Genomic DNA, 61,322 nt, shown 5'->3' with positions numbered 1-61,322 from the left:
CGAGGTTCCCGCGATACACATTAAAGAGCTTACACCAATGATAAAAATATATAGGTTTTGCTGCAAGTAAATTGTTAGCTCGAGTATTGATTTTAAGTACATTAGGTTGAGGCGGACAACGGTGATTGCCATGGAAACGGTGTACATTTTACGGTGAAAAATAATTAGTAAAAATAAAACCAGTATAGACTTGTGTTGTTCAGTGGTTAGATCATGATTTTTACGGTTATAAACAAAGATGATAATATTTACCTGATACCATCAAAGGTATCAAAGAGGTTACGACCGAACTGTTCTGAGACACACCGCATGTTTAGTGTTCCACCCGTTTACAGGGGGTGGAATGAATCTACGATAAAACATGCATTGATTGACAAAAAGTCCACATTTAAGAATTGTGTTACACTATGTTAGCATTTTTTCATGAATGTATATAAACAGTTTTTTTATCAGAACTTGTAAAATTTTATGTTCATATTAGTTTACACTATCCGACAAATGTCCAACGGAACACTATAAAGCAAGCTTTTTTTTTTCACTCTAGTGCGCATGCGTCGAAATGGCGGTACATTTTAAAATTTGTGATATTTTAAATAGAAAAGATGGATTTATTTGTTTTTAGTAGAGTCAAAAACTATTAATCTGGATATAAATGTGTAATTTTTCATAATTTGGATAACTTGACCGATGGATTAAATGGGTAGGAAGCGTAAAAATGAGACTGTTTTGCCTAACGTTTCACCTGTGGAGCAGCAATTGACTCAAACAAAGAAAAAAACTAAAACACAACACAAAAAGTAGTGCAAAAATGTCTCAAAGTACTCAAAGTATTCCCATTGCATGTAATAACGTGCAGGTCAATGTTCAGACCCCGCAGTCGTTTCCTATGCCACAAGTGCCACAAGTTTTGCAATATCCCCCTTATATGCATAGATTAATGAACTCAGGGTCACCTGTTCTAACTCAACAAAATGGGGCAAATATCGATCTTTTGCAAAACATTATTCAGAAACTAGAACACATTGATACGAAACTACGGCAGCTTGATAGAATACAGTCAATAGTGAGCAATTTAACGGTGAGAATTAATGAGATGGACAAAAAAGTGTTTGAAATAGAGCGTGGTCAAAAGTTCGTCAGTGATCAGTATGAAACTATATCGCAATGCACGGATACTAATAAGCAATCCATTCAGAATCTAGAAAAGGAAGTCAACGGTTGAAGATCAGACAATGTCACTTTAAAGTCAGCAAAACGTGCTATGTCGGATACCATAAGTTCACTGTCGGATAACGTCACGGACCTAAAGTGCAGATCAATGCGTGATAATTTATTATTTTTTGGTATCCCGGAAGGAGCGGTTTCTCATTATGATGTACCACCTATAAATATACCCGGTACCCATCTTTCAAAAGAAGGGAATCAGGGTTCCCTTCCTTCCTCTGTTTCAAGCAATCAGACCGCACCTCCAGCAATGGAATCATCGGAAAGTACTCGTGAGGGGCGAGCTCCTGAGTCGACCACAGGTTCAGCACATGGCTTGTCGTTTGCGCAGGTACTAACTGATGACTGTGTTGCTAAAGTAAATATTTTCTGTAAACAGGTTCTAAATATCAGTGATCCAGAAACAATGCTCAAAATTGCCAGGGCACATCGTATTGGAGTGTATGATTCAAAGAAAACCCGCCCAATTGTGGTCAAATTTGACTCTCAGTCCAAACTAAAAATTAAAAACTCTTTGAAAATGTCATACACCTATATCATACACCCTATAATGTGAGTGACCAGTTCCCACCGGAAGTCCAAGAGCGCAGGCGCGAACTGGTACCGAAGATGTTGCAGGCCCGACGAGAAGGTAAGGGGGCAGTACTGGTCAGAGATAAGCTGTATATTAATAACGCATTGTACAAGTCTGACTCCACCATGCCTGATGGCAGATAGGTTGTTTCAGAAAAGTGTGAAATTGGCATATTATCGTGGACCATTGAAGGTCTTTCGACTTGCTTTGATGATGAGGACTTTTTGAATTTTGTATACGATTTTAATATTATCTTTTTAAGTGAAACCTGGGAACGTAATAAGGATAGTTTGGTTTTAGACGGGTATGAGTGTGTTTCAGTACCTAGAACCGAATCTTTATCCATTAAAAACAAAAGAGGCCATGGTGGAGTGTGCCTATTCTATAAAACTGAGTTAAAGCATGGTATTAAGATCATTGAAACAGACAGTAACTGTCTGATTTGAATTAAATTGTGCAAAGATTATTTCCAAAATGAACATGATATTTCTGCTTGTTTTGTTAATATACCCACGAGCAATTCAATTTACTATAATATGAATGAAATAGGTTTCTTTGAGACATTAGAATGAGGTGTGCGAGATTATTCACAGTATGGTAAAATGTCGATATTTGGCGACCTTAATGCAAGATGCAGCAAGAAGTGTGACATTTTAGAAAAACCAGAGTGTTTTGAATGGTACATTTCATCTATTGAGCAAGATGAAACCGTTATTGATCATGTTGATTTACCTGATCGGAAATCAATGGATAATACTGTTAATTCCTCGGGCAACAGATTGATCGATTTATGTCTCAGCACTGATTTAAAAATCGTAAATGGCCGGCTAGGAAATGACGCCGGTATTGGTGATTTTACCTTTTTATCAAATACAGGTAATAGTCTGAGCGACTATGTGCACTATGTTATCACATGAGTTGTTTCCCTTTGTGCGTAGTTTCATTATGCATGATCTGTATACCTTTTCGCATCATAAGCCGATTGAGTTAAATTTATATATGAAGTGTGTGCCAGTATCATGTAAAGATGAAAGCATTCATGTTGATGTATGAAAATGGGATGAGAAAAGAAATTATGTCAGATGAAATTTGTAACATTGAAAGCATAGTTAACAGCATAATTCAGGCTGAGACAGAGTTAGATTCTGGAATACAAGAAATATCCGACATTTTGTGTAGTAAAACGTTTAATATTTTTGGGAAAACTAAAGTAATAAATAGTTCTAAGGATCATTGTAGCAGAAAGTTTAAAAGTACATGGTTTAATGAAGAATGTGAAAATGCAAGGCGCGATTTAAGATATGCTAACAAAATATATTCTAAATGCAGAATTCACAGCAAAATAGGGAAATACTAGTTACTAAAAGGCGTCTCTACAGAATAGCTAAAAGACGGGCTCGCACCAAATTTCATATTAATCAGAAAAAGAAAATGCATTTGTTAGCTAGTGAAAATCCGCAGAAATATGCGACTGCGCAAATGGGCTGAAGACAATGAATTACTGAACGAAAAGATAAAAGTACTGTAGACTGTATTTTTGCTCTATGTTCTATTTTTGATAAAATATTTAAACATGAAAAGAAAAAGGTTTATGCATCATTCATTGATTTCCAAAAATGTTTTGATATGATGTACAGGAGTGGTATTTGGTTTAAATTGCTAAATGATGGGATGTCTTCAAAAGTGGTATCTATGTTGCGAAGTATGTACAGTTGTGTTAAATCTTGTGCGAAAGCAAATAGGTCTCTTTCTGATTATTTTGACAGTTATATGGGCGTAAAACAAGGGGAACCACTCTCACCTTTTTTTGTTTATTTTTTTTCGTAAATGACATGTATCAAAATTTGCATAATGATAATAATGAGGCCTACACCTTGGATGAATTACAAATATACCTTTTATTGTTTGCAGACGATACTGCTTTATTTTCATATTCTAAGGAAGGCCTACAATTCTTACTTAACCAACTGCATACTTATTGTAACAAATGGGGCATAACTGTAAATGTTGATAAAACAGTCGTTATGTTTTTTAAGTCTGGTAACAGTTTAAATAATGTAGAATTGTATTATAATAATAAACAATTGAAAATATTTACATATTTAGGTGATACGTTGTCGTCAAATGGAAACTATTTTCAAGCTCAAAAATCATTGTCTAACCAAGCATTGAAGGCGTTATATTCTTTGAATACATTGTTTGATAAAGTTTCTTTGAATGTTGTAGAAAAGGTAAAACTTTTTGATTGCATGATTTTACCAATTCTGTCATACGGATCAGAGATTTGGGGATTCCATAAAGCACCTGATATAGAAAAAAGTCATCTCAAATTTTTGAAACAGATTCTCGGTGTACGAGCAGTTTTTGGAGAATTTGGCAGATTTCCTTTGTCAGTCCTGCGTAAAGTTAGAATTATTAAGTATTGGTACAGGATCACGAAATCTCCAAACTCTTTATTATATAAATTGATGTTTTTAACCGATGCTAATGGAATATTAGATAACATTTGGTCAAAAATGTGAAAAGTTTGCTGTCTGATCTAGGACTTTCCTACTTAAGTACTACTATAAGTGTGTTATGTCTCGGCCTGCATAATCTTCAAAGATTTCTGCTCATTTATAAAGGGGAGACAATACTGTCGAAATCGAAATACAAAGCTTGTAGGATTTATTCATCTTTCCGTGTATTACTATTTGTGTTAATGAGAAGTATTCGTTTCTGATTAGCCTTTTGTCCGTCTGTCTGTAAATTATTTGTATATGTAAGTATTAAATAACCAGATGTATAGCTGTTATCTTAACTGATATTTGTATATTTGCATACTTGTTGTACTCGTGTTTTGATGGGTATTTGTTTGTTTGTTTTTTGTTGTTGTTTTTTTCTTTAGCTGATGTGTATTCATCTATTTATTCATATGCATTTCTCTCTATAATTATATTACCTTGTTTTTCTGTCTGTAGATCTGATTGTCTGTATATATCTATATATATGAGTGTGTTTTGTCCAGGCCTGCATGATTTTCGAAGATGTTTTTTTTCGCAATGACTGAATGAATTATTTGTAAATCGCCTGCTGCTCATTTATATTTTTTTCATAGTTTAAATAATGTTGTTTTTTTTGTGAAGTTTTTCTTCTAAAATATAAAAAAGTTCTTCTGCTAAGATATAGAATGTAATTGAATTAATTGAATTAATGTCCATAATTGATTAGCTACAAACTTACTTAAAATTGTGCTTTAAAACTACAATCGATGTGCGACTTTGCTTCTAACACTTGTATTTATTGTTTTCAGTGAACAAACATTGGTATTAAATTTTAAATGTGTATCGATTTCCAGTATCTAATTATATTCAAAATCTACTGTGTCTACTAAAATATCAAACCTATGGTACAATGTAAAAATTAGTTTTTAATGGATTTTTCTTTGGTTACACAGTTTATTTATGTTAATGCCTCGTTCATATAGGAATTCAGTAATTATGTACTGTTCGCTTCTCCGCGCCTTTATTGTAACACACTAGTTCAGTTTTCCCTTTCTCTTATTCTTTTGAAATGTGTTCAGTGGTCGGTCTGTGTGCTAACATCAGACATTACCTACCCCAATGGGTGATGACATATTTTCATACAGAGCGGCCATTGGACTTTTTCATGTAAGAAGGCAGCGACTATACATGAAATATATATTTCAGTCATGTTTTATGCAACTAGTACATGTCGGGATTTGTAAAGTTGCTCGCTTAATTACCCATTTTATCACTCGCTTATATATGCAGTCTTTTTTAGTACAGCGAACTACTACTTTTCTTTTTGCACCGTTTTATCAGTGTTTAGCAGTGTGTGCTTATGGATCGACCACGCTACACCGTAAAGCGTTAACGGACGCCCAACGTATAAAATAATTGCGACAGACAGTTATCTGGTAACGAAAGGCATCCCCTGCTGCTGCTAGGTGCTCTAGCGATCGTTGTATGGGGCGCATAAAACGCACAATGACCGCAAAATCAACGCACATATGCAGGACGAACAACGTTCAATTAACGGACACCACCGAACTACTAACGGACTGGTACCGCGGAAAACGTAAGCGCAACGCATAATAAACTGACAAAACGTTCTTCGAACGTTTGACGAATGTACTGCCAGTTAATGTCCGTTGAACATCCGTTGCACGTCCGGTAGTAGTCCGGCTGTGAATCAGGTCCACCGGACAAGAACGAACAAGTACAGAATAAGGAACGCACAAGTAACGAAGAAAACGAATACCAACGCATTGTTATCATACATCTAACGGACAATTACTGTCCGGTGGTGTACGCTCCAAATTTTGAACATGCTCAAAACCTTCCATTGGATGGAACGAACATCGCCGGACAAGGAGCGCATGTGCCGCATGAGAAACGGAAAGAAACGCATGCGAACGGACACGAACGGATTGAAAATTTTGTTATACGTTGGACGTCCGTTAACGCCATATATTAAATTTAGTTATCAGACTAACACTACCTTCAACTACAAATATGGAATATAGAATTTTAAAAAAGCAATTTTCGAATTATTGAATGATAAAATTAGTAAAACTGACTGGTCGTTTTAAGAATCAACAAATATTAATGAATCAACTACAAAATTCACGGATACCTTTTTAGATTTGTCAAAATCATTATACCAACCCCTATAGCTACAATTCGACCGCGAGATAAGCCTTGGTACAACTCAGAAATAAGGAAAGTTTAAAAAAAACGCGACAGACACAAACGTAAAGCTTCGATCACAGGAAAACTTAATGAATGGAACGGATATTAAACTCTTAGAAACAAGGTTAATAACATGATAAAACATGCAAAAAAAGTATTCTTAAATAATATTGAATTTACATTAAGTGACGTGAATTCGTCGAACCCGTGAGAATACTGGTAATTGGTTACATTATTAGTCAAAGAAAATTCTTCAAATTGCAAATGCCTACCTCCTTTACGTAAACAAAACGATTCTCTTGTATTCACAGATAAGGATAAGGCTGACACATTAAATGACATTTTTTGTATCTATCTCTTCTACTGACGACTCAGAAGCTACATTACCACCATTGACAAGTAAAACAAATAAAGTTCTATAAGATATAAGTAATGAACAAGATGAAGTTGATTTTCTCTCCAATTTTGCTGTTAACAAAGCAAGTGGGCCTGATGAAATAAGTCATCGAATGTTAAAGGTAACGCGTTTAACTATTTGCAAACCATTGACAGTTTTATTGAACAGATACTTAGAACTGAATATGTATCCGGAAGGTTTGAAAACTGCAAACGTTATGAATTATTTAAAAAGGGAGATAAAACTAATCTATGTCGCAGGGCAGGTGTTTCCATGGTAATGCATTTTCTCTCATTTTTAAACAACTATGTATGAAAACGGTTTATTCCACGGCTTCTGTGCCATTCTGTTAATGACAAACATGGAATATTTGGGTAATATAATTAGCAAAATATCAAGCACTTTACATGGTACCCTATTTTTCATAAAGTTTAAAGTAACCATGGCAACAGCGATGTTTGAAATAGCTTATATTTTGCTTGTTATCGTAATTTCTTATAAAAACATCAAATAAAATTATCTTTCATTTAATGTAGCTTTAAAACATCTTATTTCTAACGTAAGTAATATTTTCGTGTTATTTGCATTTATTTAAACAAATTTCACAGTTTAAAATATTTACAGCAGTACCCCTCGTCTGACATTTTTTTTTATGGAAAAATCGTTCTGCATGCGGCTACTATTCTCGTGGATATTGTTGTAATGCAAATAAAAAGCCGAAGTTGTGTTCCTTAAATAGACCAGTGTCTACGCTTTTGAATTTTACATTTAGATATAGAGATAGAAAAAGTGGAAACTCCACAGGTCGCTCAACACAACAAAAACGAAAATGTTGCAGGCTCGGTTTGATTGAGCCTGTTCATGGATGGTAGTGGAAATGCATGCTACCGTCCACGCCCTGTAGCCCCGGGTTGAGCAGAACTCAACATCTACACATGTTAAAAGTACAAAAAAAATTTAGAGACATCCGCAGATGTGTTCATAGGTCACGGGCTTTGTTTCCATTGTAACATCAATTTGATTCAAGAGACTACAATTTTCTACTGGAATTTGAACAATTTAGAGCTGAGTTTTAGTACATAAGTAGCAAATTATCAACGAAAACTGGAAAATAGGTATTACAAATCAAACTGCCCAATTTTTATTTGAAAATGGCCGCCATAAGTAGCATTTCACCCAACAATATTCCCAATAACATCAATGACCATCATCCATTTTCTTACATTCCGAATTACATTCCAATATAACTTCACAAAAGAAGCAAGTTTTTTATCATTATTCAGAGGAATGGATATACAAACACATTTAGTTTGTCGTAAACGCCGTGACCCGTAGATCTGCGCTCTTAACGGGCGGGCTCACCTATTTAATGAACAGTTTAAAATTATTGTAACAGGGTCCGCGGTGCAATGTTACTTTTACATATCGGTGCAGAACGCTTAAACTGGACTGAATTACATTTTTGCTTTTGATGTTCATACAACAATAGTTTACTTTTTATGGTATGCTTGCAAAACAGGTAAAGAACTAAAAAGTAATACAGATATACTACTATTTTCCTCCCTTTCCTGGTGTTGTGACGTGCACCGGTTAAAACATAAACAATGGAATCATTCGAAACTAGTTTAAAATAGCCAAAGAATTTGACGTATTGATTACAGGAAATCAATTTTATTTTATAAAGGTTGCGGAATGTATGTCTTTTGCATGAAGGTATAATGACAAGTTTTACTTACAAGGCGTTGTCAAGGGTGTCACCATTCACGATCATATGGTTTTCTGACCGACACGTGATTTGCTCGATGGTTGTGATGATTGTTTTACAATAATCCTCTGCAGAGGTTGGATTCTTACAGGCAGATAAAAAAGGTCCACTACAGTATTTGATGATAAAGCCCGAGTTTGACACTGTCTGTACATTTTTGATGCGGACTATTTGAACTGCCGAAAATCTATGTTGTTCAAGCAAAACATGAGCTACCAATGGACTAGAGTAACAATTTTTATATTTTGTCGGACGTTGGAGTTACTCATGGGAAAGTTTACATACTTAGGTTAGGCACTGTATTCATCGACGTCAGATATTAAGAATCAGTTCTATTGATACATAACATAAACTTAGTTCTGTACGAGTCTGCTATTACATATCGTACTTATAACTATAACAATAGTCAGCAAATCCTACCAAATATATAATTTAATGTATACAAATAGTATAAGACTAAGTAAGGCCAATTTGAATGTTTATATACTAGAAATAACATTAGGCATAAAGGCATCTCATCTTACAGTCTAAGTAAACGGATACATTGCTGGTTAAAAGCGTTTACCTTGCTAGGAAGAAGCTGTGATAAGGAAATAAAACATAAAATGTTGAGTATTCCATTCATACTTTATTCCATACAATATATAATTTACATCAGATTTGACAAAAAAGAAAACAAATATTTAATAACATTTATGAATCAAATATATGATTTCTAAAAACCAAATAAGTTTATCCAATTTTAAATAGATTGCATTATTGCATTAATCATTCACTTACCAGACATGGGCAAATTACATTGTAATTGCAATTAAGAAACATCTAATAGAATTAAACCAAATTGTATATACCTGAAGTAAATGTGCAATTAAATATATACGTATTTCCATGTAAGAGTAATTTAGTTACTTAAAATTTTGTATGTAATAATCAATTCCTTTTGGTTACATACTTATATTTTTTGTAGTTAAAGGCTTTTAAATGCGCTATCCTATGTTAAGCTTACTTTTTATGCCTATCGATTTTATTTTGTCTGTGTTCGTGTATGTTGTTGGTGTAATTCTGGCTATGTGTATACTTTATACAATAGTAAAACGTAAAAAGTTAGGCTTCTGTAATTTTCATGTACAGAGTATAAAATAAATATCTCAACCCTTAATATTGTGCTCACTATAAGCATTCTGTTGGTTATGCTTTCCCAAGATAATGTCAAGTTATTCGTAAGGTGATACGATCTCATTTCTTAACAACCACGTTTTAACGTGAAAACAAAAAGGTTCACCATTGTTTGATTTTTAAATCCTTGAAAAATTTAGGACAATAATTTATGACTAATGCGTTCGGATTCGATGTAGTAAATTTCGGAATTAAGAACATATACAATTTTTTTCCTACGACATCCTTTATACTTTTGTTAGAGTTTATAATGTAAAAATATTTTTTTTAAAGAAGTTTCTGATTAAAATATTCTTTGTCAAAAATGTATAACAGATTCTCCTATAAAATATAAATATTTGCCTATGATGGCAGTTGTAAAATAAAAAAGTGCACATATTTTACAAGGTAATGGCTATATCAGACTTAATACATTACTTAATCAATTACCATGTTATTTATCCCCCGGTTTAGTGGATATCTTTTACTCAACATACTTGTTTTGTTTGATGAACGTGTTTTTTTCTCAATTTAGTTTCAATATGGAACGGCCCAAGATTATTTCGTGACTATAATATAGAGCTGACATATTAACAAGCATACGTTTTAAAATGCATACTATACTGTATAAAAAAGAATTACAAAATCCTTTCCAAAGTAGATACAAATACATTGCAAATGTGAAATACTTGTAGAAGGTCGCAAAAATCTAATCTATCAAGTTATTAGTTTGTCATATTGATAAAGTTTTGAAAGTTATTTTAAAACATATAGTCTAAAATAAGAATGGATGTCTTTTTTCATGACTGACTTCTTGTTTAAATATTTTGATAATGAATGCATTGGTCCGCAAACGAATCGGCAATTGCTGACTTATATTGTTCACGTGTCTTAAATTAACATACAAAAGCCATTTGTTGATTAAAGACCAGACATATAACAAACTCTACAGACTGGCAATTTATATCAGGAAGCATTTAATGATTATGATTACTATCATATCGTACTCGAGTCCCTGTATTCACATTAACATTGTGGACTTGTCAATTGCCAGAAGAAATGTTATAAAATTCTTAATCTGCACTGTGTATAAAAAAACATTTCAAGAATAATTCCAAACGTATCACATCATCACTAACATATCAAAATGGTATTTAAATAATAGATATAATGCTAGTGAGGCGGTCATTAGTCACAGAAACAGGATATCGGCTCTGAAGACAGTCTCTGATTAATCACTGAAGCTTACATACACTTAAACACATACATACACCGAATCAAGAATATCTGATAAACACGCCGATTATGATATAATTAATCACTCTCTACTATCTCAACAGAAGTATAGGATTAAAAGCAAAGCAAGGATACCCAACTTACAATGAAAATTTTAAATGTCTTAAACAAGAAAAATGCTGTTTTAGGACAAAAGCGTCATTTTGTCCCGATGTATATTGTAATAAAGTCAGGGCAATATAATGATCTATTATGATTGAATTTGCACACAAACCCCTTTTCTGCATGACAAGATTGACCATCGCAATACATATTTTGAATATCAAACTGTTTAGAAAATAACGTGTCCATCTCAAGCCTCATGTTCAAAAGTTAATGCAGCGTGAAGATATAATCAACATCAACAAAAAGATATAATTATATCAGCATCAACACAATGTAACAAAACCATATTTTACCAAATTGAATGTTAAAAATGTACATTATTTGAATAAAGGTCATCGGATGAACTTAAGATTGCAAGAATACATTTCAAGCTCTTACAAGTTTTTTTAACAATCTTTTAGAGAATTTAATTTGTCTGACAACCATTGCTGGTATTTGATCAATCAAAAGAAACTAGCATAATGGTTTCAATATATAAATTATACACAATTTTACAAAATCATAACAATATATACATGTACATATAAATAACAATACTTTACTAGGAAACAGTAATATTTTACAGGGTATTGTTGCATTGAAGCATAGCTTCTTTTATAAATTTTCAAATGTTTAAGAGATAATTCATTTTCATACTTGACATATTAGAAACGAATTTATTTAAAGAGGGCCAAGAAACATTGTCCAGATATTTACGTTTACATGTATGTCTCTATATTTGTCACACCACAATAGAAAATGATTTTGTTACATTTTGGGTACATAATTTGCAACCTCTTTCATTTCTACCTTTACCACTACTAGTATATCTTTCTACTTTAATTTCTTTTTTATGTAATATTTTACTTTTATTTTCCATTTTATAAACATATTCTACATTTCCATGGCCATTTTAATTCCTGTTTAAGGTAGCTATGCACGTTTGGTTAACGTCATTTATCCAAAAACATATCTGGAAGCAGTTATACGGGTACCATAAATATTGCCATGAATCTATTATATTCCATGTATTAAGAGTCAGCAGCAACGCGTTTCTTTGTTAACTTTGGCATAACATGGAGTTTGATATAAAATAACTCAAAATGATAATGTAACAAGAAATATCGTTAAAAATGATGGTCGGCGAATTGTAATAAGGAAAGAAGTTTATGAATTTTTCATCTAACATTCACCTTTCATCTAACATTTTTCAAATTGCAAAACTAAACACCGCACTGTAACAATTTAAATAGTTCTCTTTTAATTTTTCACAAAGGTTTCGTATGGTTGCAATTTTGTTTCGTTTATCCTTAGACGAATAATTACAGCAGTAGTTTGATGAAGATTCATGAAGCGGTTCATGAGAAGAGGTCATTAAACGTGTTTATATTTTTAGCTAAATTGGTCCCTATCCCCATTTGTAACAAAATAGCAAGAGACCTTACGATATTGTTACACATCGAGTTTGATAAAAATCCATTACATTTTAGTGGTTAATGCGAAGAAAGGCATATCTACTTTTAGCTATTGTGGTCCCTAATAGGGCCCAAGTTCCTATATAAATAAATTTGGAAGAGGACCTTATAATGATGCCCCAGACCAAGTATGACAAAGATCCACCAAGCTGTTCATGAGACGCTGTATAAAGGCATTTCTAGTTTTAGCTCTAGCAACCCCTTAAAGGGGTCAAATGTCCCAGCTGAAGAAAGTTGAAAAAATCAATTAAAGGATTTTTTTATTTATTATTTTTATTTATTTCGAAAATAGGCCAACTGATCCCGCTTTAACAAATGCATATTCGCTATTCAAAAAATCTTTGGACAATGACGTCACACCTATAAAAAAGTGAAGGTCAAGCAAAACATACAATTGTAATTATTTCAATATTTCTGTTTCATAAGCAAAGTTTGACCGTAGTCATATCACATAGATAAACTGTATGAGATTCAGTCATTATATAGCATATATATAATGAAACAGATTTCAACTGAGTTCAATATTTGCATACCATACTAAAGAAAAATATTCATATATAATAAATCAGTGAAATAACTTATAACAAATATATCAAAGCAAACAAGTACTCATTTTAATATGCAATCTGAATAAGTCACAAAAGCAAGAAACCTTTTCATATACAGACGACAATTGTAACAAGGAAAATCTTTTAAAAGCTCTTCTCTACATAAAAGACTCTTATCACATCCTTATTCATGTGATACGCAGACCGTATTCAGCTCTTTCTTTAATTTGATATATATTGGTATTTGAACAGGTTTTTATCATATTTATTAAAGTTACTTATCATTTTGAGATATATCAATATTCTTGCTAAATATACTGAGCCAAAGTTAGCTTTAAAACTGTGAACAGCGTCGTTTAGGATAAACGCTTTGTCTACATTTCATTCAGCGTAGCACAATCAACAGAGTGAAAGAAATTGACACTCTCGTCCAATCAGGCAGAGTGTTGCATAAATCTTCCATTTTGATAAATTATCTCTAATGCGTTATCAAGTAGTTTGATTTGCAAACTGAAGTCACGTGGCATAGGTAACGAAAACGAATTTAGACGGCGTTCGCCGAAAAACAAACAGCAATGTAAGGATTCTAATTGATAACTGGCAAGTTGTGAAAAAAATAGTACACTGACCTAAAAATTTTACTTGGTCACATAATTGAAAATAGGTATATCTACACCTATTAGAAATTTCATTAAAATCTACATTGTGAAACTTTCTCCATATACTAAAATCTCAACAAAAGTGTTATTTTCCATCAGAAGGCCATTTAATTTCACTTTTTTTCGCACTCACAAAAAATTCAAACACATGTCCATATCTTTTATACAGACTGAATAGTTCGCGGATACAATTATGCTTTGAAAAATAGTGGTTAAATAAAAGTAAACAATGTACAGCAATATTTGTTTCAAAAGCGTAGAAACAAAGTGTAGGTAATTTACGATCATTAACAGAATTTCATCATGAAGATTCAAAGTGAGCGAAGCAACACACATTTAGAAATATACTAAAACTAAAAGTGCTAAACTATATATCTATATATTATCCTGTTTCATGTTTAAAATGAATAATTACTACATGAATAATTAGGACAACAGATCATTGCTTATGAGGTAAGTGTTAAAATGTATGTGTTTTAAACCTGTAATATTGTATGTAAAATAACAATGACTTTACCTAAACTATAATTATCAAATAACAATACAAAATCTTTCCCCAGGGTTATAAATTATGTATAAACACAAAACTGTCAAAATAACATTAGACTCTCAACAAAGTAGTTATAATATTATACTCGCACCATATTTTTTTTTTCATAAGAACCGATGTGACATGATAAGTACCTTTTGGTATTTTCTCATAATTTTTCTTCGTATCATTAGTTTAAAGCGTTGTTGGATAGGAAATGAAATGGAAATAGAATGGTCTGAACTGTCCGGTTCAGTAGTGTCAGACATGATTTCTGAAGAAAATACTTTTCAGTGTTTGTTCCACAAATAATTATATAGAATACCATGTATTCTTTCATTTGCTAAAATCATTCTCATTCATCAGGTGTCCCGATACGAACCTCCAATTTATTTCTTTCGTTTATTTTTTGAGCGTGTGCACTCGTAATTTCTACGAGAAGTGGTTTCAACCAATCTATGTCAACCATCATTCCGATAAAGAACCAACTTGGGATGTCATGTTCCAAAAACATAGTCTCCCAAACTGCAACACATGGCACGTGCACACGACAACAAACGCAAGCTATAACATACGCACGCACGCACGCGTACTAACACACATTTGAAACGGACAGTCAGTGGCAAAAGAAGCTTAAACATGTTTATAATGAGACAAACCTTTTCTTACCCGCACCAGCCGAAAGTTAAAATAATATCTAAGCAAAGTATTTATTATCAAGACTATATTGCATGAATGAGATTAAGAAAGATTTACTGCTAAAATCGGACATTTGTACATTTACCTCAAGACATATAATTATTCGTCGTTATTCGACGGATATATCGAAAGAATGAGGCCACGCTTTTCACGGCCGATTTTGATTGGTTAAAGAAGATTTATCCCGAAACGTAGCTGACTGGCCGAAACCGTTTACCTGTAGTTTAACCAAACTAAAACTAACGCCAAAACGTGGCAGAGGTTCAACCTGGGACCCATAGTAGACCTATGGTATGCAATAATGGCTAAAATAAGAAACATTCTATTATTTACAATCAAACGTCACAAAACATGAAAGAAAGGAAAATTAAATTTATTTTCAATTCTTCTTTACACACTAATGCACTCTCCTTTATAGTCATAGATCAGATTAAAGCAACGCGTTTTTTTTATTTAATACAGTAAACGTTTGCTATTAAACTCCGTCAAAATTAGATAACCTGCATAAACTTACTTTACTTACTCGATATAACTGAATATCAATTTACCGTTTAAGGTAATTATATATGTCTAAAAGGCCTAGCAGTAAATAAAATCGGTGACCGTACATACTTCAGGCGTTATCTGTCTTTACTTTTCACCTTTTGTGTATAAGCTTCTAAGACTTTCACAAGCTTCTTCCTTCGTAATTTCCCCCCAGTGTATGGGCACATCAGACACATCAATGCAATAATGACTCCTGAGATTGTCCTTATACTTTGCGATATGCCACATCCAGAATTTAGACCTCTCTTCCATATCATTCGAAGGTTCAATGTCCCAATTTGGAAGGTATTGTCTATACCTTTTGTATGGATGTCTTCCTGAACTGCATGGCTCTCTTTTGGGTTTATTACAAAGATAATTGTAAAGTGAACATGTTGCAGTTAAATTGGATGCTACGTCGAAATTACAAGAAGTAAGTGAAATCTTCAAAGTATCAATTTGATGAACACCTCTGCATCCTGAAGGCCTATGTTGGAGGCAATTGTGTGTAGTACCTCTATGTATGTCGGATTTTATGCAAGGCTCACCACAAAAGATACATTGGTCAGGACAGCCCCATATGTCTTCAAAAACATCTGTGTAAGGATTTAACGTGGTCCACTTAATTGTATCTTTTGACTGACATTCCTGTTTAAATTTGTCCTCGACAACCTTGCCTGATGTTTTTATATATTTTGCTAGCATGTCTGTAAAGTAATCTACGTGAATTTCATTTGCGTTTTCAAGTTCCCTTACAACGTCTCTAAAACATTCCCTAGGAACTTTGTAAGTTTTCAAATTAGACAGAAAATTCCCAATCCACATATGAATAGTTACGGATGAAGAATCTAAGTGTTTTCCAGATTGGGTTATGCTTGAATTTATTTCTTTCAGGCATTTTTCAATTTCTTCCGAGGCCAACTCATAGTATTTCCCGGATTCCTGATCAAATAATTGTTTATCAGATTTTTCAGTTATCCATATGTGAGCAAATGTCTTAGGGTTCTCTATATAATGTACCCAATCCCTAAAATTATCTCTATCCACTAGATCTGTAAGTATTTCGATTATCAGGTGGTATTTAAGTTGTGGTAGTTGGCTCTTTAAATAATGTTTTACCATCAAAGGAAGTCTACCCTTAACAGTCTCGAACACAAATTTCTCCATTGAAATACGAAACATTCTTGCTGCTGTGTCTTCAGCTTTACATTCATCCAAATGAGCATAGAAACGTTCTTTGACTTGTTGTTTATATTCTTTTAGACGGACATCTAAGCCATGCGTTTGGTTGTATTCTTTGTTGTGATTTTCGAAACGAGCTAGCGCAAACCTACTCACAAATATACCAATCTTGATTTTAAAAGTAACTTTTAATGTAAAATAATCGTGTGGCTTTGCTATATCATTTATTAAATTGTCAACATTCTTCAAAAAACATTTAATCTTCTGATTTGTAACCTCATTATCCTCTTTGCAAAGCTGAACTATTTGGGAATCTATTTCAACAAATGATATTTCTAATCGTTCTTTTACTATGGCAAATAATGAGGATTCATGATAAGACTTTGCGAAAGGAAATTTAGAAATTATCTTAGCTCTGGTTTTAACTGAAATGTCTTTCTCAGTTATTCTTGTTAATTTGAAAGAATTACTTAACCTAGGAATGTTCGTTACAGTATTCAATGGTTCCTTATTAAGGACTTCATACATTACCGGATGATTATTATGCATCTCAGCTAGTATATCTATAAAGTCATGCTCGCGTGCAACTTGATGTTTCTTCAAGGTATCTGACTTCAGAGAATCGCTAACAAATGCATTCCATATTTCCCCAAATTTCTCATGAATCACATCAGGTGTCGGCGGTTTACTTTTCAACCTGTTTGCTAATTCAATAGACCGTTTCCTAAGCTCTTCTTCGTGTGTTTTTCGCATAGAGTTCGTCATAATATCAACTGCTCGCTTGTCGAGCATAATGTCTACCTCCTGATGTTTCTTATCTATCAACTCTTTACAAAATGATCTTATGTGGTTCATCGTCTGCTGCTTCCACTGTATGACTGTATCTTTAAAATTATTGGTCTTGAAGAAGACATTCATTTTGTCTGTGACTGATGCTTCTTCTGCTGAGAGAATACGCTTTATGTCTGCAATTATAATTGACCTTGCCCTATTTAAACTATTTTTATCGTCACACTGAGAAAACTGTTTTTGTGATATTTCATAAAATCGTCCATCAACATGATTTTCTAAAGTCCATAACTCTGTTTTCAGTTTTGTTTCTAAGTCAACATATGCTCTCTTTTCAAGACTATTCCTGAATGAAAAAACAAAATCCTCGGCCAGAACACCTTTCCAAAGATCTTCAGTATGTACAACTATGTCATTCAGTGATTTAAATGATTTAGCTGTTTCATTTAGGCCTTTGAGTACAAGTTTGTGGCAAATATCGACCACAGCCTCGCTATACTTACGATTTACCCTTGCGACAGGAGGATTGCCTTGCCAAAGGTTTGGTAAATACCAAACATTGGTTTCGGTGTCAAATTCTATGACTTGATTAAACGTATGTATATTTGAAATACCTTCTGACAAGGCTGATTCTTCTGTCACTCTATCAAGATTTCTAATTGAAATCTGCAACCCAGTTTTCATTTTTTCTGATGCTGTTATATCTGTCACATTCTGATGAATGAAATAGCAGCTTTTCTGGATATCAAGTCTTTCATTTGCTAATTTTAGTCTTAAAAAAGCATGGACCAATATCTGTAAAATATCTCGTAATTCAGTCGTATTCTCTCCCATTACATTCAGTATCGTCATGTCGCCCAGTCCTGTTATAATTGTTGCTAGTTCATTATCTCTTCTGTAATTTTTGTTACTAAGTTCTGGTGCTCGTAACCCTTCCGTATCAATAACCAGTATATATTCAAAAGGCTGCCATGTTCTAACGTTTCGGTGTTGCTTTATTGGTAACAGCTGCATGTGATTACCTCTGGTACACCGCCCAGAACTAGTATGAAAGTGTAAACCAAACATTGCATTTAATAACGTTGATTTTCCTGAGCTTTGTAAGCCCAGAACTGACATTGTGAGTACTTTCTTTTCACCTATCATTTTATGTACTTTATTCAAAACTAATTTAATCCATTCAGTTGGCATATAAAAACTATGTCCATCAAGCAACTCAAACACATGTCCATTCAAAACCATATCTGCGATTATATCCGCTATGAAATGGACCTGGTATAAAGTCATAGCTCTATCTTTTTTAATCAATAAAATAGCATCACATATGTGATACATTTCCCTGAACATGTTCTCGATTCCAAAAGACGCTTTCTCTATTTCTCCTTCTAATTGTTTAATTTTCATTTCTTGTTTGTCTAATTCTACTGCAGATGGTTTATCTTCCTTTTTTATTTTCCAGTAAGCGTCCCATGCTAACTGATTTTTTTTAATTAAATCCGGCAAAACTTGTCTTTTTTTCCGTTCTAAAAAGTATCGTAACCAGTTCAAAAAATATTGCAACTGATAATATGAACCAGCAAAATGAGTAATGCATTTCAGTAACTTCTGCATTGATTCACTTACTTTTTCAGTATGGGAATAGCGTATTTGTGTCAGTTTTTCTTTTATCTGACCATGTAAGCTAAAATCTTTTTCTCTGTGCCGTTGTTTAAGAAGATCACTCAATTCCGACGAAGCTCTTTGAACTGGTGTTATAATAAAAAAACAATTTTGCTGATCGACCTCCTTTTCCATCGTCTGAATTACTGATAGGGCAGCGTCTCTAGCTTTAATGCATGGTTCATTTTCATCTAGTTTTGGCACGAATTTTCCAGCATCCTTGATTCTGGCTTCAAGTGATTTTGACAAGTTAGAGGTACTCTTAAGATAGTCTGATAAGCGCCCTGTTACATCAGAGAGTACATCTGTTGCGCTTTTTTCTTGATAACCGATATGAGTGCAAGTAATCTGAAGCTTTGTTACCTTTTTACTACTGACTGTTCGTTCAAATTCAAACAGTGTATCTCGTAGTTTAAGGTCCTCTCTATCAATTGGGTTAGCAATGACAATAAGAACCGCCGAAAATCTAACTATTGAATTTTGAAGCTCCAAACTGTTACTTCGAATCGAGTCAATGTCACAAATTATAACAGCTATATCTGTAATAGCAGCAATAAATGTGCATTCATTTTCTGGAAAGGCACCCTTGATATTGCCTCTCATATTCAAAAACGTAATTGTTTCAGTGAATCTACTATGCGTATCAACAATTGTTGGTAGCCAAAACATTTCAGTATAACCATCAGTAATATACTTTTTTGTAGTACCTAAAGGACAGTCCCTATGATAAAATGTATCTGCTCCCGTCTCGCTTAAAATTAGATTTAATAGTTTTGATTTTGAAAATTTTGGTCGACCAAACCGCGCGAAAGAAATAAACCTTGTTGACATGTCTAGCATTTCCACTTCTACATTTGCTCCATTTGAATTTTTACTCTCAATAAGAAGTGCTCGAAGTGGCCATTTTGCGAGTACGGACTCAGAAGATAGGTGTTCCTGATAAATAAAAGGAACAGCCATTTTACACAAATACAGCTTTTGATACAACAACTGCTTTAACATTGGGTCACAACATTGAAAAACTGATAAAAACACATCCAGAGGGCTTATACATTCATTTTTGCTGGAATCGTCATACATTGCAAATATAGAACTATTTCTTTGTTCTAGATTCGTACTATCTTGACTGAATCGAAGGTCCATTGCATCACAGTTTACTGACATTAGTCTCCGTAGTAAAACCCATGGCAGTTTCTCAGTGCTTGCATTGTCTGCATTTTCAAAAGGATCAACAGTGGTCATGTCTTTGATTGTGATGTTTCCACCAATAAGTTGCGACAAGCCAAGCTTTTTGAGAATATGTTCTTTAACGACCATTGAATCATCTTGAATTTCTTCAACTATCTTTGTGTCATCTTTTGCTTGAGTTGTTTCGTTCACTTAATAAAAATAAAATTTGTCAGTTTAATCCATTTGTATTACCAAAGTATGCTCTTTAGTTTACCAACGTTAAACTGCTATAAAAAAGTAAACCAGAGGCTCAAATGGGCTTAAGTCGCTCACTTCAGACAAACCCTGACCTAAATAGATCTTGCTAGTGACAAAGTATTAAATTTAAAAGGTAATTTAAAAAGTTACAAAAATGTAATTAACTCATTCTGCCCTAAAGCGTTATCTCCACTTCTATCCTGCTGATATTTATCTCTCAGCCACCCAGGACGCTGATTAGCCAATCTACCCTGAATACCGAGAGATGTTTTGAGAGATAACATTGATCTTGTAGATTTTTTTGCTTGGGATGTTGTTATTAATTAGTGACATATGACATCAAATATGTGGTAATAGGTATGGAATTTGCACTCTTTGTAAGTAAATTGAAGTAGCTACGCAACAAAGTTAATTTCATGCAGACTGACTGTTGAATTAAAGACACAAAACATATGACCACATTCTCTCGCCAAATTTTGTTTTGGCTAAACAGCATTTATAAAATGCTAAATCTTATCATGTACAGGTTTAAACAACAAATAAGAACAATTTTCAAGCAAAATTTTAAATGAATATTATTGTCATTTTCTAACACTGATTTTACTCACTTATACGTATCCAGGCAGTCAAAACGCACCAGAATAAAGTTATTTCTGATAAAAAGATATAGTGTTAATTTATATGAAGATGTAGTAAAATGAAAATAAGTGACTATTTTAACTATTTTAGACAGTAACTTTTGTGCTGAAAATGAGATTATTTTGGAATAGTTTTCAGAACACATGTGATTTATGAAAATTTGAATTTTGAAACAAATTCGTAGAGTTTCTAAAGTATCACACACAAGCTCGAAATAATTGAATTATTATTAACACTTTAATCTATAAATCAAGAGACAGTTTCGAAGTTTAAAAACAAAATTAATAAATAGATAAATACCCACGAAGATGATTTTAATTTTTCATACATACAAGCATTGTCATATCGCATAGGTTAAAATGAAAGGTCAGGTGTGCATGAGTGGAAGATAGTTTAGCCTAATCTTACATGTAAAAGAAAAGTAAAGATGTGACAGTGATCACGCGGTATGAAAATGTAAAATAATTCTATGAGATTTTTTTTTTTTTTTTTTTTTTTTTGCATAGCGGTATGATGCGTACACGTTATTTTTGTGCGGTAATTATACACATCTGTCTTTATTGAAGTGTATTTTTATAACATAACAATAATATTTACAATTTATTTTTTTCCGCACTCAAATGTTTAGATCCGTACTCATAAAGAATATACTCAACGCCTTTTCTAGCTCCATTGCTGGGTTTTTATTTTTATCTCTGCTAAATTTTGACAGATTTGAATGAAATTCTGGCACAATGTTTAATGATAATTTTATTGTAATAAAGTAAGAACGATAATAATCAGAAGTAAACTCATTTAGCCGTAAAATTGTTTGATCCCGCAGATGGCATTATTTGCCGCATAGCGACGAGCGAAAAGGTATCTATTATTTCTAAATGAATCTTCGTTGGTATTTATTTATTTATTTATTCATTTATTTACTTATTTTTTTATGTTTCGATCATATAAAGAATCATCCGTAATTTCCAGGCTTCAAGAAATCACGAATTATAACTCGAACGACGCTCGCTTTTACAGCTTTCTTCAACGAATGCATTTATTTTTTTTCACAAAATCCGGTTTTATTTATGTTTTAAAAATGTTACGCAACAAAAAAATGATTGGTGCAACTTGTTAGAAAGAACCAAAAGGTTTTATTTAAGGCATATGAAATGTGACGACTGAAAGCGTCACGCGGCATTCAGAGCTATTACTATAAAGACGCATGTATGCGGCATGCGGTTTCCAGATGTAGATAACAACACCGCCTAAAAGCGGCACGCGGTATACAGATAACAATTGGCCGACGCATTAATGCGTCGCGCGTGCAGAATGAGTTAAAAAGACTTTTGAAGAGATTTCTATTTTATGTTCTAGGTAGCGGCCCCTGAATGGGGCCATGTGCCCTCATTTGAACAAACTTGGTAAAGGACCATAATGATGCCACAGACCAAGTTTAATGAAGATCCATCAAGCGTTGCATGGTAAGAAGTCGTTTAAAGGTATTTCTATTTATAGCTCTAGCGGCCCCTTAAAGGGAGCCATATACTAATGCTACATACAAAGTTTGATAAAGAAGCATCAAGCGATTAATGATAAGAAGTTGTTAAAAAGTTATTTCTACTTTTAGCTCTAGCGGCCCCTAAAATGGGCTAAGTGGCCCATTTTAACAAACCTTGGAAAGGACCATAATGATGCCACAGACCAAGTTTAATGAAGATATATCAAGCGTTGCATGGTAAGAAGTCGTTTAAAGTTATTTCTATTTATAGTTTTAGCCGCCCCTTAAAGGGAGCTAAGTGCCCCCCTTTGAATAAAATTGGGAGAGGATCATATAATAATTCTACAGACCAAGTTTGATGAAGATCCATTAAGCGGTTCATGAGACGAAGTCGTTTAAACGTATTTCTATTTTCAGCTCTAGCGGCCCCTAAAAGGGTCCACGAGCCGAGCCCCCATTTGAACAAATTTGGGAGAGGCTTATATAATGATGCTACAGCCTAAATTTGAAAAAGATCCATCAAGCTGTTCATAAGAAGAAGTTGTTTAACAGTATTCCTATTTTTTTTTAGCTCTAGCGACCCCCAAAAGGGGTCAAGTACCCCTATTTGATGAAAATCGAGTGAAGACCATATAATAATGCTACGGACCAAGTTGATAAAGATCCATCAAGCGGTTCATGATAACAGGTCATTTAAAGGTATATCTATTTTAATTTTAGCGGCCCCTAAAGGGGACCAAGTGCCCCCATTCGAAAAACATGTGTAGAGGACCTTATAATAATGCTACAGATCAAGTTTGATGAAGATTAATTAAGCGGTTCATGAAAAAGAGGGGTTTAAAGGTATTTCTACCTTGATGAAGATCCATCGAGCGATTCATGATAACAGGTCATTTAAAGGTAAATCTATTTTTAACTCTAACGGCACCTAAAGGTGGCAAAATGCCCCGCTTTGATAAACACTGGGAGAAAAAATTATAATGATGCTAAAGATCAAGTTTCATGAACATCAATTGAGCGGTTCATGAGAAGAAGTCGTTAAAAGGTAGTTCTAGCTTAGGGGCTGGGTGCCCCCATCTAAACAAACTTGGGAAAAGCCATATAATGTTGCTATAGACCAAATTTGATGGAGATCCATCAACCGGTTCATGAGAAGCAATCGTTAAAAGATATTCCTATTTTTAGCTCTAGCGACAAGTGCCCCCATTTAAACAAACCTAGGAGAGGACCATAATGATGCCACATACCAAATTTGATGAAGATCCTACAAGTGGTGCATAGTCAAAAGTCGTTTAAAGTTATTTCTATTTTTAGCTCTGGCGGCCCCTAAAAGTGGGACAAATGACCGCATTTGAACAAAACTGGTAGAGGACCATAATGATGCCACAGACCAAGTTTAATTAAGATTTATCAAGCGGTGCATGGTAAGAAGTCGTTTAAAGGTATTTCTAGTTTAGCTCTAGCGGCCCCTTAAAGTGCCCCCGTTTGAACAAAATTGGGAGAGGACCATATAATAATGCAACATACCAAGTCTGATGAAGATCCATCAGGCGGTTAATGAGAAGGTGTCGTTTAAACGTATTTCTATTTTCAGCTCTAGCGACCACTAAAAGTGCCAAGCGCCAAGTGAACAAATTTTAGAGAAAACCATATAATGATCCTACATACAAAGTTTGAAAAAGGTTCATCAAACGGTTCACGAGAAGAAGTTGTTTGAAGGTATTTCTATTTTAAGCTCTAGTGGCCCCTAAAAGGGTCCAAGTACCCCATTTATTAAATAAACAAATCGGGAGATGACCATATAATAATGCTACAGGCCAAGTTTGATGAAGATCCAGCAAGCGCTTCATGGTAACAGGTCATTTAAAGGTATATCTATCTTAATTCTAGCGGCCCCTATAGGGAACCAAGTGCACCCATTCGAAAAACATGTGGAGAGGACCTTATAATAATGTTATAGATCAACTTTGATGAAGTTTAATTAAGCGGTTCATGAAAAAGTGTGGTTTAAAGGTATTTCTAGCTTAAGGGCAAAGTACCACCATTAGAACAAACTTCGGAAAGGACCATATAATGATGCTACAGACCAAGTTTGATGAAGATCCATTAACCGGTTCATGAGAAGAAATCGTTTAAAGATATTTCTTTTTTAGCTCTAAAAGTGGGACATTTAACAGGTAATTTAAAGGTATACCTATTTTTAACTCTAGCGGTCAATTGCCCCGATTTAAAAAACAATGGAGTGGACCTTATAATAATGTTACAAATCAAGTTTGATGAAGATTCGGTTCATGCGAAGAAGTGGTTCAAAGGTATTTCTAGCTTAGGGGCCAAGTGTCCCAATTTGCACAAACTTTGGAGAGACCCATATAACGATGCTAAAGACCAAGTTCGATGAAGATACATCGAGTGGTTCATGATAACAGGTCATTTAAAGGTATATCTATTTTTTAGCTCCAGCGGCCCATAAAAGGTTCAAAGTACCCCATTTGAAAACATCGGGAGAAGACCATATAATAATGCTACAGATCAAGTTTGATGAAGATCCATCAAGCGGTTCATGATAAATAGTCATTTAAAGGTATATCTATTTTAACTCTGGTGGCCCCTAAAGGGGACCTAGTGCCCCCATTTGAAAACCATTGGGAGAGGACCTTATAATAATGTTACAGATCAAGTTTGATGAAGACGAATTAAGCGGTTTATGAGAAAGAGTGGTTTAAAGGTATTTCTAGCTTAAGGACCAAGTGCCCCTATATGAACAAACTTGAGAGAGGACCATATACTAGTAATGATACTAAAGAGTTTGATGAAGATCCATCAACCGGTTCATGAGAAGAAATCGTTTAAAGATATTTCTATTTTACCTCTAAAAGTGGGACATTTAACGGGTCATTTAAAGCTATATCTATTTTTAACTCTAGCGGCCTCTTAAGGGAGCCAAGTGCCCCCATTTGAAAAACATTGGGAGAAGACCTTATAATAACGTTACAGATCAAGTCTGATGAAAATTAATTAAGCGGTTCATGAGAAGGACTGGTTTAAAGGTATTTCTAGCTTAGGGGCCAAGTGCCAACTTCGGAGAGGCCCATATAACAATGCTAGAGACAGTTTGAAAGTTTGATGAAGATCCATTGAGCGGTACAGGATAAGAAGTCGTTTAAAGATATTTCTATTTTTAGCTCTAGTGGCCCCATTTGAACAAAACTGGGAGAGGACCATATATTGATGCTACAGACTAAGTTTGATGAAGATCAATCACGCGGTTCATGAGAAGAAGTCGTTTAAAAGTACTTCTATTTTAGGCTTTAGCGGCCCCTTATAGGAGCCAAGTGCCTTCATTTGAACAAAGTTTGGAAAGGACCTTATAATGATGCTATAAACCAAGTTTGATGAAGATCCATCAAGCGGTTTACAAGAAAAGGTCGTTTAAAGATATTTCTAGTTTTAGCTCTAGCGGCCTCTAAAAGAAGCAAAGTAACCCCATTTAAATGAACGTGACAAAGGACCTCACCAGGATTCTACAGACCAAATTTGGTCTTATTCTGACCAGTAGCTTCAGAGAAGAAGATTGTTAAGTAAAAATATGCACGATGGATAACGGACGCCGGACACCGGACCATCCACCCATACTAGTAGCCCACCCTGAACCTTCGGTTCAGGTGAGCTAAAAAAATGACACTAATTGTGTGAATAAAAAAAGTTAATACTTCCCTTAAGCAGTGTGTCTTACAAGTGTCATGATTGTGATATTAATATTATTCAGCGGAAACGTTTTTCATTAATCGTCACTAAAATCTTAAACCCTTTAAAGACCCACCGCAACCTAGTGACCTACTGTTTACTCTCATGAACGTCTCGAAAACTGGAAAATACTTGATAGAACAGCGATATTACAAGATGACAGGTGGATAATTTAGATACTGATGTTATATCATGGAAACAGTGGATAAGGATTACAACTGAGTGAACCTTCTTTATTATACCTTAATAGAGGTTAAAAGTGTCAAAATGTAAAGTTTATCAATAGAATAGTTGGCTAAGTTCTAAATAGACACCAATATACTACACTGAATATGGACAATATCTGTGCCAAGTATTTTGTAATCCCTTGATAGATGCATAGCTGGTGACCGAACACAAAACAGGCCATGTTAATTTTTGACCTCCAAGAGTGACCTGACCTTAGAACAAGGGTATGGGTCCTGTACGCAACACGCCGACTCATTAACAAAAACATTTGTCACGAGTAATTATAAGTCTCTTGATGGATGACAAAGTTATGGACTGAACATGAAGTGGGAAAGACGAATAGACGGAAGGACTCACGCACGGACGGACGCGGCCTGACCAATTTTTATGTCTTCTTTTTGTTCTTCGAAAACATTCATGGACGGTAACAATATGTATTACATAGATACAGCTCTGTCAGAGAGTGTCAAAGCAAACACAGACTGAGTGAGCTAATAAACTATCCAAAGACTGTAACACACTGGAGTATTACAGAAATTGAGCTGGTCAGTCAAATTTACTTACGACATTTGTTATTCAAAAATAGTAGTTTACAAATATAGAAAGCTTTCAACTTACCTGTGGTTGTACATCTAACAGTTTGAGCTGGCTGATGTTCCCGCTGCTCTCCAACACCAGTTCCAGTTCGTTGCTGCACTGGTTGTTCATGACAGGTTCCAGGTGGCTGTTGTACCGTTACATTTTGACAAACGCTGGATTCAGTCGCCTGTTGTACTGATAGATCTTGACCAGTAAATGTTCCAGTTGGGTGTTGTAATGGTTGTTCCTGAAAAGTGCCAGTTCCTTGTGATTGATATGCTGGTATTTCTGAACCAGTGCCTGTTCCATTCGATTGCTGTACTGATTTTTCATGACCAATACCAGTGCCAGGTAACAGTTGAACTGTGTGTCCTTGACTATATACAGTTCCAGGGGCTTGTTGTATTGGTTGTTCATGGCAAGTAATAGTTCCGGTTAGCTGTTGTAGTGGATGATCAATGTCAGTCGGCAGCTGTGCTTGCTGTCCTTTGCAGGTATTAATTCCAGTTGACTGCTGTTCTGGTTGTTGTTGACCGGCAATTTGTCGAGTCAGTTGCTGTTTTTGATTGGCGGTTTTTACACTGGATCTTTCAGCTGAAAGAATACAAACCGATATGTTTAACTTACATCGTATTTAGACAAGTTTTGCCAACCATAAAGAAATCACTTGATATTATAAAACTGATTATCACTCAATGTGAATCATGAGTGACAAAGATTTTTCTATGATTAAACCTATTGAGCCTGTTGTTTTTTTGTCACTAAATGAACCTTTTTCAAAAAAAAAACTTTATAAAAAACGTACTCTCCAGTTGTAAAAAAAGGTTTAGTCTATAATTTGGCTTAATAAGGTAGAGTTTGATAGCCCGATTTTAAACTCGACCTATTTTTATCTCCATACAAACATTACGCTCATGTCCATTGAGTCATTCAGACCATATTTCATCAAGAGTAAGCCAAAATTGAGTGTTTAAAGTAAAATGTTGTGACGATAGACACAGGGATATCACAACAGCTAACGAAAGCACAAAATTCTCACGGCATACATCTGTCTTCTATTTAGCTTTATTGCAATATTAATCCGATCGCAAGGTCAGAGGGAAGTGATTCTCACTTAAATATATCTTGTTTATTCATCATGCAAACTAAAGGAAGGGAAAGTAGTTAACGGTAATGCCGGGTAATATCAAAGGGAAATTACTTATAGTTATCGAGCGGTCTATTTTCAAATTGACTGATTAAAGAGCCCTTGCACATTTCATGTTGGTTTAAACCGGCTTATTACAATATTTCAAGCTTGGCTTACATTTTAAAGAGATACATACTTTGTATAAGTCTAATTTGTCCTGGGAAAATCTATTCTAGTTATTAGACGGATACCGATATTTTCAATTCTAACTAATGCTGGTTATTATGGTCAATGCAAGATATAACATATTGAACTGGCTGGCTATGGAACTTGACATAGATTTTACAGTGAAACATATTCTGCATGAGTATGGTTTTGATCAAATAAGAATACTCTAGTAATCAAGAAAATAATCGAAATAACACGGTCAGTTTTGACTGATTCAAGAGCCAAAACTCTAGAGATACTGGTTCATACGGGCTGATTAAGGAGTTTTGCCTCGGCTTGATAGCGAAATTAACTTTACTTTCTGTAATCTTAGTTTAGTTCTGAGAAAATATATTCTTATCACTTGTTGGACGCCGGATATTATCGATATTTTAACTTATTCACGGCCCGCTCGCTTAACACAGAAGGCAGAGCGTTGGTCTATGGATCGAAGGGTCGTGAGTTCGATCCCCGGGAGGGGCGTATGTTGTCCGTGACTATTTGATAAACGACATTGTGTCTGAAATCATTAGTCAGAATCCAGGAATACTGGTTAGATTAACTGTCCGCCATTACATGACTGAAATACTGTTGAAAAACGGCGTTAAACCAAAAACAAACAAACAAACTTATGCACGGGCATTTATTCAAGATATAATTAAACTATGGCCACCGTATTTGGCCTAGAGTATTCCAAAGAACCAAACTTAAATTGCAAGGTTACTTGTATTTTGCATATTTACCTTGGCGGAATTTTTTTCGCCCAGATATGTCAAAAAATATACCAAAAAGTTTAGATACGTAATAATTTCTAGCTTTGGATTTTATATTGTTTATTCTTTGTTGAGTTATGGCTTAATAAAGCCCGTTTATCAATCTAGTTATGTCTTCAGTTGATTTTCCTCCATACAATCTTCCACTGAGTTGTGGTGGTTGTCGCGGTTAACATAAATGCATTAGCATACTATTTTCAAATAAGGTAAAAGGTAGTTCCTTACGTCGATACACGTTGTCTTTTATTAGTCCAGTTGACAGAATTGCTTAAACCTAAAAATGTGATAACCATACATCATAAATTTTGAAAAAGAGCCCGAACACTGGGACCATCGATTAGTACAGTCTATTATTTATTCCAAATATTGTTTCCTGCTGGCTACTTAAATGACAGCTTCCTTGGATACCGAAATGCGTTTATATCTCTTGGTTAAGCATGCCGGTCAAGGTCTTTTGTTATGCATGACAATAATGGAATTGTTTTGACCGTGTGGACATTGTTAGACTAGACGGTGTTCGTTACCGTAGTATTATACAATTTAAGGTATTAGAACCGTAATAAAGTACCTCCTTTTTGAAGAGTATTCAATTCCCACCATAAATCTACTTTTACTGCAATTCTCCGGGGGGTGGGGTGGGGGGGGTGGGGTGGGGGGTCGTAGGTTCATGCCATACTGGGACCATTTTTTCCCCCTTCTTTTCCTTTATGTCTAGTAATTGTTTACTTCTTTCAAGACTTATAATTGATTCATTGTACATAAGTGGAAAAAAATGATAAGCGATTTCTTGCTGTTCAAAGTGAATTTACCTCTGAAACGGAAGGGGTAGAGTTAGACATCTTTAAAACTATTGAGTAGCATGCGGTAAAAGTTCTCTATTTTGCCTTCACTCTTTATATTACATGTTGTGAAAGAAATTTAGGTAGGCTTTACGTCTGCCTCAAGATTATTTTTGAATGACGTAAGCAAAATTCAAAACAGAACCACAGGATACGACCTTAATTTTTCAATGTTGGAGTTAGAATTCTGTCTCACAGATCGGTTTAAAAATGATATTGGCATTTGTATTTTATGTTTTAAAACTGTTTCTTATAGTCTGATGTTTCATTTATCAAATTTAATGGTAAAATCAATTCTCTGCAAACGTTTTGGATAGTGGCCATCACCTACTTGAGCTTGAGGAGATACCATAAGTTATACAAAATTGATAAAAAACGGCACGTTTAAAGTTGTTCAAAAATTGCAAGACAGTGCGAAACACGACCATCTTTAAGAATAAACCAAGTAAATGCCATTTTGTAAACATTACTACCGGTATTAGGGGTCTAATACCTTAAATTTCATTCATAAGGAAATTCTATTTATTGTTATGAGTGAAATAAGCATGTATTTTGTACAGTGGCATAGATTTAAAATATTTAAAACTAAAACAGATAACGAAGCAGCAACACTAAACTAATAAATGAAAACAATACAAGAGGCCGAAATTGGCCTACCTCGCTCACCTGAAAATTGAACCGACTATTTGATTTTGCTTCTGACAAAGTTTGGTAAACATTCTTCAGGCAGTTCATTAAAATAAAAGTTATTTAATTGTTTTCTATATTTTGATTTGACCACCCAAATATGAATAACCATTAAAACCAACTTTATGATAGAATAATAAGTTGTTCAAAGAAATCAATATTTAGCTCTAGTGTCTTCTTAAAAGGACCAAGTGTAATCATTACTATGACGATACTGACAAAATGTAATAAAAATAGATCATGCGTTTGTTGGGAGTAAGTCTTTTAAAGGAATTGTCTTATTTTCAGCTCTAGTGGTCCGTGAAAGGGGCTTATTGGATAGGACCTTACAATGATGTTACATGCCAAGTTTGATAAAGATTTATCAAGCGGTACATGAGAAGGAGATGTTCTAACGATTTTTCTAGTGTAATCTCTAGTGGTCTCTAGGCAGAACCAACCAGCCTATTTAATCATGATACGAAGGGAACCTTTTAATGATGCTACAGACTAAGATTTATGATGGTCTATCCAATGGTTCATGAGAAAATATCGTTTAAATGTATTTCTTATTTAGCTCTAGTAGCCCCTAAAAGGGGTGACGTGTCCTATCTGAATAAATGTGGCATGTCATTGAGACCTTATAATGATGACACAGATTCAGTCTTATGATAAGCCATCAAGCAGTTTATGAGAAGAATTTGTTCAAAGGTTTTTTCTACTTTTAGCCCCTAATGGGGGACAAATGTCCTAGGTTGAGTAATTTTAGTAGAGGACCTTATAATGATACCCCAGACCTAGTTTGATGAAGATTCATCAAGAAGATCATGACAAGAAGTCATCTAAAAGTTTTCCATGTTTAGCTCTAGCAGTCCTTAATTGAAAACAATTGGTAGCGGAACATACAATGATGCTACAAATCATATTCGATGCCGAATCAAGTGGTTCATAAGAAGAAGTTATCTTCTAAACACACTTCTCTTATAGGTCTGACGGTGCATAAAAGCGCCCCAAAGTGGAATAAATGAGAGAGATGGCCTTATAAATATGCTATACACCAAGGTTGGTGAAGTTCCATCCAGCGGTTGCTGAGAAGACGTTATTTAAAGATATTTCTGTTATAGCTCTAGTGGCCCATAATTTGGCATCCACATTCGGACTTATTTAGGAGAAGCCATAAATGATATTATAGACCAAGTTTTATGCAGATCAACCCGGAGATTCATGAAAAGACGTAGTTTTAAATGTATTTCTATTCTTGGATCTGGTGGCCTCTAATAGGGTCAAGTGACCCCATTTTCGCATGTCTTTGAGAAAACCTAATAATGATGGTACAGATAAAAATTTGATGAAGATCAATCAGGTGGTTCCTAAGCCTAAGAAGAAGTTTTTCAAGGTGGCCCCTAAAATAGATCAAGATGACATTTAAACAACTTGACGGAGGTCTATGCCAGAATGGTGCTGACGAAGTTTGGTGAAATTTTGACTAGAAGTTTCAGAGGAAAAGATGTTTAAGTAATATATTGACGCAGGATGATTGGCCACGGACTCCGTACCATCCACCAGTACTAATAGCTTAACAGGAACAAGGTTCAAGAGAGCTAAAATACCAAACACTGACACTATATTTACCATCATCTGATCCCTGGGGTTCGCTCAATGAATCAATCTTAGTCAAACCAATATTTGTTGTTTCACAAGCTTGCCCTGTAATATATATTAGTAGTGTGCATTAATATTATTTTATTTTCTACGATGCCGCTTTAAATGGTATCTAAAAGTAATAAGCATGATAAAATTTCGCATTCCCCGGTAAAAAGTAGGTATATCAGATAATCATTTATCAGTGTTATCACATCGTCTTGAAAGGTTCTTTGATTGTTTTAGTGTAAAACTACGATCATGTTTGTGCGTTTACATGCATGGTAGATTTGTTGGAACATTATTAAACAAATTCATCATGTATTGATAAGGCATCTCCCTTGAAGAACATATCGTTTGTTTTAACGCCGCTCGTGAAATTTCTCTCGGTGAAGGATATTTCGATTGATGATATTTTTTTTTATACTGAACAGCAAAAGAAACTATCCAGATGTATTACTGGGGTACTTTGTAATAAAAAACTTATTTATAAATTCGACTTAATTACTTCTTACTACATAACACTTAAACAACTTTATGTTGTAAATTTAAAAAATCGATCAATCGTGAAGTCAGTAGTCCTACAATAGCCGTTATGCACAAAATTCACGTGTACATGCAATTAATGATTTTATTTGTAAAATTTTATTATCATTGGAAACATTGATGATTGACTCACTTGAAAAACAGCATAAAGTTAAAAAATATTGTTGGTTGCATGACACGACTGAATCAAATTCAGCGCAAGCGTACACTTAGGATATTACAATTCAACGAAGGTATAGCCAAAATTTTGTGCAAAACGGCTATTGTTGGACTACTGACTTCACGCACGGCTGATCGTTTGTTTTTTAAATTAACACGTGAAGTTCTTCAAGTGTAATGTGGTATGAAGAAAACAAGTCAAATTTATAAATCTAAGTGATATTTTGAAAATACCCCTATTATATACCTGGATAGTTTGTTTTTTTCTGCTGTTCAGTATACTTTTAATTGTGCATAAACAACATTTATCATCCGTATATTATGAACTATTTATGTTTATCAATGTTATTTATAATTATAACAATTTGAACCTTCGCATGTAAATTGGAAGGGGTCCACCATGGTAAAATGTAAAGCTGAACATTTTGAATAAAACTTCGTAAAGTGTTTGTTCTGGATAATGCTTGATAATAAAACTTTGAAACTGGAGATATATTTAAGAAGTATTCCTTTAGAGGTGTCACATCACCAATTCTGAGGAAAAATATTCTTATACCTGGGAATAAGGTATTGTTCCATCCATTTTGGTTGGTTATTATCGTAAACAAAATGTTAAACCGTGCAAGTTAACTTTAAATGAATATGTTTCTGGGCAACAATAGCGGCAGTGAAAACTTACCAGGCTAGCAGATGAATACAGTTATTAATTTTAGGCTTTTGACATTTTGTTAGAATATAAGGAATTACTAACAATGAAATACTAACCACAAACTGTGACGCTAAGTTCGGTCCCTATTATAGTTATAGGTCGTTTTCGCATCACAATGTCCACAGCTGCAAAATATAAATACTTACTATATACCTATATGAATTCTGTCAAAAACACAGCTTGCATTTCACAAAGATATACGAACAGGCTGAAAAAAATCCCGTATGGTAACTTCCAAAATCCTGTATTGTACCTTCCGTTTTGTATGTTGCCGGACTACTTTAATCAATATGCATGAGGTTACACAGTTATATAAATAGCGCACTCAGAAACATCACTCATTTCATTTTAACATAAAAAAAAAAAAAAAAAAAAAAAAAAAAAAAAAAAACATTTAAAGGAGTTCATCACAATGTTTTGTGCGCAGCTCAATCGCGCAGCAAGCGATATTTACTGTAAAGTTCAGAATTCGCCGCCGAAAGTGCATAATTGTCGTATATGCAGCGCACTCGCGCAAAATATATCGTATGTACTGACAATATAGGCCGTGCATCCATATTTTACCTTTAAAAATGATGGTGTTTTATTGGAGGAGTAATTGTAGGAAGTGCTCGAATCGAATACATTGTGGACAGCCAATTTGAAAGTAAACTATTTCGTCCAGTAATGATGCAGCCGACTCCAAGTCAAATAAAATTCCAGAAAATCTTAACGTAGATATATCTCCTTCAAGTTCAAATGTGACTTCCTAAAAATGTTGTTATACTTTTTGTGTCCCATCCCGCATTTCACGTAATAAGACCAGAGTTATGGCCCTTGATAGTCAAATTGTACATAAAGTGTCTAAACATTTGTGTCGCATGTACCTCAAAATTATATGTGCCAAGAGTCATGAAACCACACAAGAATTAAATTCTGCATGCGAAGTTGTGCACCAGTGCTTTTATTTGAGGTTTCACTCAATAAAAACAGATTTTTGTCCCTTGACGTGGTCAAATATATACGTAAATGGGATGTGAAAGCTTGTGTAGCACGTATCTGAAAAAGTATTTGACCAAGAGGCATGCAACCTTAAAGGAGCATTATTCCGCATGTGAGTAAGAATATTGGTTAAGGAACTGATAATAACATTGTGCAATTTGTTTTGTAAGGAAAAAATGTTCATAATTTTAAGGTGGGTGGGGTAATGAAAAAATACTTTTGTGGGTGGAGTGAATATTTTTTAATTTTTCTTGAAAACAAGCATAGGTCGATATTATTTTTTTGGTTTAGATTTTTTTGTCTTAGTTCTAGCTTACATAATTAAAATATGGAAAAATTCTGTCCGCTAGATTTTTCATATCATTAAGAAATACTTCGTGTTTTTCTCAGTTTCAGATACTTTCGACATCTGTCAAGAGTAATTTTTCTGAGTTGATATATCTATATGTTGACATTTTATGCATAGTTATAGTGGTGTTATAAATTCGGATGCATAAACAGTAACATCAGATTGAAACTTCGAATAAATAATTGTTTGCAGTAGTTTTATTATGACATGTATGTACTGTTTCTTCGGACAAAAATACCGATTTGGTGTTCTTAATATACTTTGAGTATTGAAAAAAGAAGCACGGGTACGTATTATTTTTATTTTTTATTTTAACTTGTCATACATCAATCTATAAATATGCAGAGTTACAAAAAATTCTGTCCGCTAGAAATAATTGTGAAAAACATCTTTAAGATTTCGTCTTGAGGTATATAATAAAAAGGTCATTACAACAGTAGCTAGATGTGGGATTTTGTATTCGGCTAGCGTGGATTTTGCAAGGACGGATCACACTCGCCGCATGTGAGTGGTTTTCGTCGTGTGGTACATACTAAAAGGGTCATTACAACAGTAGCTAGATATGGGATTTTGTATTCGGCTCTCTTGGATTTTGCAAGGAAGGATGCGCATGCGCGTCTGACAAAATCCACTCGAGCCAAATACAGCATCCCAGATCGCGCTACTGTTTTGTTAACCCTATTATATTATGTCAGGCTTCAAATGGATACAAATATTACACTATTTCGTTCTATCAAATAAGTTCGTAAATATCATAATACATTTTGTAATCAACATCTTTTGACAACATACTTTCATTTACTGGTTTCATCAGTCAAATTTGTATAAACAGTTTTGATTGAAATGATAAACCAGACTCTGAATAGTATTTTCCTTTACAAAATATTCATTGATTCTGAATTTGACTATGAACAATGAATTTCAGCTTTTCACTTCAAAACACTTTGCTGAAAAGGAAAGCGGATAATTGCCAAATCATGCAAAAGCGGTATCTCATTTGTAAATGTTTTACAATTAGAGAAGGCAAAAAATACAACTTAGACACAAATCATGTTCCCCGCGCATCCAGTTAAATAAATACAAAACATAATAATAATAAAAATATGGTTGAAATGGGTGTTGTAATAGAAGTGTCTCAATCACTTTCTTCAGGCAGAGTTTTAAAAAAATGCTGAATAGAATTACAATTTCCCAAAAATTGTGACCGATTTAAGCGCAAAATGCAAAATATTTCATAAAAACGTCTAAACGCCGGAATGAAAGCATTTTTCTATGTTGGCTGATTTCTGCCATTTCATGTTGAAACACGACAACACGAACACTCAACAAATTCCATTTTCGTCGAGTTTTCGTGTTGGCGGGGCGGAAACATGAAAGCACGACACATTCTACGTGAAAACTCGAAATGTAGTGGGCGACGACCCGACAAATATATTTTTCTTATGTTGGCGGGTATGAATATGTCGTGTTCTTGTCCTTTATTTGTGAAGTTTTAATGGTCTCGCCCCGCCGACACGAGAACACGACATATATCTAAATTATCGAGTGTTCGTGTTTTCAAACTAAAACACGTCAAATACTTTCCATCCATCTCTAATAAAACGAGTTATTCTGAAGCCAGTAGCAGAGCAGAGGTTTTTAGAAACATTTTTCTTGCTGTATTAGGACATTTGAGATTATACACAGTACAATGATATGTCAGATGTTCATTTATCGTTTCAAGAGTACAGTGTGTATGCATAACAGGCCTGGATCCAGTAATATTTCATTTGGAGTGGGGGTCAGGTAAAAGGGCACCAGTTAAGAATGAAGGCGACCGAATACAGTGGGCAAGGAAGGGGATAGGTCCTCCTGCCTGTTAGGTGGATCCGGGCCCGGTCCTGAATCCGAGCCTGTAAAATTAGAAAAGTAATTAAGTTTACGCGACGGCCTCTATGAAGATTAACGTATTCAAAGGAGTTAATTTGTTAAATAAGGACTTTGATTTTATTATAATTAGAAAAAAATGATTATGTATGCGCGATGGCCTCTATAAAGATTAACATCATTATGAGTTCCCTCGTTAAGTAAGGGCTTTGATTTTACTATTTTGATATTGTTATAAAACACTAAACGCGTGGCAGAGCACAAGACTTCTTCCTTAGTACACATACAATGTGAAGATTGTAATTCTACATTATCGTCATTGAATTAGTGTCATTATATCGACGTAACAGTCAAAAAACACATACTTTATCAGATTTGGTCATTATCAAAAATGTTTTGTTTTCTTATTCTAGTAAGAAATTGCTTTGATACATTATGAGAAAATACAATAAAATGTTGGTGAAGGGTAAAAAGGCACAAGTCATTAGTTCGTCGTTTAAGGTAGCACGCGACACTTTGCGAACTTTCGAGTAGCGTCTTGAAATTTTGCATGTGTAAAGTTGACAATATTTCAAACAAGACACAGTTTATTTTATATCAATAGAGCCAACCAGTTTTTGTACACGAGACGTCAAAGTTGACCACCAAAGCCCGTTTTGGAAACTGAGGTCAATCCTAATTCTAAACTTATACGTTGTTTTTATCATACTTCTGCAAGCAGTTATGTTGTGTTCAGTTCAATTATTGTTGTGCGTATGTCTAACGGAATACGCCAAAACGAAAACATGAAAACTCGACAAATTAGATATTTGTCGTGTTTTCTTATCGGCCTGGCGAAAACTCGACAAATTAGATATCTGTCGTGTTTCCTTGTTGGTGGGTCGAAAACAGGAAAACTCGACAAATTAGATATCTGTCGTGTTTTCGTGTTAGCGGTTCGAAAACACGAACACTCGAGAAATAAAGGGAGCCAACACGGCCTATTTATACCCACCAACACGAAAACGCGACAAATTTATAAACACGACAAAAAAAATTGTAGTGTCGGCAACCTCTAAACGTCGAATTTTTGTGTAGAATGTGTCGTGATTTTGCCCTGACACCAAAACACACACAAAAAAAAACATGAACGCTCGACAAATATTCGTGTTGTCGTGGTTTCGCTCCGTCAACACACAAACACGAAATAGCAGCAATCAGTCCCCATACTTTTTAGCATAGCAATAATAAAGTGTTACAAAAATATTTAATAATCTAGGTTACATGATAATGTTTGGTTTGTTTATGTGTTGGTTTATTATTCCTTCCAGTACATGATATAATTTTGTGAAGAATGCCTCCGCTATTACCAACAACCCAAAACAGAGAATCCTAGAATTCTCATTTACACATATGAATAAATTGATTAGTATCGACCAAATATTCTTCGGAAATAATATTTTATAGATTCCATTTGACAAAGATTACGCCACTGGCGTTCATACCTATTATCGAATTTTATGTTTAACAAAATATATACACGTCTGACTTCCACTTTGCGATGTTTAATAGCAGACGTCTGGTTCAACCAAGGTTGTTATAAAATGTGAATCGATAAATTCAGAAATTTTAGATATAAATATACAAGAGTAAGTAGTTTTAATATTTGTAAAGTTTATAACAACGAGAGGGAATCATTTGGAAAGGTCGACAAGTTTAATTCTTCTGAGTCCATGACCATCTTTTCTCACAGTACGTATTGTTACTATTTCATTGATTGTTAAAATATTATAGACAGTGAATGTTAAACATCTGAATAGCATTTATACCGTTTGGGTCTTCAAATTCAATAATAGCTGTGTGTTCATTGCCGTCTAAGGTTACAGCTTTAACTTTGCCCCCTCCTTGTTTCTTCTTATTTTCAAATACCATCTCAAGGATCTCTTTATCGATAACATCTGGTAATCCCGACACTTTAATCATAGATGGTTTTGCATTTTTCATTAAAGCTGATGTTTCTGAAAAATATGAACTTAACATTTCATTGTAATGATGTTTGACATATGAATACATATATTACTTTTAAATTAATAGTATTAAACTGGATTTACTACCGTTTACCTTTTATCACTAGTACTGTAAGTCAATGCACTGAATATTATGATACCTCATTCTGAAACAAGGGTGGAAATATGAACCCTTTAATTTTTTTAATAATCTGATCGCTGTTGGCTCCATGATCAAAAACGGTATTAATAAAGCGAATGTTGTTGAAGGTTTTTATCAATAGAGCATCATAAAAATAAACAGTAGCAAGAATAAATTCAATTAAAGCACGTACTTGTGATGCTAAGCACATTTCCTGCTATAGTAATAGGCCGTTTTGTCATCACAATTTCTACAGCTGCAAAAGAAAATATCATGGTTCTTACTTATGCCTCGGTTTTAAAAATCGTACGGGTCCACTAATTTTAGAATCCTTACGGTCTCTGTACAATCGTAGCGTTTGGTCACAGTACATACGGGCCTCGTACGTTTGTCAGAGGATGCAATCGTAGGATATCCGTAAGGACATCGCAGACAAGTCGTCCGGAGTTCGAAAGGAGCCCGGCCGTACCTCGTACGGTGCTCGTTGGTTCGTACGGCGCTCGCACAGCACTACTACGTGCGACAGGAATAAATCAGTTCGGCAAAAATATGATATTATTACTGACATCGTAGACAGGTCGTGCGGAGCTCGCAAGGCGGCCGGCCTACCGTGTACGGTGTTCGTGGTGTTGCCCATATTATTATCTCTCTCATGCACAGACTCAACTAAAATGAGTCTGCTACTATCACTTGCCTTCTATGCCTCCAAAGTATCTTCTTAAAGGACTGATTAACATTCACAAAAGCAGTCTCTAAGTATCGTAAAATGTTGTATTATTTCTGTGTGACGGTGATTATGGAATATTTCATAATAGAGTCTCCCCGAAGTGGTTGCTTGCTAACATAGGCGATATTGCACATTCATTTTATTACCACTCCTGAACAGACTCAATCTATAACTGATATCAATATGCTTGGATGCGTTCAAGCCTCCGATAGGAATTTTCTAACAAATTCAATCTATTTAAACTTATTGCAATGCCAGTTCATATACTAATACCGATCAATCTGTCATATGTTATATATACAACTGAGATTTATTGTTTGTTCTCTCAAAGGCAAACAATTAAATTGAAAAAGCTGTAAACCGGAGGTCACCAAACACGACACACATGCAAATGTAGCGGGATCGGTCTGATTGAGCCTAATCATGGAAGTTAACTGAAAGGATTCTTCCGATGCAGTGTATTTGTTCTACAGGAAGGTATGTGATGGGAATTAAAGTAAATCAATAACCACTGATTTTGATACTTTTCATTGATACCTTTTGGGTTTTCAAATTCAATTATAGCAGAGTGTTCATTGCCGTCTATGGTTACAGCTTTAGCTTTGCCGCCTCCTTGTTTCTTCTCATTTTCAAATACCATCTCAAGGATCTCTTCATCGATATGGTCTGGTAACCCTGACACCTTAATCATAGGAGTTTCTAAGTTTTTCATCAGGCTTATCTCTGAAAGATATGAACCTTTTATAACAAATGTACACATCAATAGCACTAAATACCTCATTTTCATCCTTATTTATAAATGAATTGTTACAAAACTTGTAAGATATATCCACTAGCATAAAAGCAACATTTCCACGTAAATATATTCTAATCTTCCAAAATAAATCTGTTGCACCAGACTCTGTTATTGGCAGGAGTTTTGGACAATACAAATATATATTTAGTGGGTGGAAAGATTCCGAAAGATTCTATAGACCGTTAGCATGACGTATGAATTATATCAGGAATCAACTTGCAAAATAAAGCTGCAATTCACGTAACAATCTCTTACAGTTTTGATCGATCAAACAGGTAGACGACAGAAGCATTTACACAATGGTCTTTCATACAGTTCAGTTAATATCTTGCCCTAATTCCTTACAACTTATCCAGGTAATTGTTTTCTAGTTTTAAATGACAGACAGCTGATGTTGGTTTTCGCTGTTGAAATGGAACTGAGCATAACAAATGGTTAGTTTAGTAAAATAAAGCGGGTATTGTTGAACGCTTTATCAATTGATATAAACTATGGGATGTAAACAACACAAAGAAATTCAATTTAAGCACGTACTTTCGATGCAGAGTTCTTTTCCTGCAATAGTTATAGGCCGTTTTGTCATCACAATTTCCACAGCTGCAAAGAAAAATGTCATTGTTCATGTTTAACGTAATTCTAGGTGGTATCATTTTTAAATTATTTTCCATTTTTGAAAACCTTGTTGAGGCATAACGTTAATACTACGTAAGTTATTGACTTCATAAGTAAAATATTAATAGTGGTCAGTGAGAGCGGGTGCAGTGAGACGGAACCATAAATCTAAGTGGTCCGATTGTTAAATTATCTCCCTTTTTTGAAAACCTTGTCCGGGGCATAACCCAAACACTAGCTATAGAATTGACTTCATACTTCACATATTCATAGAAATTAGTCAGAGGGAGTGCAGTGTTTAAGAATCACAACTGATGCTGACCACATTCCTCCTTAAACAACCACCGTGACTGAAAAGCCTCTCATGTGTCAGCAATTTACTGATCGCTTTGTTATTTCTGAACCTTAGGGATCACGGAGTTCATTTAATGAGAGAGGTTGTGTGGGATATTGCCCTTTTAATCCTCATAACAGCAGTCATTAAGTGGAGTAAAGTTACCCCGTTTTTGGACCTAATGTTGTTATTAGTTCTGTTCTTTTGGGATCATTCATTCCGTTTAATGTTTTCTTTTCGAGTACAATAAAGGTATGCTTAACTTGGTGTTACACTTTTTAACTACTTTAGTAGGGACTCAGTGTACTATTATTAGGATTGACTGCTTTCTAAACTTCCAAAGGTCTGCTTATACACTGCTTATACACAATTTAAACTTCGTAACAATGGCAGCGCTTTCAGTCAGTATCGTTATGAGCTTTTGATCTTAAGAACTATTGAATTCATTCAATGCTTTGTATAAAATGTTCCACTTTGTCCATGTCTAGACAACCTGATGGTTATGTAGCCCATGTTATTACCTCTCTCATGAGAAAAAAACATGAAAAGACTCAAGGACATTATTTCAGAATTCCTTAACTTTCACAACAATAGTCTCTGAGTATCGCAAAATCTTAGACTTAGTATTTATTATTCCAGTACGTTTGTGATTAAGGAGTCCTGAATAAAAGAGCTTCTATGAAGGAAATTACTTGAGAGCGTGAGCGATAATGTACGTTTTATTACCTCTTCTGAAAAGACTAAAAATAACAATATTTGCTTTCATTATATCTGCTTTAGTCCTAAGCTTCCGTAGGATTTTCTAACAGATTCAGTTTATTTAAACTTCTTGTAATGCCAGCTTATGTTCTTGTGTCAATCAACGTATCATATAGCTGCCATTCAGTCCTTTATTCTAGAACATTTGTGCCATATTGCATGTATAACAGCGATTTATAATCATAATAAATGTTAAAGATTTTATCATTTTATACTTTAAAACCTGTTGTTTTGTTCATACATATAAGTCTAGTAACTTAAAGGATTCTAATTATGTGCATTTGTTTTCTACAGTGATGTGAAAAAACTGTAAATTTATAACAAGTGATATTGATGCTTTTCATTGATACCTTTGAGGTCTTCAAATTCAATGATTGCAGTGTGTTCACTGATGTCAATGGTTACAGCTTTAATTTTGCCGCCCCCTTGTTTCTTCTCATTTTCAAATACCATCTCAAGGATTTCTTCATCGATATTGTCTGGAAATCCTGACACTTTAATCATAGGTGGTTCTAAGTTTTTCACAAGGCTTGTCTCTGAAATTTACAAATAAATATTTCTCATTATCGTTCACCAATCTCAGCTTTATTTATCAATGGATTGTTATAACACGTTTAGTTTAACTCGAATAACATTAAAGCAACATGTCTTCGTTAATATATTGCAAGCTTTCATAAATATATTGTGAACCAAATTCATGGACAAGAGTTTTAGGCAATGAAAATTGATATCTACTGAGCGAAGGACCGACATTATTTTATTTCATTGTCTTAAAGATTCAGAAAGATTTAACTACTATTATATTGACAATTAGCATGATGTATGTCTAATATCTGGAACCATAATTCACGTAACACCCTCTTATACCCCAGTCACACATACGGCGCGGATAGCTACGTCTAGCTACGGAAAGAAACGTAGTAATCCGTATCGATCCGTACCTGAGCCGTACCTCAGAGTAGTCATTCGTATTAATCCGTACCAGAACGTGGTCAAAACGTATTCAAAACTTATTCCAAACTTGCAAGTTTTTCCAACTTTTGAACATGCAGAAAAGTTTGAGCGAACCGTAGCCATTTAAGCGTGACTTTAGTCAAACTTTTCTGAAACTTATTCATCCGTAGTTAAACGTACTTAAGCGTTATCCGTGCTGTTACGTACCTCGCCGTAGCTGAACGTAGTTTTCCGATGCTCGTACTTAAGCATAGCTCAACGTAGTTTACCGCAGACCCGTCCGTGCGCTGGGCAAGTTGTAAGGCGCAGTAAAACGTAATTCAACGTAGTACCTCGTACCTATCCGTACTTATTCGCGTCCTGTATTGTTTTGTTTGTTTCCTGTTTCTCACCATTTTTCCCGTACTAAGACGTACTGCTCCGTAGTTATACTCCCACAGACTAATCCTATCCGCACCGTATCTCAGCGCACGGACATATCCGTATGTGTGACTGTAGTTTTACGGGTTTGATGTTACATATCGTGTCATTCCTTATAACGTAACTACGAGGGGCGTTCAATATGTAATGTTACTCCGTATGTAGTTCCGTAACCGCTAGCTATTTTTAGATGCGGTTTTCGGCACATTATAAAGAAATTTATTGGGAACACAATGCTGTATCAATTAAAACAATTGGTAGGTTAAAAGTAAAAATATAATCATTTGAGTGAGGTGTACTCAGGTATACTAGACCATAATCATAATTTAGGTTTGTCCTGGGCATTCAGAGTCTCAGGAAAATAGAATAACTCGTAAAATCACAAAATACTATCAATTTTCTACAAGATACAGCAATTTGAGATGAGTTTGTGTTTGTTTTAAATTATTTATTGCATTTTTAATTTTACAACACAACTAAAAAATCTAAACTTAAGGTTGATTCCATCTGAAATGGGTGTTGAGAGCGATTAATCAAAGTTGTCAGAACTAGTTTCGCAATCGAGACTAGTATACTAGTATCAACTTTAGATACTAGAAATTTCTTTTATGATTTGTTTTATCTGTTTAAACTAAAAATTGAACTATAGTTCTAGTTTTTGAATAGTAGAATCAAGGAATTGCATATGACAATCTCAATATTTTGAACATAAAATTGTCCAGTATACCTCACTCAAATGATTATAGTTTTACTTTGAAACAACCGGTATTTATAATTTATATAGCATTGTATTTCCAATAAATTGCTCCACAATGTGCCGAAAACCGCATCTAAAAATAACAAGCGGTTACGGAACTACATACGGAGTAACATTACATATTGAACGCCCCTCTTATTTTCTAGTTTTGAATGGAAGATTGTGCTGTTCAGTAGGAACGGAGTCAACAGATGTTACTTAAGGGTGTAGACAATAACAAAAAAAAAAAGGAAATTCAATAAAAACACGTACTTGTGACGCTCAGCTTTGTTCCTGCAATAGTTATAGGTCGTTTTGACATCACGATTTCAACAGCTGCAAAATATAATATCAAAGGTATTGTTTGCCGCATTATAATCTCGTGCAATATAATATATTATTATGGATAAGTTATTCATGTTTTAGTACCAAATATTGCCATATATTTACAACGTACTACAGATATCATAATCCCCATCACTAAGCTTGACTGATTTATTATATTGAATAATATACTCACTTTATGTTGAAGCTTTTTGTTTCTTTGGAGTGGTGTGATGTGTTCAATTATCTGGATTTTTATGGGGGATCTCGTTATTATATTTTGTAGCTTTCACTTATGTAGTAAATCAACGGACATATAAGAAATATATGTGTGAACTGCGAATGTCTCATTGCTGTTAACACAACTAGAAAGTTTCATATTTAAACAAAAGGTATGATCTATACATTTTTGCTTTTGTTATTATTTCATCGATCACAATTTGCACATCTTTCAAATGTCAAAATCGTCTTGGCCTGAACAGCAACCATTTTAATGTCGAATCACTTTTCTATTGGCATTATCCGGTAAAATAAACTTATCATATAATTATGTGAATGGAACGCATGTTAAAAATGACACCCAATCAAATTATGTGACCTATCTCGTCACAGGAACTGAAAACATATTCATATTTACATAGTAGGTTTTTACCATTTACGTTTCGGAGAAAAGTAAAAATGAAAAAGCAATCACAGTAAAGATCATGCTATCTACTTATATTTATTTCCTATTAAAGTGACACAATGCAACACATGTAACGCCACTTCATATTATTGCCATGAAGCTGATGTCGATGTCACTTCATATTACCAACCCTTCTCGATCTACCTTGAAATTAGGAGATTTTTAAAGACGTTTGGACCCTTTTTTAGATATTACATTAGCTTGTATATGATCAATGCATGCACACGGACATTGTTTGATTTCTTTTTTGACGTCATATTGAATTTTCAAGATTACTTTTCTCTTTTTTGTCTTTAAATGTTCCTTTTAATGCTGCAGCTAAATTAAACAGAACCTGCATTATTTTCATTTTTGTCTGTTGGACGACCTTTGCGTTTCCAAGTTTTTTTTCCTTTTTGTTTGGTTTAACGTGTTCCAAGAATACACTTATTGGTCATGCGGCAACTTTCCAGTTTATCATGGTGGTGAAAGATCCAAGGTGCCTCGCTCAGCATCATTTCATCATGTGCGGACATCTGGGTAGAACCATCGACCTTCAGTAAGCCAATTTATTGTCTTTCGTGTATGAAGAATTCTACGCCGCGACCCACATTGAACCAACATCGGTAATGGGCAAGTAATTCAAAGTCAGCAACCTTAAACACTCGGCCACGGAGGCTTTTTTCTACGTTTTCTTTTTTTGCAATCTTAACAATCATGGAGTTCATCCCATGCTAGAGGTCGAGTGGGATGTTGCCCTTTAAATCTTCATAACAGCGGTCATTATAAATGCAGATAAGTTTCCTCGTACTTGGACCTAAAATTATTATTATTTCTGGTCCTTTGTGATGTTACACTTTTCCTGGACTCAGTCGAACCGACTCTGCTATTATCAGGATTGACTGCGTTCTATATTTCTAAAGGCGTGCTTATACACTTGATTTCTCTTCATAACGACAGCCGCGTTTTCATCCAGTATCGTGATTATGTTTTGATGTTATGGATCACGGAGTTCATTCAATGCTTTGTATGAAATATTCGGCTTCGTCAGTTTCTAGGGAACCTGACGGATGTAGCCAATAATATTATCTCTCTCCTGAGTAGACTCAACTAACTTGAGTCTGCTTTTAACATGTTTGTTACCTCCTACGCCTCAAAAGGGTCTTGTTACAGAACTGATTAATAATTTTCACAACAGTATCTCTAAGTGCTATGGCCCCATTGTTATATTATTTCTGAGGATCACGGAGTCCTGAATAATTAACTTTCCCTGAAGTAGTTATAGCGTTGTTTCCCATTTTATTAGCTTTCCTGGATAGACTCGTTTAATCATTATTTTCTATTATTACGTTTGGTTGCGTTCAAGGCTCCCACAGGATTTCCTGATGGAATTAAACTGAAAATTTGTAACCATTGATTTTGATAATTTTCATCGATACCTTTCGGGTCTTCAAATTCAATGACTGCAGTGTGTTCATTGACGTCAATGGTTACATCTTTAACTTTGCCACCTCCTTGTTTCTTCTCATTTTCAAATACCATCTCAAGGATTTCTTCATCGATATTGTCTGGTAGCCCTGACACTTTAATCATAGGAGGTTCTACGTTTTTCATAAGATCTGCTTTTTCTGAAACATACCAGCATTTTATTACAAATATATATATACGCAGCCCTACTCTTCACAAACTTACTAAGTCGACTAATAAAAACCTTATCAGCAATTACAATAATGATGCAAACAGATTTCATAACGAGAAGGCAATGATCGCTCAGCTGAGTAACACCGCTTGCTGGATGGTTATGCAAAAGAAATGTCTGAAAATTTGTTTTGAAACAGGGCTGGTGTTTTCTGACAAGACTACTAGTATTCTAAAAGTTTCTACTTAATGAATACGGGCCAGTTATTTGTGTTTGCGTGAATTGACCCTCAGGCGGCAATGTTGTTTCTTTATCGACGAAACGGAATTATTTGTAAAATTCAAGTGACGGGTACACCCAAGACACAATTGTGTAAATTTATTACTAGTAGCTTAGGAGAAGTGAGTGTTTGAATATTTTTTTCTATTTTTAGCTCAGGTGGTCCTTCTGTGAAACCTATCGGAATAGTCTGAAGACAACCAAAGAAACATCCAGCACAAGTTTCATCAACATCCATCTCCAGTTTTCAGAGATTGAGGAAGTGTGGAGGACGGCGGACAGACTCAAGGACCAAGGGATGGACGGACGTCGACGGACGCCGGACGTGAGTGATTACAATAGCTTATATTGAGCATTTTGTGATCTGCTGAGAAAAAAAGAACAGAATAACAAGAATGTTTTGGATTGATGTTTGTCTCTATATAGTAACTAAAAGAACTCCATTTTAGCCGATAAATGTGTATTTCTAGGCAGAAATGATATACTAAAGCTTACCTGCTAAGTCAACAAATTCCATAACAGCACTGTTTTCAATCTTATCAATAGCCACGGACTTTACTTTCCCACCATCTTGTTGAAATTCATTTTCAAAAATCATCTCATCAACATTCTGTTCATCAGTGTTGTCCGGCAAAGCTGATACTTTAATCTGTGATAGGGTTTCAGTAACCATAATCTCAGTAGTTTCTGAAAAATATGTATTCAGTTCACATCAAGGATATTTCATACGTAACACAGGAGTATACCTCTTAACAAAGTTAATCATTACATTATGCGAACGAAACGGTTTTATTTTACACCAATGTGCATTGTGCAAGGCTATATTGCAGATTTTATTCTTACCGATGTTTACGCAATTTATGTAAGATATAGTTTTGTTTCGTTTATAAATGACCATCCATCATTCATAACATTCTTTATTTATTTCCAAAAGGATTCCATACTTAAGTCTAATATCCGAGCCGACTGCACATAATCTCTCAAAATATGACAAAACAGTTCCTTACATGTCGTTTTCCTTGTGCTTTCGGAAATTTTATTATCCAAATGAGCATTTTAAGCCAATGAACGATCTTCACTACTTAGCATAAATCTAGACAATCCAACTAAAAACTGCCATCATGAAAGCTATGGTGATAATGATAAGATGTTTAATATTTACAAATGTCTATTGTCTCTTCAAGTATTTCGTACAACGGTAACGCAATACATTGTATTTTGCCAATATCTTCAAAATTACTTACTAACACTTTTTAAACAATAAACACACACAAAAAAATAGCTGTTACTTAAATGTCTAAATTAAAGCAAAATCTAATGGCGCAGTTAATACTTTACCTACTTGAACCTCTCATAAAATAGCAAAATACGAATAAGAAACTAACAAACATTTGTCACATGTTCTGGAGAAAAACAGAGAAAAAAATCAAATAACGCAAACCAACAATATATACACTCGAACAGCTACCTGCTGATCACAAGAAGACCCAATGAATGCAATAAGAACAAGAGCTTATTATAATAAGGTTTTTAGAAGGGGTACTTATATGGGTGTTCGATAGGAATGAGAATTACCAAGATACAATATCGCGAAACGTAACTGAAAGTAAAAAGTAAGACCTAGACCTAGATCGCTAACATGAATTGAACAGTTTTGGTAGAGGGGCCACACAAGGAAACTATCTGTGAAATATTTTTGAAGTATTGCTAGTGTTTTCTGACAAGCTCCCCCTAAACAAATATGGACATGTTATGTATGTGGGGTGGTGAGTAATGTTGACAGGTAGGTGAATGTAAGATGGCATGCTACTAAGAGGCAATATCAGGAAGCACAAGAAACTTAAACTAAATAAATCTGTGGGTTTTTGGAAGGGAAATTGTGATGGCATATTTTAAGTTTTCATTATTCCTTGTAACGGATACCCGGCCGATCACAAGTTAATAGCAACCTCTGTAATATATATGTATCTTTATGGTGTAAACAGACTCAATGAAGCTTAATCTTTATACTCCCCACTCTATATACGTCTTTTGATAAAGAAAATATAACATATAAACGAATAAAATGCGTACTATGTCGACTCTCTGTTCACTCATTTACCGTTTCCGTTGCAATAAAAGCCATGTACGTGAAATATTTACCCATCACGAATGTTGACTAACTAACAATATATTTTTTTTTTTTAAATCATGAATCGGAAATTACGTCATACTGATTATGTATTAGCTAATATATGAAACATGGTCAGGTTTGGTTTGGGTGAGATTCAAGAACAGTAGGAAAGAGTTACACTATGCAAACAAATATTAAAAGAGAGGACATGGACGTTCTTTTAGAGGTAATTTACCTTTTTACAAAACTGGATTTATATCCATGAAGGGTTTATAGAATCGATCTAACTTCCCTGGCAGGTTTTTGTTTCTGTTCTGAGAAATGTTTACATTTGATAACCGCGTTTGTAAATACATAAAAACTTTAACGTTAGAAATATAAAGCAATTATCTACACTAATTCCAAATGGCTTTGTGTGTGTCTGTGGGGTAGGGGATAAGGGTAGAAGTTTATGTTCTTTAATGTCATGCTCTAAATCGCAATTTCGAAAACAAAGTCTGATAATATTCCTTAATCAGCCCTATGGTCATACACCTTTCCACTGAGTTTGGTGTTCTGTCCCTGTTATTCATATTGACATGCAGAGGGATGTTTATAAACAGTACGTTCAATGTGAAGAGTACTTGTAAAATCGCTCCCATCAAAGAAAATCAGTCTAAGTTGAGTTTGGTTTTTAATCTCAACTGATAATGATTTCGAAATGTTTCATGAACACCAATTTTGAACTCAAACTAAAGTCATAAAATTGATTTCAGTTCTGTGAACACGAGGCATGGACCTTTGGAAAATCTTCATTTTGGCTGTGTCTGAGTTTAAAACTCACGGAAAGTTGCGATCTTTTTGATCTTTTGAAGATGACGTGTAATAATCATTAGGTTGTCTGTGAGACAGTTAAATCTCCCAACCAAGTACTTAGACACGACTCACAACAGGATAAGAATGAATGCACAAAAGACAAAAAACAAAAAACAAAAAACAAGCACGCATGTACATATTATATATATTTTGGGTCCAACATTTTGAATCGTCCCAGCGACACCATAATACTAGCATGTGTTATGGAACCGCTCTGGAAATTTCAAACTTTGATCCAAATGATAGGTCATATACATACATAAAGAAACAGATAAAGCAAAACAATCAGGCAGGTAGGAGAAAACTAATAAAAAGGAAGTACAGCGAGTTATCGCCCAGGGACGACTGTCTGCTTACCACCAAGTTGAGAGCTCCAGCTAGCATATGTTAGGTACTTGACCTCACATAGGTAAAAAAGAGAGGGAGCGTAAAAGCTGAGACCAATGATAAAGACCAATCTATTGACCATAATCTCTCTATACAGTTACGCTCAAGTGTTCTTTGTTTATAAATCATAACCCATTTTCCGTCTAAAACTTCCGGGCGCTTTACTTTTGATCTACTGACATCTTAGCACCAGAGGTTATGTTCCGATTAAAGGCCATCATCGAATGAAGCATGACAATTGAAGTCTCGCCAGTTCTCCAGTTAATGATCGGAAACCACTTGCCTCCCAATATGCAGTCCATAGACCGACCGATATGCAAAAGAAAAATAATGAAGCGTCTTTTTAATTTTACTCTTTTCTGTGATTGTGTGGATATTTGGAATGTCTTCATTTTCCGTTATTGTCTTATCTAGATATCTGGCTCGGTCTGTGTAAAAATACAGAACAATTGTGTATCTGACCTAGATCGCTAACATGAATTGAAACAAAAGTAGCATGCATATATGATATCATCTGCAAGCTAAAATATCTGGAAATAATGAAGCACGAAATGCCTATGGGAATGTAAATTGTATATAAAAGAGCTACATCAGCTGTAGACTAACCTATCAAGACATTTAAAAATTATTCTTAAGCCAAGGACCACTGTGAGAACAGTTTGTTTCATTACACCCCTGGAAATTGCTGTCTTCCTGCAGATCAAGCGGGAACAGCAAACGCGATACATAAAACTACTGACCACAATCTTCCTATACAGTTATGCCGAAGTGTTCTTTGTCTATCAATCAAAACCCGTGTTTCGTCTAAAACTTACTGGCTCTTGACTTTTGATCTACTGACACCTTTGCATCAGTTGTTATGTTTCGGCTTAAGGCCATCGTCATATGAAGTTTGACAACAGACACAATCAAAACATAAATCTCTCTTTTCGGCAGAATTGCATAGGAGACGTGATTTTTAACCAGCTTATCATGAAAACACAAGACAGAATCTACTGACTACAAACAATCTCCATATATAGTTAAGTCTTAGTGTTATTTGTCTATTAATCAAAATCGTTTTCCGTTTAATAGTGACCTGGCCCTGACTTTTGCTCTGCTGACACATTAGCACAAGTGGTTAATATGTTAAAACTAAATGCTATTATCGTATAAAATTGGACAACTCTAACCTCACACGCTCTCTTGTTACTGACCGAAATCTTCTTGAGCTATCAACAAATATGCAGTCCAATGGATGATCGATATATATGAGCAAAACAATGCACCTCCCTGTTGTGAAAAGGGAGGTGCAAAGTATACCTAGTAGTGTTTACCTGTTTCTGTGATTGTCAGGACATTTGGAACAACCTCATTTTCCGGTAGTTTTTCATCTGGATCTTCGGCTTGGTCTGCGTTAAAAAAGTAATATAATGCAATAATTATTTCTTCCCGATTTTTAAGATGACGTGAGACAGTCATTTGGTGGCCTGTGAGATATTTATATCCCACAACCCAGTATTTAAAGTCAATGATAGATGGATAATGAGGACTAGAATTTAGAAGATATTCTCTTTAAAAAGTTTTATTAGAAACGCATGCATTTGTAGCAGAAATCGTGAAAACCTAAAACGTATTTATCATTATGTGTTCGAATTCTCCTACTGTAGGGAATAACGTAGAACTGTTATTGTAGAATAACAGATAACGTAGAACTTCTGATCACAACCTTTTGTCAGAGCATGTACTTCCCTTCAAAGGCATGTATTTTATTTACAACGAACATTTAAAGGTAAGAGTAAATTTTCTGGAAGCACAGAGGAAGCAAACGTAGCCAGGACACTACGTAGAAAAGTAGGCTTGCCACAAGGAGAAACTGCTTTATTTGAATGTGTATATGGCGACTGGGTAGCGAACTCCATTTTAGCCGATAACTGTGTATTTCTAGGCAGAAATGATATACTAAAGCTTACCTGCTAAGTCAACAAATTCCATAACAGCACTGTTTTCAATCTTATCAATAGCCACGGACTTTACTTTCCCACCATCTTGTTGAAATTCATTTTCAAAAATCATCTCATCAACATTCTGTTCATCAGTGTTGTCCGGCAAAGCTGATACTTTAATCTGTGATAGGGTTTCAGTAACCATAATCTCAGTAGTTTCTGAAAAATATGTATTCAGTTCACATCAAGGATATTTCATACGTAACACAGGAGTATACCTCTTAACAAAGTTAATCATTACATTATGCGAACGAAACGGTTTTATTTTACACCAATGTGCATTGTGCAAGGCTATATTGCAGATTTTATTCTTACCGATGTTTACGCAATTTATGTAAGATATAGTTTTGTTTCGTTTATAAATGACCATTCATCATTCATAACATTCTTTATTTATTTCCAAAAGGATTCCATACTTAAGGTGGAATGCGCCCCTAATTTTTTTTCCGAATTTCGTCCTGAAATTTATTCTATACAAAATTCAGGATATATGCGATTAGGTTCCGATTTTACTTTGTCGCCATATTGTTCGAGTTTTTTGCTATTGTGTCACAAACATGGCCCCTGACGTCACTTTTCGTGCAACGCCCAATTCCGAATGCTCTCGGCATTTTTCCTTTCCTGCGCTCTGAATGTCATAAAAATGAAAAATACAAAATAAATTTCACTTTGCATTTAGAAAATGCTACTCAGTGGTACAAAATTCAGCGAAATAAGATTGACGCTTAAGACGTCAGAGACGATATTGTGACGTCAGAACGGAAAAACTCACATCAAGTTTTGCTATAAATTTTGCCTTAAAATCCAGTTTATAAAAAGTCGGCTCGATAAAAAGCCGTATAACTTTGGTATTTTGTTTCACAGTATGTGTACGTCTAGCAGACATATATATACTTAGGGGTCACCGACTTTTATTTTTCAATATTTGACGATATTTTACCCCTACCCCATTAAGAAATTTCACGCTTAATCGTGTTTTCACGCTAAATCGTGTTTTATTTAACAAAATAATCTAAATAGTATGCGAAATTGCATGTATCGACGGTAAATCGGAAAGTATTGAGATACATAAGATGAGATTCGCTAAGAAAGTGTTAAAGAAAAAGTCAGATTTTTTAAAACATGTAATAAATTGAAACATTCAGTGATTACGGACATGTTCCGAAAAGAAGAATTGTAGATATGAAATGTAGATATGAAATATCTTGGTGAGATATTTGATAAAGGGTGTAAATCATGTTAACGACATGTCGTATCTAAGGATATTATCGAAAACAAGAAATATCTTTAAAAAAGATGGTCGGCGTGATGTAACTGAAGCACAAGTTATACATAGGCAGAAACATGTATTTTAAATCTTTTGGCAATGTTGAAAGGGGCCTCTGTGAAGTTTTGTATAAATGAGGACAGTAGTTGTGAAGAAGACTGTGTTTAGAAATTGTGGAGGGACACACGACGGACAATCACAAAAGCTCACTTTGAGCCTTTGATGCTTAAAAGATGGTAACAGTAAGCAAACAATATTAAAAAACGTTCTATACTTTATTTCTGTAATTGTTGGAAGCAACATGAACCCTTACCCTACTTCAGCTTATTATCAAATTTGTCTATCATTCAGAATATGTACAGTACTGTTTTCACCGGAAAGATTAATTTAAAATTTACAGTATAAAATTTAACAGTATTGGACATGTTGTTGCAGGTTAGTAATGATTCTCACTGGTTAGAAATTGTTGATGTAATGCAGGGTAAGAGTTAATGACTGTTAACATATAATAACCTTTTTGTAAAAACAAAACTTAAGGAAAGGAAACTTAACAAAACAGAAATAACTTAACAAAACAGAAATATGTCCGGATGAGCAGATGAATATTTGGTTACGCACACCTGTTCAAGTGGTACGCATACAACCCGATGGTGCTGCTCTTATAGAGGTTATAGATGACGAACGCGTTGTCATTTCACTCAGTGTCACACATGACTCAGAGTGAAGCTTTTCAGCCTTTCCTCCAGTCAGCGCCGCTCTTACAATATCTCTCATTATTGCTGAAAATACATAGAATACCTTACCAAGCAATCCGATTGGTACATTATTCAGGCGGCATAAGGTCATACGAGGTCATAAAATCGTGCTTAATACGGCACGCCGAAAAAACTTGTTGACTTTGTTCATTGGTTAAATTTTAAAAGTGTTCAGAATGTGAACACGAAACTATAATTTCTACATCCAGGACATTCGGAGAAACAGATAGGACTTTTACTAAATCTCCGTACTCCGTAAATCTGAACGCTGCAACTGGTGAGGGTTTTATAACATCTTTTCTAGTATCTATTACTTTATTACTTTGAGTTTGTTACTGCATTTGATTAAAAGGTTCCCGCCTAGAAATGAATTCTTTGCATCGGACCTGCAGCTGTGCTTAATTGTAATAAAAAGACACTGTCTGAAGAATAAATTCTCTGCGTCGGACCAGCTGCAATACTTTATCGTCATCTGAAGATATGTCTTTCAGAAATAAAGTCTCTTCACTGGACTAGCTACTCTGCCTAACTGTGACCTCTCTGTCACTTTGTCTGTCTGTATGTCTGTCTCTCTCTCTCTGTGTGTCTCTCCGGTGGGGCTCAAACTCCGAAACACGCGATCCAGAGGCGAACGCTCTTCTACTGAGCTGTAATTGCACACGATTCCACTTTCAGTGAAGTCATCTTGTCTGGAGCGTCCGCCTCCGGTGCGAAATATCATGACTTTGATCGCCAGTCGTTTACCAAGAATGTGAAAAATGATCCCATTTGCTCAGCTTTATGCGGATAGAATAGACTCTTTTCTCAACTCGTAATCTTGCATGAATGTGGAGATTGATGTCTAAATTAGTAGAATTTATTTCATGATTCACCATAAATTAATTAGTGTAAAAAAATAAAAAATTTCTTATCAGATATAGGATCCGATATACTATTTTCGTGCTGATTATACATGTAAAAAGGAGCAACCGTCTGCCATGCGTCGATAAATATTTCTGGTAAAATCAGGCAAATGCTCATTTCATAAAATTACATTTGAACGAACTTTCTAAATGTTAAAAACATGTTAAAGAACCTATTTTCACGATATTAAATCGACAACTGACCACATACAAGCTTTTTTACAAAGCTAAGTTAGCATTTGCAAGAGACTATGTTGAACGTAAAACAATTCTTCAACCTCTGAATTTGCATTTTGAAAACATCAATAGGAAATAAACAATGGATAGTAAATAGTGAATATTGTCCGTAAGTATTGACCTGGCACTCATGAGTATTCCGTACATTTCCGTAATTTAATTCTCCGTGTCCGGACCTAAATAGCTTAAATATTTCTAGATGATAAACAAAATATCGCATGTGCAAGTAGCTGCGGGCACAAACCGATTATCCATCAATCTCGGGGTTGTGGGTTCGAGTCCTCTGTCTGATAATCTATTTTTCAAATTTCATCTCCAAATGTTACAGGCCGGAAAATTAAAACTTATCTGATAAAATTTTATGGTTCATTTATTGAAAGAAATACACTTGTATTCAAGATATTTTGTAGAATGTGTCGAGTAAAGGTATCTTAGATAAAAAGACAAATTACTCCCGAAAATTGATACTACAACTGAAAACAAATTAAAATGCGTGAATATTGTCGCAAAGAAATGTAAGAATACAAGCAATAACGATAACACTACATTACATTTTGTACATTGAATATACAAAAATGGTCTGAGGTAATTTTGAACCCGCGGTAACGTGCGTGGAAGTCAGACAGTTAATCTTTTCAGGATACAATATTGCGTAAAGTAACGAAAACGCCCGAAAATATTAGTGAAGATTAATGCCAGGTCAATACTTACGAACAAAAGTATAAAACATATACATTTTTTTTCAAAGTTATTGTCTTATCTTCTGCAGTTCAGATCGAATATATCGTTAACATTTCTTGTAATAAATACATCTCGTTTTTAACACGAACGTAAGTTGTGCAAGTTGAAAACGCATTCTTTTTAACTCTAACGTCATATAGCCTAAAACCATGTGGGGGTGGGGGTGAAGTTATATTATATTGTGAAAAATAGAAGTCGGTGACCCCTAAGTATTTATGTGTCTGTTAGAGGACCACATACTGTGAAACAGCATACAAAAGTTATACATTTTTTTATCGAGCCGATTTTTTGTAAACTGGATTTTAAGGCAAAATTTATAGCAAAACTTGATGTGAGTTTTTCCGTTCTGACGTCACAATATCGTCTTTGACGTTTTAAGCATCAATCTTATTTCGCTGAATTTTGTACCATTGTGTAGCATTTTCTGTACGCAAAGTGATAATTAGTTTGTATTTTTTATTATTATGACATTCAGAGCACAGGAAAGGAAAAATGCCGAGAGCATTCGGAACTGGGCGTTGCACGAAAAGTGACGTCAGGGGCCATGTTTGTGACACAATAGCAAAAAACTCGAACAATATGGCGACAAAGTAAAATCGGAACCTAATCGCATATATCCTGAATTTTGTATAGTATAAATTTCAGGACGAAATTCGGAAAAAAAATTTGGGGCGCATTCCACCTTAAGTCTAATATCCGAGCCGACTGCACATAATCTCTCAAAATATGATAAAACAGTTCCTTACATGTCGTTTTCCTTGTGCTTTCGGAAATTTTATTATCCAAATGAGCATTTTAAGCCAATGAACGATCTTCACTACTTAGCATAAATCTAGACAATCTAACTAAAAACTGCCATCATGAAAGCTATGGTGATAATGATAAGATGTTTAATATTTACAAATGTCTATTGTCTCTTCAAGTATTTCGTACAACGGTAACGCAATACATTGTATTTTGCCAATATCTTTAAAATTACTTACTAACACTTTTTAAACAATAAACACACACAAAAAAATAGCTGTTACTTAAATGTCTAAATTAAAGCAAAATCTAATGGCGCAGTTAATACTTTACCTACTTGAACCTCTCATAAAATAGCAAAATACGAATAAGAAACTAACAAACATTTGTCACATGTTCTGGAGAAAAACAGAGAAAAAAATCAAATAACGCAAACCAACAATATATACACTCGAACAGCTACCTGCTGATCACAAGAAGACCCAATGAATGCAATAAGAACAAGAGCTTATTATAATAAGGTTTTTAGAAGGGGTACTTATATGGGTGTTCGATAGGAATGAGAATTACCAAGATACAATATCGCGAAACGTAACTGAAAGTAAAAAGTAAGACCTAGACCTAGATCGCTAACATGAATTGAACAGTTTTGGTAGAGGGGCCAAACAAGGAAACTATCTGTGAAATATTTTTGAAGTATTGCTAGTGTTTTCTGACAAGCTCCCCCTAAACAAATATGGACATGTTATGTATGTGGGGTGGTGAGTAATGTTGACAGGTAGGTGAATGTAAGATGGCATGCTACTAAGAGGCAATATCAGGAAGCACAAGAAACTTAAACTAAATAAATCTGTGGGTTTTTGGAAGGGAAATTGTGATGGCATATTTTAAGTTTTCATTATTCCTTGTAACGGATACCCGGCCGATCACAAGTTAATAGCAACCTCTGTAATATATATGTGTCTTTATGGTGTAAACAGACTCAATGAAGCATAATCTTTATACTCCCCTCTCTATATACGTCTTTTGATAAAGAAAATATAACATATAAACGAATAAAATGCGTACTATGTCGACTCTCTGTTCACTCATTTACCGTTTCCGTTACAATAAAAGCCATGTACGTGAAATATTTACCCATCACGAATGTTGACTAACTAACAATATATTTTTTTTAAATCATGAATCGGAAATTACGTCTTTAAGTATTAGCGGAAAATTACTGATTATGTATTAGCTAATATATGAAACATGGTCAGGTTTGGTTTGGGTAAGATTGAAGAACAGTAGGAAAGAGTTACACTATGCAAACAAATATAAAAAGAGAGGACCTGGACGTTCTTTTAGAGGTAATTTACCTTTTTACAAAACTGGATTTATATCCATGAAGGGTTTATAGTATCGATCGAACTTCCCTGGCAGGTTTTTGTTTCTGTTCTGAGAAATGTTTACATTTGATAACCGCGTTTGTAAATACATTAAAACTTTAACGTTAGAAATATAAAGCAATAATCTACACTAATTCCAAATGGCTTTGTGTGTGTCTGTGGGGTAGGGGATAAGGGTAGAAGTTTATGTTCTTTTATGTCATGCTCTAAATCACAATTTCGAAAACAAAGTCTGATAATATTCCTTAATCAGCCCTATGGTCATACACCTTTCCACTGAGTTTGGTGTTCTTTCCCTGTTATTCATATTGACATGCAGAGGGATGTTTATAAACAGTACGTTCAATGTGAAGAGTACTTGTAAAATCGCTCCCATCAAAGAAAATCAGTCTAAGTTGAGTTTGGTTTTTAATCTCAACTGATAATGATTTCGAAATGTTTCATGAACACCAATTTTGAATTCAAAGTAAAGTTATAAAATTGATTTCAGTTCTGTGAACACGAGGCATGGACCTTTGGAAAATCTTCATTTTGGCTGTGTCTGAGTTTAAAACTCACGGAAAGTTGCGATCTTTTTGATCTTTTGAAGATGACGTGAAACAATCATTAGGTTGTCTGTGAGACAGTTAAATCTCCCAACCAAGTACTTAGACCCGACTCACAACAGGATAAGAATGAATGCACAAAAGACAAAAAACAAAAAACAAGCACGCATGTACATATTATATACCTTTTGGGTCCAACATTTTGAATCGTCCCAGCGACACCATAATACTAGCATGTGTTATGGAACCGCTCTGGTAATTTCAAACTTTTGATCCAAATGATAGGTCATATACATACATAAAGAAACAGATAAAGCAAAACAATCAGGCAGGTAGGAGAAAACTAATAAAAAGGAAGTACAGCGAGTTATCGCCCAGGGACGACTGTCTGCTTACCACCAAGTTGAGAGCTCCAGCTAGCATATGTTAGGTACTTGACCTCACATAGGTAAAAAAGAGAGGGAGCGTAAAAGCTGAGACCAATGATAAGGACCAATCTATTGACCATAATCTCTCTATACAGTTACGCTCAAGTGTTCTTTGTTTATAGATCATAACCCATTTTCCGTCTAAAACTTCCGGGCGCTTTACTTTTGATCTACTGACATCTTAGCACCAGAGGTTATGTTCCGATTAAAGGCCATCATCGAATGAAGCATGACAACTAAGGTCTCGCCAGTTCTCCAGTTAATGATCGGAAACCTCTTGCCTCCCAATATGCAGTCCATAGACCGACCGATATGCAAAAGAAAAATAATGAAGCGTCTTTTTAATTTTACTCTTTTCTGTGATTGTGTGGATATTTGGAATGTCTTCATTTTCCGTTATTGTCTTATCTAGATATCTGGCTCGGTCTGTGTAAAAATACAGAACAATTATGTATCTGACCTCGTCTATGCTGTTTGAAAAAGACGTTAATTCAAACAAAAGTAGCATGCATATATGATATCATCTGCAAGCTAAAATATCTGGAAATAATGAAGCACGAAATGCCTATGGGAATGTAAATTGTATATAAAAGAGCTACATCAGCTGTAGACCAACCTATCAAGGCATTTAAAAATTATTCTTAAGCCAAGGACCACTGTGAGAACAGTTTGTTTCATTACACCCCTGGAAATTGCTGTCTTCCTGCAGATCAAGCGGGAACAGCAAACGCGATACATAAAACTACTGACCACAATCTTCCTATACAGTTATGCCGAAGTGTTCTTTGTCTATCAATCAAAACCCGTGTTTCGTCTAAAACTTACTGGCTCTTGACTTTTGATCTACTGACACCTTTGCATCAGTTGTTATGTTTCGGCTTAAGGCCATCGTCATATGAAGTTTGACAACAGACACAAGCAAAACATAAATCTCTCTGTTCGGCAGAATTGCATAGGAGACGTGATTTTTAACCAGCTTATCATGAAAACACAAGACAGAATCTACTGACTACAAACAATCTCCATATATAGTTAAGTCTTAGTGTTATTTGTCTATTAATCAAAATCGTTTTCCGTTTAATAGTGACCTGGCCCTGACTTTTGCTCTGCAGACACCTTAGCACAAGTGGTTATGTTAAAACTAAATGCTATTATCGTATAAAATTGGACAACTCTAACCTCACACGCTCTCTTGTTACTGACCGAAATCTTCTTGAGCTATCAACAAATATGCAGTCCAATGGATGATCGATATATATGAGCAAAACAATGCACTTCCCTGTTGTGAAAAGGGAGGTGCAAAGTATACCTAGTAGTGTTTACCTGTTTCTGTGATTGTCATGACATTTGGAACAACCTCATTTTCCGGTAGTTTTTCATCTGGATC

The 61,322-nt window shown here is 34.7% G+C and overlaps 1 protein-coding gene across 1 annotated transcript; it reads right to left on the bottom strand.

Annotated features, from left to right (window-relative positions):
- Positions 1-13,265: 13,265 nt before the first annotated feature.
- LOC123531700 (interferon-induced very large GTPase 1-like) lies at positions 13,266-61,316 on the bottom strand. The gene is made up of 15 exons (XM_053534530.1): positions 61,259-61,316; positions 52,896-53,087; positions 52,260-52,334; positions 48,084-48,275; positions 47,110-47,298; positions 44,956-45,018; positions 42,923-43,108; positions 41,402-41,464; positions 40,609-40,794; positions 39,538-39,600; positions 39,026-39,214; positions 34,078-34,146; positions 32,599-32,673; positions 27,392-27,946; positions 13,266-20,633 (listed from the first exon to the last, which is right to left on the bottom strand). The coding sequence occupies exons 1-15, from the start codon at positions 61,275-61,277 to the stop codon at positions 15,730-15,732; spliced, it is 7,020 nt and encodes a 2,339-aa protein (XP_053390505.1). The 5' UTR covers positions 61,278-61,316; the 3' UTR covers positions 13,266-15,729.
- Between the last annotated feature and the right edge of the window lie 6 nt (positions 61,317-61,322).

Source organism: Mercenaria mercenaria, unplaced genomic scaffold (genome assembly GCF_021730395.1).
Source record: "Mercenaria mercenaria strain notata unplaced genomic scaffold, MADL_Memer_1 contig_3776, whole genome shotgun sequence".
Lineage (NCBI taxonomy): Eukaryota > Metazoa > Mollusca > Bivalvia > Venerida > Veneridae > Mercenaria > Mercenaria mercenaria.
The sequence above is the reverse complement of the archived record's forward strand: the minus strand, read 5'-3'. Positions and strand labels throughout refer to the sequence as shown.

Excerpts from the sequence above, each read along its gene's own strand:
- LOC123531700 (XM_053534530.1), bottom strand. Across the intron at positions 48,276-52,259 it reads CCTGACAATCACAGAAACAG|AAACTACTGAGATTATGGTT; the intron begins GTAAACACTACT and ends CATATTTTTCAG. Across the intron at positions 32,674-34,077 it reads ACTTAGCGTCACAGTTTGTG|GGCAAGCTTGTGAAACAACA; the intron begins GTTAGTATTTCA and ends TATATATTACAG.